Here is a 60,948-nt window from a genome sequence, read left to right as displayed (position 1 = left end):
CAGCTCAGAGCCTGGAGCCTATTTCAGAGTCTGTATCTCCTTCTCTCTCTGACCCTCCCCTGCTCACGCTGTCTCTCTCCCTCTCTCCTAGAAATAAATAAAAATATTTAAAAAAAAAAAAAGATAAACGGAGTGCCGATTCCTCCAGATTGCCTCCCACTCGGAGACCTCAGTGTTCCACTTCACGGTCCCTCCCCGTCCCAGCAGCACCCTCGCGCGTTGTTAGGCCCTGATTGGCTCCGGCGGATTCACGTGTGCCCACTGGCAGGGCCTGAGGGGCGGGGCTCCGCGGGGCGGCATCCTCACGTGACCTGTGGCTAGCGGACGTTGGGGAGGTTGAGGACTCCCCGGCGGCCAACTGAACTCGTTATGAGTCAGCCCTTCCTCTCCCTTCGTCCCTTCTTGGTGAGTCACCAATAGTTGTACACATGCTTGTTCCACGCGTCAGTGGGTGCTTTAAATCAGCCAATCAGTTCGTTCCCTATGGGAACAGGAAGTTACCGTAGATAGCGAGTCAGCCAGTCGTCGGGGAAGTAGCCAAGCGGAGACCTGATGCGGTGGGTCCCGGTTGGCCTGTGGGAACCCAAGACGAGGGGGTGAGTCTGGAAAAGGAGATAATAGTTTAGCGGGAGGGGAAAGAGGTTCCCTGTGGAGACAACCCATGGCTGTGCCAGGCCCTGGAGAAGGGAATGAGAGTTGGGAGATATCAGAAATTTGAAGTCAGAAGGATCATTACACATGGGCTAAAACACCTCATTTTATAGATGGGGAAATGGGGGAGGAGAACCAAAGAGGAAACAGCTCTTGCCTAAAATTTCCAGCGTGTGACCTGCAAAGCCGGATCTGGAGCCACCACAGAGCTCTCCTCAGTCTTCGATCCGAGGTTGTAAATAAATCAGTATATCCAATTAGCTTCTGAGAATTAATTTCTAACTAGAATTTTTAATTTCAAAAATTAAAAAAAAACCAATCTAACTGAAGTAAGAACTAGTCAGTTCAACTCTCCTTTTTCAGGAACTGAGCAACGAGATGAAAAAATTAGTGAGGATATAGATACCATCAACCAAATTGACTTAAGTGACATTTATTAGAATAGTCCATCCAATAATAGAATACATATTCTATTCAAGGACTCATGGAACACTTAGAATATATTCTGAGCTATAAAGCAAGTCTCAACAAATTTAAATGAATTGAAGTCGTATAAAGTATTTTCTCTAACCATAGTGGAATTAAACTGGAAACGAATAGTTGGAAAATCATTACGATTTGTGCCTGTACATTTTTCTTCAGTGAATATTTATCAGACAAGAACCTTTCTAAGCACTGTGGAGGACACAAAGATCTGTTTGATGAAGGGCTTTCTCTCAAGGATCTCACCCTTGGATAGTTCCCCAAGTAGGATATTTCATCAGTTTCCCGACTAGAACAACAACCAAATGAAGAGGAAGCATGACAGTAGGCTGTGCGTGGTGAATGTAGCGGCTCCATCAGGCTGGCAGGAGACCAGAGCTCTCAGGCTATTGTCAACAACATCCTCAATCTGTGGCTTTGATCCTTATGGCTATCTCATGGTTACCAGATGGCTGCTCCACCTCCAGCATCACATCCATATTCCAAGAAAGAGAAGGAGGAGGAGCAAGAGAGAAAGGGAAAGAGAAGAAAGCAACAACAGAAAGTGGTGCTAATATCAGAAAAGCAGAACTCCCCAAAGCCTTCAGCATGGTTGGTATTTTAAGAAAATAAGTCTCTCAAAATATTTGCTTAATAATAAATCGAGCAGAGCCCAAGGTTTTTATTTTGCATCATACGTTTGGGAGAAGAGAAGAGTACAATCCTAACAGATAGGTATACAATTTAAGAAAACAGAGCTGTCAGTTATAATGTTATTGTTACCGGAGCAAGAAATTATCAAGTAAGACAACTGGTCAGAATTCCATTTTATTTGGATATCATTTTCATAAGACATGGAATAATTTCTAATGTCTTTAGAGTCTCATAAGACCACTTTGTTTAAATTGTTCTTCCAAGGGCGGATTTGTATCAACAGAGAACAGAACAAGTCAGTAACAGTCATGAATATTCATACAAAACTGTATATTGCAATGGAGAACATAAATTATATTCTTATAAACATTCTCGTTTTTGTACAATATCAAATCAGATTCCTTGAGCCCTTTTATAACACAGAACAATATCTTTTGATTTATAGCTGCAGGGGAAGTGAACATCTTTTTCAATTCTTTCTGAGACTTGTTTCCTTTATTATGAAAACTTATTTTTTAAAACCAGGCTCTGGAATTCCATTAGCTAGGATCATATGCAGAAAACAGACCTTCAGAGCTCAATTTTGATGGTAAAGAAAGTGTGGAAAAGGCTGAATAGGCTTTTATTTGCTGTCGGTATTTTAATAGCATTTTTCTTTTACCTGGCCTACTGGCCACAGCTTTGTCATAGAGCCACTCCTGGATGTACATGAGGCAGAAAAATAGTTATTTTTTTTTTTTCAGCTGAAGAGTTGATCACCTGAACAGATCAGAAATAATAGGGATAGACAGGAGGGTGGTTGTCAGGGAGTTTGTCTGAGACATTGCCCTAAAAGAGATGGACATATAGGGGTGCTTAAGAGAGTCCTGGAAAGGAAACTTCTTTCTGGTTGTGGAGATCCTGGACAGGAATCTGAAGGATTCCTGAAGGATAACCTGAAGGAAGTTAAATTTGACGTGGACTCAGAAATTCTGATAGACAGGATTTGAATGTGGGCAGAAGGGAGAGTTGCAGAAGGATGCCATGAAAAGGGGAGTGGCCTGAGTAAACATACAGAGACAGGAATGTATAGGCTATATACGGAAAGGTACTTTTCTCTTTGGTAGGCAAAGAATGGCAGAGGCTAGGGAAGGGAGCAGTGGAGATAGGGCAGGTGTGGGGCAAAATCATGGACAGCCTTAAATGTCAGGCAAAGGGGTTTGGAATTTATCCCGTCTGCCATAGAAATGTCTTTTATTGCTCAAATACCTCTGTTTTAAGTTTATTTATTATTTATTTTGAGAGAGAGAGAGTTGGGGAGAGGCAGAGAGAGAGGAAGAGGAAGAGAGTCCCAAGCAGGCTCCATGCTGTTAGCACAGAGCTCACCGTGGGGGTTGATCTCACAAACGATGAGATCATGACCTGAGCTGAAATCAACTGAGCCACCCTAGTGCCCCATTGTTCAAATACTTCTTAAATATATCCTGTCCTCTCTATCCCCAGAGCTACTGTTCCAGCTCAGGCCACGTTATCTTTCCCTTGAACTATTTCTTTCTCCTGGATGCAGATCCATAGTGATCTTTATGACACCCGGACCTGTTCCCCGTGGTTCAAAAACTTTCTGTGGTTTCCATGACTTCCACACCAACTTGGGAGAGAGTCCAGGCTTCTCAACCTGGCATTTGAGGTCCTTCAAAGGGGGAAGGACCTGGGGGTGAAGGCGAGAGGGTAAAGAAGAAAGACATGGTGTTGGGACTCTAGAGAGAGTCGTGGAGACACTGCTCTATCCTTGAAGCTCCTAAGCCTCTGTTTCCATGAGCCTCCTGATTCTCAAGGCAAATGGAACCTAAGAGTGATTGAAGAAACAAAAGCCCCTAGTAGGCTATGAATTTACTTCTATCTCCACCTCATGCCTCTTCCTTCTGACCCTCTCCTCATCCATTCCAAATCCTGCCCTCACAACATACAGATCTGATGCCAGAGTTAGCAGCAGGCTAGGACCTGACCCTCTCTTTTCCCTGAGATCCTGTTGGTGCTGACAGCATTGTCACTGTCACGGTTCAGTAAGTGGAATGAGAGGTAAGGTGGGAGGTGTCTGAGGAAGCCACTAACGGGTAGGGATGAGGTGGTTATGGGTGGGGATGGAAGACAGGCAGGGCTAAAGTAAGGTGAAAAGGTGAGGACATAAAGAATTAAGTACTTTATAAATAATAAGTAATAGACATCTTCCATGTGTATATTCTGTGACCCACCATGTGTCCCATTTCATCTACCCAACAACTCCATGAGGCGTTATGGTCCTTGTTTCACAGATGAGGAAGCAAACTCTGTGAGGTTCAACAACTTGCCTAGAAATTTCTCTATTGGATTGCCCAGCTCTTCTGACTCCTAGTTCCATTTTAGTGCCATGCCACTCTAGAACTTCAGCGATAGTAAATGTATACATATCTGCCCTCTAAACGCCATCATCTGTATGGTGAGTGTCATTAAGTCACATCTCAGAGCAGAGAGACAGTATGGTGTTCCAGAACCAAGAGTGTTAGGATCCCTGGTGATAGTGTTTTGGAGTACTGGACTTAACATGTGGAAAGCCGGTCCCAGGCCTGATGCTGTTACTCCTTTCTCTGTAACTGGACCAATGCCCTTAACCTCTCTGAGCCCCAGTTTCCTGATATGTCTAAGGGACTATAATAAAATCTTCATGAGGGTGGCTTAAGCTAATTTCTATGAAAGTGTTGAGAAATCTGTAAACACTTACCCAGGTCAGTATTGCTGCCGTAATTTTAAGATGGCATTACTAGAAGTAGCTTCAAGAACCATGAAGTTCACCTATTTTGTACATGAGAGAGCTGTCATCTGGGAAATGAAGAAAGAAGGGAAGAGAATAATTGTCCACCTAAGAGCCAACAACTAAGTTATAATCTACAACTATAATAGGTCACCATGTGCCATGGTTAATATCTCTCATTTTCACAACATTGCGACACCGGTATTATGTCCACTTTTCTGATTGAGAAACAGAGATTCAGAAATGGAGCTACATGACCAACTTCACAGGATGAAATTACTACCAACAACAATAAAAACAAAAAACCCAGTAGAGTACATTGGGGGTGGTACAGTTAGGAGTCCACAGGAGCACCCCCAGGTTCAGTGATTTGCGAGAAAGACTCCCAGAACTCAGCAGAACTGTTATATTTAGTTACAGTTTATTATAGCAAGTGAATGGAGATTGAATTCAGCAGAGGGAAGGGACAGGTAGGGCACGACCTAGGAGAGGCCAAGAATGAGATTTTAGCTGTCTTTTCCCAGTAGAGTTGTGCGTACAGTGTTTACTTCTCTTGGCAATAATGTTTGGCAATATGCACAGTATTGGCCAGCACAGAAATTCACCAAGCTTTAGTGTCCAGGGTTTTTATTGGGGGCCTGGTCCCATAGGCATGGCTGACCTTAGTCTCCAGCTACTTCAGAGGTCAAGCTGATACCATAGGTCCCCACCAAAAATCACATTGTTCATGTAGACTATCTGGCATGGTCCATGCACCGAGGTAAATAGACACTCTTATCAGGTAGACATCCCAAGGACTTAGAGCTCCTCCTCGGAGCTGAGCAGGGGCCAAACCTTTCTAGGGTAAGGTTAATCCTTTAATGCACAAGTAGGATACTGGAGGGCACTAGATATGTCAGTTTTTCAACTGGAATCCCTCCCCATGGGGTTACTTTCTGTGTTTTGGTGGAAGTCAAGAAGGTACCAGTGGAAGAAGTATAATCTTTTGAATATTTGAACTTCCCAAGGAATCCCCAAGCAACTCTGTGCCTGTGGCCTACTGGCTTAATAAAAATATCAGCTCCCCTGTAGCTATAAATCAACCCAATGCTACTATAGATGATAACACCAAGGGCAGATTCCACACTATGTGGAATCCTGAAGCACAAGACTGTACCCTGCTGATCCACAATGTACTTAAAGGGGACATCATGACACACTTATTCTGTGCAGATCTGGAACACAAGAGTTCTTTCTGTGGGAGTATATTGAACTCTCCATATCAGGTGATATTCAGTCTCATGCAGTGGGTGGTTTGTAAAGGAGGAACTCCAAGAAGATGTTCTGGTAATTGTGTGGTTTCTACCTCATGGGGCACAGGGCTTTTTAAACCTTAGGTATTTCATTTTTACAACAAGAATACAGTGACATAGGTATAATTGATGACTTTATTTTTCTAAGTAAAAATGGCACAGGGAGAGGAAGTGACTTACACAACAACACCCAGCAAATAAGAGGAGGAGGGGGGAAGTGATCACAGATCTGGGAAGGGGCAGTGCTTGAGGGGGGAGTTGGATTGGAAGGGAAGACAGCATAGGAGCTGGCCCTAGGAGGTCTGGATTGGGGGACAGGTAAGGAATCATAGGCAATGTAGATGCTCAGAAAAGGCACTCACCCTTAGTCTTCAGAGTCCAGTGTCCAGGTTCAAGCTCTTCCTCCTTCAGCAAGTCTCCTCAGTTCGCTCACCTAGACAATGCAGAGAAGGGAAATACACCTGTGAAAATCCATCAATCCCAGGTTCCATGAGGTTATTGGGGTAGAGGGGAGGAGTACCAAGTGAGCTGTAGGTGAGAAACCACTTTGTAACCTGCAAATATGGTGCATCAGGTAAGTGTCCATGAGGGTCCCTTGTTTCAGTTCCAATATATCTTTCCCTTCAGACCAGACCGAGAAACCAGAGCTCCACAACCTAGAGATTCTTGTATCTGGAGATCTTGTGGCCTTGACCTGTACCATCAAAGGCACCTGTGCAAAGAAACCAAAGCCCTTTCACTTTCGTGGAATTGGCCCAACCATGTCTTCCAATGCAGATGGCTCCAGCAACTCCCCCTCCTGGTGCTGCACTTCACCCCGAAACCTCAGGATTATGGCACCACTCCCAGATGTCATTTGAACTTCTCCCTAGCTAAGTTGACCAGAAGTAGCATGGTCATGCTCCAGGCGGTCTGTGAGTACTGGTGGGCAAAGGAAGATCCAGAGTCTGGGAGAAATGGTGGGCCCAAGAGAAATTCCTGAGTCTTGGGGTGGGGTTGGCTGAGAGGAGTCTGGGAAGGTGTCACATCTTCTCAGGGCTTCTATGGCTGAAAGGCCAGAGGTAAGAGCTGAGCCAGAGTCAGAGATAGATGAGGAAAGAGGATGTAGGGGAACTGGTCTGTGGAGCTTGGCTCCTCTGGGCTTCCAGAAAGTCTTTCCAAATCTCCTTGGGAATCATGAATAAGGAGAAGGCTGGGTGCTGGAGGAACTGGGGAAAGGAAGTCAGGAATCTTGCTGATTGCTGACCCTCCCTTCCCGTAGCACCCACTAGGCTGCTCTATTCATCTTGTTCCTTGGAGAAGACTCTACGGTGCAACTGTTCCTTCCATGGGATCCCCACACCCTCTGTGCAATGGCTGATGGAAGGTGTTCCTGTGAATGTGAACAGCACAGACAACATCCTCCAGGTAACTTCCACCATAATTGGCCCCTGGGCCAACAGTACCGTCAGCCTCATCGGGGAGCCAGAAATAGTCATGAGTCTCCGCTGTGAGGGGAAGAACCAATATGGAATCCATACTTCAAGCATCTTCCTCCTACCAGTTAAGTACACAGGGGACTACTGACCGAGCTTGAACCGCAACACCAAGATGAGGATGGGCACAGGGCCAGAGGGAAAGAGGGTAGCTCAGACTTCACAGCCTTAGGAGAAAAAACACTCTCATTTCCCTCTGATTTCAGATAAGCATTCAGTTTACAGTGTGTTCATGAAAGGGCTGACCCAGGGCATTGTGTATGGATTCATTGCATCGGCACTGTTCTTCTTCTTCCTTGTCCTCCTCGTGTGAGTATCAAGTTAAAATTCACCATCAAGCCTTTTCCAACACCTACTACATTTATTTATGTCCCTTATTTCCTTCCATTCTTCTCCAGTCTTTGCATTTTAAGGCTATAAATTTCCCTCTTAGCACCACGATAGCTGCATCTCACAAAGTTTAATATAAAGTGTTTTAGTATCACTTAGTTAAATATTTCTAATTTCCATTATGATTTTTTGACCTATGGTTTTTTTTTCAGACATGCCAGTGTTTTCTAATAATCCTCTTTTCTTTATTTCTAGCTTAAATCCAATAGCTACAAAGAATATATTATGCATGATTTCAATTCTTTATTTTCTTTGTGGCACAGTTTTTGTGTAGTTTTTATAAATATTCCACATAGGCTTAAAAATGTGTATTTTATATTTGTCGAAGGCAGTGTTCCATTGATATGCAGCCTTTAAATCAAGTTCATTGATTGTGTGTACGTTTTCTCTAAGTACTGTGACTTCTGCTTGGTCCCCTTCTCTGCACATTGACTCCCATCCCAGCCCCCCTCTCTCACCTGGCTGACATTTACTCATCATTTAGGGCTCAGCTCACAGCCCTCCCATCATGCACTCCAGGAAACTTTCTCTGGCACCTGGGATGGGTGCCTTTTCAAGGGCCCCTGCCGCTGTCTGGGCTTTCAGATATTGTCAGTGTTAATGGTTCTACTTGGATGTGACTAAGTGTGGATATCTTTTTTTGTTTGTTTGTTGTTTTGTACATCTGGCCTTTTTCATCTGTGATTTGGTGTCTTTTATCTGTTCTGGAAAGTTTTCAGCCATTGTTGCATACATTACTGCAACCACCCTTTCCTTTCACTGTGGGCTTCTCATTTAATATCCTCAGACTTTATTTTTCCTGTTTTACCTCTTGCTCTGTGTCCCGTATTTTCCAAGGACAATAGACAAGTAAACAAGTGCTAGGTTAGAGGTCTGTACAAGGGAGATGCCAAGAGGACTCTACCACTTCAGAATCTCCCATCTTTGCAGGGGAGGGTAGCATCCATACCACCTAGAAATCCTCCCACCCAACCCTGGGGAGCTCTCTCCAACATGATGCTCTGTCAGTATCACAGATGTTTTCTTTCCTTCCCCAACTCTCTTATCTCCTTCCCCTCACTCTCAGCAATAAGTTTTACCTACTTTATAGGGAAAAAAGCAACTCCCCAACACCTACAGCTATTGCCACTGGCACTGATGATTTACTCCTTGCCTTTTTCAGAGAAAGAAGCATCCCTTTTCCTGTCCAAGGTTAGCCTCACCTCCTTTGGCTGGGAATCCATCTCCTCCACACTCCATTAATCATCCTTTCTGTCTCCTAAATTTTCAGTCATTCTTTCTTCAGGGGCTCTTTCTCTAAAGGATATAAACATGCCCAAATCTCTCTTACCTCAACCCCACAAACTCCCTCTATGTACCATCCAATTTTTTTTTGAGAGAGAATAGCTTACACCCGCTGCCTGATTCTCCTCACCCTTACATTTTTCAATCCCCTGCTGTCTGCTCTCCACCAAGCCACTGAAATGGCACTGTCTTAGGCAGCCAGTTATCCTTACTCTCAAAATTATTCTCAGGATCCAATGGCAGATGTTCTATATTTTTCTTGTTCACTTTACGTGGCGTTTATGATTCTGGTGGAGGGTGGGAAGGCCCTCCTACACATGGGCTTTTTTCCCCCCACACAGCATGAAGTATGGTGAGGCTGTCTGCTGAAAGTGATGTGGGTGGGGGCAGGGGTGAGGGGAAGGGATCAGGAAGAGTGGGGATGGTGATGCCAACAGCGATTGTGACAGCAGGTTACTCATTGTCAGTGGCACTGAGCGTCATTGCTGTGTGGTGTTTCCTCCCAGCAGCGGTCATTGGAAAGGAAGGCGTGAATGGCAGTGTTGATCTGGGTTTGGGTCTTGGCAGGCAGAGTGCTATGGAAGGGTGACGGGATGAGAGGTCAGACAGACTGTGGAAACTAGAGGGAGAGGGTACATCAAGTGGGCAGCTGTTGTACCCAGTGGGGTGGGAGGTAAGGAAGATAAACCAGGAGGGTCTTCACAAGCGCTAGTGGGTGTGGTGTCTCGGATCTGAAGCCTCCATCTGTAAGATCAAAGAACAGAAACACAAGACTGGATGAGAGCACAAGAAAGCTGAATAGAACAGGGGCTCCTGGGTGGCTCAGTCGGCTAGGTGTCCAACTCTTGATTTTGGCTCAGGTCATGATCTCACAGTTCATGAGACTGAGCCCCACATTGGGCTCTGTGCTGACAACACAGAGCCTGCTTGGGATTCTCTCTCTCTCTTCCCAACTTTTTGCCCCTCCCCTGCTCACGTGCCCATGGTCTCCTCTTCTCAAGATAAATAAATAAACTTAACAAAAAAAGCTGGATGGAACAGAACTAGGCAGAGCATGGGGTTATTGCACTTTAAACTGTCCTAGGTGAGGGGCGCCTGGGTGGCTTAGTCGGTTAAGCATCCGACTTTCAATTAGGTCATGATCTTGCGGTTCGTGGGTTCGAGCCCCGCGTCGGGCTCTGTGCTGACTGCCAGCTCAGAGCCTGGAGCCTGTTTCAGTCTGTGACTCCCTCTCTCTCTGACCCTCCCCTGCTCACACTGTCTCTCTCTCTCTCTTAGAAATAAATAAAACATAAAAAAAAAAAATTAAAAAAAAAAAATAAACTGTCCTAGGTGGAAAAGTTTGGGGGGGATGATGCATATGGGATAATAGTTAAAGGAGATAAGTGACATTAGTCAGGACTCTTCCAGTTATGAGTGACAAGAGCTGAACTCGGCAAGCTCAAGGAACGAGGGAATAGTTATTTGTTGCTCTATCATAGTCCCCTAAACTTAGCGCCCTTAAACAATGGGGGTCCACCTGAATGATTCTTCAGCTTCCGTGGTATCCACAGAGGTCACTTGGTGGTATTTATCTAGAGGCTGGGCTGGCTGGGCTGGAGGGTCACAGGTGCCTTCATTCATGTGCCTGACATTTTGCTGGGGACAGCCAGAAGACTGGGCTCATCTGGGCCCCTCTTATTTTCCATGGGGTATGAAGGCCTCTTTTATCATGATCTCTTCCAAGGCAGAAGTCAGCAGCCCTCTTTAAGGCTAGGCTTGGAATTAACAGTGTCACTTCCATCATATTCTCTTTGAGCAAGTCAGAGCCTAGCCAAGATTCAAGGGGAAGAGAAAATTTGAGACCCCATTTCTCCATGGGCAGAGTGCCAGAAACCTGCAGCCATCTGTAATCTGCTACAGGAACATATTGACCATCTGTTAAGTCGAAGACTTCAACAGCAGAGATTCATTTTCTCATGGTTCTGGAGGCTCAAAGTCCCAAGATCTAAATGCCAGGAGGATTGGTTTCTGCAGAGATTCTTCTCCTTGGCTTGAAGATGGCCACCCTCTTGCATTGTCACATGGGCATCCCTGTGTGCATGCACACCCTTGTCAGCCTTACAAGGACAGCAGTCATATTGTACTAGGACCCCACCTCACTGCCTCAGTTTAACTTACACTTCATCGAAGGCCCTATCCAAATACAGTCCTATCAATTAGGGCCGGTCCACATGAGCTCATTTTACCTTAATTACCTTTTTTCTTTTAATTTTTTTTATGTTTATTTATTTATTTTGAGACAGAGAGAGAACAAGCAGGAGAGGAGCAGAGAGAGAGGGGAGGGAGAGAGAGAATCCCAAGCAGGCCTCACACCATCAGCAGAGAGCCCGATGTGGGGCTGGATCTCACAAACCATGAGATCATGACCTAACCTGAAATCAAGAGTTAGATGCTTAACCAACTGAGCCACCCAGGCGCCCCACACATGACATTATTAAGAGTCTGCTGCCTCCGTGTCTTTGCTCTGCTTCCTTCTGTGTTCACTTGACCTCTGGAGGCTCTTTCCACCTAGTGGCAAGATGGCGAAGCAGCCCCATGATTATGTCCTCCAATCTCAGCAACTCTAGCTGAAAGAGAGCTTGTCTTCCTCTTGGTGATACATGAATCCCAGAGAAGATTCTGATTGTCCCTGCTTGAGTCACAGGTCCGTCCTCAACAAATGGCCTGTCCAGGTGCAGAGTACTTTGGTCCTTTGGTGGGCCAGTCCTAAGCCTGCGTACTGTGCTGTTCCAGTCCCATGGAAACCACAGTAAAAGCTCCCACACATGTTTCCCCCTCACTCCTTCCCACTCCTGACTGACCAAGGAAGCTCCCTGTATACTCATACGCACAAATATGCCAGAAATACTAAGAGGAAAGGTGCAAAAAAGATTTGTCTAGAAAAAAATCATATATATTGAGACATTACAGCACTGGAAGAGAAGCTGAGGAGAGGCATGCGGGAGGGCTGAGAATTTGTGCTGGGAGTACTGGGGAGCCATGGGAGGGCCGGGAGCAGCGGGGAGGCAGGCTAGCTCTGGGGCATGAGGCCATGAAAGAGGCTAGGAAGAGGGTCCAGCTTAAGAGAATAGGGGTTTGTATCCCCACTTGTTGAGGCGAGGGAAGTGCTGGTCACAGAATGAGAAGACGGAGGGAAAATTCGTCTTCTGGCCCCCTGCCCAGGGAACGGGGAAGAGGCGAGGGTGGGGGGGTGACTGAGCAGTGTTATTCACAGGGCTTGTTGCCCTAGAATGAAGATTCTTCAATGGTGGGAGGACAGTCACATTCCCAAGGCCAGAGAAGCCCCAATTAAGAAGCCAGGGCTGCCGGAGGAGCCAGAGACAACTGTGGAGTCTGAAGCCAAAACGCCTGGGCCTGGATTGGAGGTCAGTCCCTGGGCTCGGCAGGGCCACCAGCCGGGCTGCTGCCCAGCTGTGGCCAGCTGAACTCCACGAGCTGCCAGAACTCACCCACTGCCTGGCAGCACCACCAGGGAGCACTAGTTAGAAACAAAGCTTCTCGAGGGTCCCTGGACCTGCGAACCCAATTCCCCAGGGTCAGAAGCCAGAGGGGGGCAGTCTCTCCTATGCATTCCCAGTCGTGGCCACTCACACGGCTGGGCCTTAACAGAGTATCTGTCTGGCTCCTCAAGCCAAATCCGTGCCATGGATGGTGAGGATCCGTGGGGCTCCAGGCCCAGCTCCTGTCCCACTTGGGGAGGCAGCCTTGGCCACAAGTGGCTGCTGCCCTGCCAGGAGAGACCAGTCAATACCAGAGGGTGGGGCCTTATCCGTCTGCTCCGAGCTGCGGTAACTAAGTACCGCAGGCTGGGGAGCTTAAGCACCAGAGGTTTATCTTCACAGTTCCAGAGGCCAGAAGACCAAGATCAAGGTGTCCACAGGGCTGGCTCCTTTGGAGGCCTCTCTCCCTGGCTTACAGGCAGCCATCTTCTCTCTGTGTCTTCACGTGGCCTTCCCTGTGGGTATCTCTGTCCTAATCTCCTCTATGTATGAGGACACCAGTCATAATGGATTAAGACACCCTAATGGCCTCATGTTAACTTAATCATCTCTTTAAAGGCCCTGTCTCCAAATGCAATCCTGCTGTGAGGTGCTGGGGATCAGGGCTTCAACATACGAATTTGGTGGTGGGTGGGCCCGATTCAGCTATTTGGGGACCCAGAAAGGGGAAGGGCTTGGCCAGGACAGGGGAACGCCAGAATCCGCTTTTCTCACAGCCTAGGGCTCCTGAGAGAGAAGGACAGACTGTGGACAGACAAACTCCCAGACGGATCAAGACACAGGCATGGCTCGAAGACTCAGAGACCTACTCGCCCAGCCAGACTGCTCTCCTGTGTGCTGGGCCTCTCGGTCCGCCCCCACCAGGGACACGCCTGCTTCCTGCCCGTGAGCAGTGACTGGGCCAGCAGGGACGGACAGAGGAGTCTGGGGGAGGCAGCACTAGGAAATGGGCTAATGCTATTTCAGAGGCCACACAGGCACTGTGACTCAGAGTGACAGTCACCCTCCTGAGGCCTCAGGCACTGCCGAGCAAATCCAGCCTCAGCGCTCTGCAGAGAGAAATGGATACCTTTGGAGGGAAGCGCCTGAAAGCCCCAGAGGCCTCTCTGCAGGGACAGTGGGGGTCATGAAGCCCGTCCTCCACACCCCCACATTGCAAATGGGGAGACTGAGGCTCAGAGTGCCTCAGTGCACACAGCAAGCACACTGCCCAAGACCCGTCCACCCCAGGACCCTTGGTCCCTGGAGCAGCTCTCCCTGGCCCCGGCCATTTTCTCCTGACCTTATAAGACTCTAGTGCAGAGGTTACAAATTCAAGAGCCCCCACTGGCCCCGCAGATAACAAACGGGTGCAGTTGGCCTGGTGGGGACCTCGTCCACCTTGAGATCAGGCTCCCCCCCTGAAGGGGGCGCCAGCAGCAGCGAACTCAGCTCCAACTCTTCCCTCCCAGCAGGAGTAAGATCTGAACTACTGGGTCTTCTGGTTTTTGTTTTATCTGCCATCTACCCATATGTATCATCTATCTATCTATCTGTCTATCACCTATCTATCTATCTATCTGTATTTTCAAAAGAATCCAAACACCTAGATTATAGTGTGAAATTTCTGGATGCAAACATGTTAGTAACTGTTTAAAAAGCACCATGGGTCCTGGGGCACCTGAGTGGCTCAGTCAGGTGTCCAACTCGATTTTGGCTCAGGTCATGATCTCATGGTTCGTCAGGCTCTGTGCTGACAGCATGGAGTCTGCTTGGGATTCTGTCTCTCTCTCCCCGTCCATCCTTTCCCAGTCGCATGCTCTCTCTACCTCAAGATAAATAAACTTAAAAATAAAAAAGCAGCATGGGCCCGTGTAAAGCCATATGTGGACCTATCACTTGCAAGTCTATCAGGAGCATAGACCTGGAGGTCTCCAAACACACCTCCTGCCCAGAGGAGGTTGGTCATTCGGAATGCAAGCACCTTGCCCTGTGGAAACAATCCCCAGACCCTGGGAAGAGGCCTGGGTGTGGACGGATGAGGAAGAATTATTTGGCTGGAGAAAGACATTCCAAGAATTCATCCCCTCGTGTGCCACAAATGACTGCAGTGGCCCCGTGTGTGTCCCTGTGGGCTGGGGACACAGATGGGTGAGGCCCAGGACCTGCGCAGGGGCTGACACAGCCAGGGCTGCATCTGGGGAGCATCTGGGAGGGGGAGGGGCAGGGGCCAGCCCTGGGAAGAGAGCGTGAGGCCCCCGCTGGGAGCTGGGCAGGCGTGCTGGGGGCAGGGGAAGCCACAGGATGGAAACCAGGAGGCCGGAGCGCTCCCACAAGGGGCCGACGACAGGGACAAAGGAGCTGGGCAAAAGGCCACAGTCACCCAGCCCACTCTCGGAGAAGCTAGAGGGACTGATGCCTAGAAGACACACATGGCACCTTCAACTTCAGCGGCCCAGCGGCCAGCAGGTTAAGGATTCATGGACGCAGAGATACTAGTTCAGGAAAAGCGTGCTGTCCCCGAGGGTGGGTGGCAGGGTGGGGGTGGCAGGGAGCCCGCAGCAGCTCCACAAATAAAGATGAGGTTGGAAGGCACCTCATCGGCCAAGGAGTGGCAGCAGGGCCTACCTCTTTCTCCAGAGTCTCTGGTGAATCCCCCGACCTGTCCTCGTCACTCCCTGCCTCAGTCTCTCCCGCTCCCTGTGTTCCTCCCAGTCTGTCTGTCTTACATTTTCTCATTCGCTCGCTGAGCACTATGTGGCTGCAGGCGCATCAGGCCCCTCCCTGTCCACACTGGGACAGACGCATGCGGAGGGGGGTGGGGTGCTGTGAGTGGGGGGGCCCACTGAGGCTCTCAGGTGGATGCTAACTGGCCTAAGCAGCCAAGACCCCTTCTCCGTGGGTCCATTATCTGTCCCCGCAGAAGACCAGGTGACTGTCGCCCCTCCGGACACCACATCTGGACCAGAGAGCAGGTCTGGGTCCTTGGAACAGGCTTCCCGGGTCTGATTATGCGGGCAGCAGTCAGGAGCATCACAGGGTTCATCTTGCCGTTTGCTCACTCAACCCAAAGAGCAGATCGAGGGGAGGTGGCCGTTATAAATAACCCTCCTCTGTTCCTTCAGGAGAGGATGGGAACAGCCCTGCGATGGTGGCACTGACTGGCATCCAGGGAGGAACAAGCCCCCATCAAGCCCCTTCATTCCCACAACCCAGCAACCCTGTGGAACAGGTCTGGACATCACGTTCATTTTACAGAGGAGGAAACTGAGGCCCAGAGAGGTTAAGCAACCTCCCTAAAGTCACACCTCCACATTATGAGACAGGGACTAGTCCCCCACTTTTTCCCACAAGGAAGCTGACATTCAGAAAGGGGAGGGTCCTTCCCAGCCATCCCTGAATCCCTGCCTGGAAGCCAGCTTCTTCTCCTGGGAAAAGAGAAAGGCCGAGCCAGGCCTGGGAAGGACCCTGCAGGAGCTGGTCCTGACTCCCCACCCATCTCACAGGCCCTCCCTCATCCCAGTCTATTCTCAGTTAACCCTATGTGTGCCTGGCCCCTGCTAGGTTTAGAGGATGGCCACCTGCCTGTCCCTGCCTCTCCAGGATCCCAGCGCTGCCCTGAGCGTACGCCAGTGGGGTCCCCCATCCCCAGCTTCATCTGAGGAATGGAAGCATAACATCCTGCATCGCTGTGAGGGGGGAATGTGTTCACAGCTACCTGACACCTGCCGTGAAGCTGAGGGCACCGTCTGGCAGCTCTCCTCTGTCCAGCTCTTTGTCTGCTCCAGGTCCCATTCTAAGCCCATCAAGATGCTCCCGTTTGTATCCACCAGAGTCCAACCCAGGAAACAGAACCAGTAGTAGCCCATCCATATTTAGAGACTTATTGTGGGGGCGCCTGAGTGGCTCAGTCAGCTAAGCATCCGACTTCAGCTCAGGTCATGATCTCATGGTTTCTGGGTTCAAGCCCCGTATCTGGCTCTTTGCTGACAGCTAGCTCAGAGCCTGGAGCCTGCATAGGATTCTGTGTCTCCCTCTCTCTCTGCCTCTCTCTCTCAAAAATAAATTTTTAAAAAAGGTTTATTGAACGGAATTGGCGTATGTGACTGGGGCTGGCTAGGCACGTCTGACATCTGGAGGGCAGGCCGTCAGGAGGCCCTCAGGCACGTGAAGCTGTTGTCCCCACGCCGAATTTCTCCTCCTGGGAATCCTCCAGTCTGCTCTAAAGACCTTTCAACTGATTGAATCAAGCCCACCCAGATTATTGAGAATTATCTCAGCTGATTAAAGATGTCAGTCACACATGCGAAATACCTTTCGGGTAACACTAGGTGGAGGTTTGATGAGGAACTCTGGCCCTGGCCAAGTTCACATGTAAAACTGGCCCCACCCTTTGATCCCCATCCCAATGCTGTGAGGTGGGTGCCATCACTATCCCCCTGCTGTAGGGAGGGATAATGAAACTCAGAGGGGTTAAGGAGCCTGCCTGATTAACACCGGTAGACATGGGAGCCAGTGCTCAGCACCCCACCCCCACCCCCACCCTGCCTGGGGCAGTGAGTACCTTCAGCCACTATTACTAACACCCAGCACAGTTCCAGGGACCTGACAGTGGCAAGAAAAAGCCAAGTGTATTACAAAGTAGGTGATCATACCTGACCTTTCGGGGGGAGGAAGCCAGTGAAGAGGGTAAGGAGTTCTTCTTTTTTTTAAGTTTTATTTATTTATTTTGACAGAAAGAGAGCATGAGCAAAGGAAAGGGGGAGAGAGAGAGACAGAGAGAGAGAGACAGAGAGAGGGAATCCCAAGCAGGCTCCACACTGTCAGCACAGAGCCCAACACAGGGCTCAAACCCATAAACTGAGAGATCTTGATCTAAGCTGAAACCAAGAGTTGAATACTTAAACAATTGTGCCACCCAGGAGCCCCAGGGATTATTTATTCTTTAAAAATATGTATTGAGGGGCATCTGGGGGGCTCAGTTGGTTAAGCATCCAACTCTTGATTTTGGCTCAGGTCATGATCTCATGGTTCCTGAGTTTGAGCGGTCAGTGCAGAGCCGGGATGCGATTCTCTGTCTCCCTCTCTCTCTGCCCCTCCCCCACTCACGCTGTCTCTCAAAATAACTTTAAAAAAATGTATTGAGAGCCTGCTGTGTGTAAGGGACTGAGGACATGGTACTGAATGAGACAGGCGTGGTCCCTGCCCTTGGGGAGCTTAGAGTCTGGTGGGGGAGAAAGACTGAACAAGGTAAGCAGACAAGAATAAATAAACAGGATGTATGACAGGTGAGAGGTGATCAGGAAAACAATGGGTGTCCCTGCTTGGCCAAGGGTGGCCACGGAAGGCCTCTCAGAGGAGGTGAAGACCTTGGAAGAAGAGAGTCCAGGCAGAGAACAGAGGTGAGCAGAGGCGAGCAGAGGCCTGGGGTGCCTGACGTGTCTGCAGAGAAGAAACCGATGCAAGAATTCTCCAGAACAGGGGCACCGGGGTGGCTCAGTCAGTTAAGTGTCTGACTCTTGATCTCAGCTCAGGTCATGATCTCATGATTCATGGGTTCAAGCCCCACACTGGGCTCTGTGATGACATCGGGGAGCCTGTTTAGGATTCTTTCTCTCCCTCTCTCTCTCTGCTCCCCCCTGCTTGTGCGTGCACTCTCTCTCTCTCAAAATAAATAAGCTAAAAAAAAGAAAAAGAAAAAAAAAACTCTAGAAGGATGCTGCAGTTCCCACAGGACCCAACCAAGAGCCCTTGAGACCCCACAAACACAAGGCGTGGGTGGGCCCCTTCCAAGACCACACACTCTAATTTTAACTTCCAGCCTTGGGCTTTCATAAATCACTTATTTTTCCAAGAGGTTTTGCAGGAGCAAAATGGGAACAAAATGAAAAAGCAAGACCCTTGCCTCATCCCATTCCCCAGAGACACCCGCTGCCCCTGGTGCTCATGTTCCACGCCCCCCCCCCCCAGAGCGGTGTTTCTCCTCAGGAGCAACGCTGCCCCTCCTGGGAAACCGTCTGGGCTGTCCTGACCGTGACTTGCAGCAGGAAGTGTGCTCCCGACATCTAGGGGCCGGTGCTGGGTGCTGCTCAACAAGGTTCACTGAGTAATAACGAAGCCCAGGCTAGCACTGGGGCAGTGGGGTCCTGGCTGGAGGGAGATCACCCCCTCTGGTAAGATTCCCCAACACATTTCCTTTTTTAAGTCTATTTATTTATTTACTTATTTAGAGAGAGCAGGGGAGGAGCAGAGAGAGACAATCCCAGGCCAGCTCTACCCATCAGAGCAGAACCCTTCGCCAGGCTTGATCCCACAACCTCGAGATCGAGATCGTGACCTGAGCTGAAACCAAGAGCAGGATGCTTAACCGAGTGAGCCTTCCAGGCGCCCCACCCCATCCCCACCCCCACCCAAACACACTTCCTGATGAAGATACTGCCTACAGAGGTGTAAGCAGGTTTGGGGCTCCCAGCATCCAGCAGCAGAAGGAAAGGGTTCTTTCCAGATCATGCTTGCATCCGGAAGGGGGGTGCGGTCGGGGGGGGGGGGGAAGGTGCCACTGAGGCCTCACTGAGAACCAGCGCTGTGGCAGAGGGCCCCCCACCCCCACCCCGACAGGAACCAAGGAAGGGAGCGGGCAGAACAGCATTCTCCGGCCACCCACCCTCCGGTGTTCAACCTGTGCCTCCCCCTGGCCAAACCCACCTTGAGGTCAAAGGGCAGGGGAGGCTGCTGCTGTGGTCAGTAGAGGTCAGCCTCCCAGGCATGCACCAGGGGAGTGGAGGATAGAGGGGGCATGTAGTGTGAGGCTGAGTAATGGCCCCCAAAGTTACCAGATCGTAATCCCTGCAACCCGGGAATGCTACTTCATGAAGGAAAAATGGCCTTTTCAGATGTGATGGAATGAAGGATCCCGAGGGGATTTTCCTGGATGATCCAAGTGGTCCCTAAATACAATCACAGGTACCCTTACATGAGGGGCGGAGCTTGGAGCCACGCAGGCACAAGCCAAGGAACGCAGGTGGCAGGCAGAAGGGAACAGACTCTCCCCCACCCACCCCCACCCAGCCCCAGAAGCTTTCGGAGGGAGCATGGCCCTGTCGACATCTTGATTTTGGTCCCCGGGGTTGGGGGGGGGACATCGTTGTTTTTGTCCACGGACTGCTGGTGCCCACAACCGGGAGGGAACAGCGTGTGTGGTCCTAAGCTTCTGTGTTTTTGGTAACTTGTTACAGCAGCCATAGGGAGCCCTGGCGGATGGGGAAGCCACGGCAGAGCAGAACCCATTAGAGGTCTCCCTCCCGGCCGGTGCTGGGCTCCCGTTTTCCTGTTAGGAAGCTCCCTTCGTTCTCACGCGGCTCCAGGAGCAGGAATTATTCTTATCCTCAGGGTTGTTTTTTTTCTTTTCCGATGACGAAACTAAGGCACAGAAACATAAAGTAAGTTGTTCGACCGAGCATTTTCTTTTTTAATTTGAACAGAGAAGTTTTAATAGAAGGAGTTATTAACTACAACAGGTAATAATCTCTAAAGGCAAAGGAATATCGTGGGACTCAGGGAGGGTGCCGGAGGAAGGAAGGGACCTGGAAAGGGCCCTCCCCGCCAAGGCTGGCGTTCAGCCCGCACTGCAAGAGACGTGGTTGTGGACGTCTGGACGGTGGGGAAGCTGGCTGGCTTGCCCAGAAGGGAGCTGCTCCACAGATACTGAGCAAGGAGAGAACACCCCTCCCAAGGGCCAGCAGGGGTGAGGCTGGGAAGCCAGCTTCTAGAGTACATTGGGAAGCCATCAACTGGGACGGCATTGAAACTTGATGAGATGCCCTCTCCATGGGCACCCCTGAAACCTGATGGAGGTGAGCACCACTGAATGCACCCACATGTGTCACTGGTGGCCACAGGAGATGACCAAGGAGAAGCCCACGGAAAAATCAAAACAAGCAGAGGCCCTGTTCCTCCTGTGGGGTCCCTCGGTCTCTCTCTACTGACAACCTGCTTACTGCAAAGGGGGAATATTTAAAGGTTCCAGCTCCATTTTTGCAGAACAGGTAATAAAGGATGGCTTTGGAACATATCGGCCATAGCCAAGTAATAAGATTATCCATTCATTCTGTCAAGTCTGGGAGGCCTGGGGTATTCTTTTAATGTGATTGTCAGACATCCTTGTGTGTGTGTGTGTGTGTGTGTGTGTGTGTGTGTGTGTGTAGTGCTTGTTCAAGACTTTTTGCCAATTTTTTAAATGTTTATTTATTTATTTATTTAGAGAGAAGGGGGTGCAAAGAGACGGAGAGAAAGAAACCCAAGCAGGCTCTGTGCCACCAGCACAGAGCCCGACATAGGGTTCAAACTCAAGAATCGTGAGATCAGAACCTGAGCAGAAATCAAGAGTCAGACGCTTAACTGACTGAGTCACCCAGGAACCCACTTCCGGCCAATTTTAAAAAATGAGTTGTTTCTTGTTGATTTGTAGTGGCTCTTTATATATTCTGGCTACCAGTTTGTTGCCAGATACACATATGACAAAAATCTCCAGCCATGTCTAAGGGCTTTGGGATATATTTTGGCTTCTCTGTGTCTGTCTCCTCATCTGTGAAATAAAGACCAGACATATCTTATAAGGATTTCTTGAGACTTCAAAGAGATAAGATCGAAAAAGTGCTCAGAAAGATGCCTGGATGTGGTAAGTACTCATGTTGTCATCAGGCCTGGCATGGGCCAATCCAGGAAGAGGGAGCTCCCTGGATGGTCCTGAATTCAAGGGGAGCCTGGGTGGCACAGTCAGTCAAGCATCCGACTTCAGCTCAGGTCATGATCTCATGGTTCATGGGTTTGAGCCCCACATTGGGCTCTGTGCTGACAGCTCAGAGCCTGGAGCCTGTTTCCAATTCTGTGCCTCCCTCTGTTCCTCCTCCACTCATGCTTTCTCTCTCAAAAATAAATAAACATTAAAAGAATTAATCAAGGGGAGCAATAAATGTCTTTTGCCTTGGCCACACGATTTTGGTACAAGGGCCCTCCTAAAAGGAAGTTCTGCTCTGTGGAGTTTGCTAATTGCCATGGTGTAAATATTCCCTTCATGGTCACTTTGTTTTGTTTTAAAAAAATTTTTTTATGTTTATTTATTTTTGAGAGAGAGACCACTAGTGGGAGAAGGTCAGAGAGAGAGAAGGAGACACAGAATTGGAAGGAGGCTCCAGGTTCTGAGCTGTCAGCACAGAGCCCAACGTGGGGCTCAAACCCATGAACCGTGAGATCATGACCTGGGCCAAAGTTGGATGCTCAACCAACTGAGCTACCCAGGTGCCCCTGCCCCCTCTGTGGCCATTTTGAAACCAACGTGGTTTAACATCCAGTTTGCAGAATTACTGAATTCTGAATTACTGAAATACTGAATTACTGAAAACATAACGATCAGTTCTTTGGAACTCAAGCAAGCCATCTGCAGTGCATCACCAGCTCTCCAGCCACATGGTTGGGTTAACTTGGGGGGATCCCTTCCCCTCTGCAGATCTTCGCCCCCTCCACCTGTCTAAACAGGGCAAGTCATCCAACTCATTCATGCGGTACCGATTTACTGAGTACCTTCTATGTGTCCCTCACTGGGCTTCGCTCTGGAGATGCAGGCTGGAGCAAAGATATTGGAGGTTGGGGGGCACGGAGGGGCGGGCATAGAGGAGTGACTGAAATAAACAAGAGAACACACGAAATCAAGGAATCATTAGCTCTACGGAGACAACAAGAGAGCTTCAGTGTTAGGTGGGGGATTACTTTGGCTTCTCAAAGGTGACATCTGATAAGAAAGAGTCTAAGTGCCAATCTGGTGAGAAGAGCATTCCAGCGGAGGGAACAGCCCATGCAAAGTCCTGCAGCCATAACAAGCTTGGCTTGAAGAGCAGAATGAGGGTCAGGGCAGCTGGAGCTGAATGTTTGAGGCGGGGACAGTGCATCAGTGCTGGTCTGTGTGCTTAGTGGTTGTTGATCTGAAGGTGGAGACAAAGGTAACCCAGTGCACTGCTGTGGTCAGAGCAGTGCTGGGGGGGAGTGGATGGTGGCAGCTCTGACGGGGGAGAGTACTGAGGACAGGGACAGGGAGGAGACAGAGTAGAGACCTGTTTTAAGGGCAAAGCAGGCGGCTCTTGCAGAAAGACTGGATGTGGGGGCAGGAAGGGAGGATGGATGTGCTTGTGAAGTAAAGCAGCCCCTGTGGGGTGACTTAGAGACTCCTGACTCCAATGTCACAGATAGGGAGTAGGCTGAGACTCTCCTGCTTCAGAGGCCGATATGGGAGATGGGGACAAGGAAGCCTTGCCCGGTGGGCCCGGGGAGGGAGGACCGTGCCTAGTAAGCGCGTGTATGGTGGGACCAGGAGGAAAGAACTGACCACACATTGTTTCAAGACACCGAGGTTCTGGGAAGAGAAGGGACTCGTCTAAGATCACACAGCCAAGTAAGTGAAAGAATGGGGAGTCTAGATTTTCTGCACCTGACCCCTGGGTTACCGTCTCCCCCCACTCCCATGGTCATCCCAGCCCTGCCCCTTTCCCCCTTTTATCCTGAGGATGAGGACTGGAGTGAAGAAAAATAAGAAATTTCACTCCAGAAGGCAGTGTTATTCATGAAAGTAGATGGAGAAGCCAAACTGTGTCCCACAAGAAGAGTAACTGGGATCCTGGACACCTGGGTCTGAGGGAGGAGGGGCTGGGGGCCTGGACTCCTGGGTCTGAGGGAGGAGGGGCTGGGGGCCTGGACTCCTGGGTCTGAGGGAGGAGGGGCTGGGGGCCTGGACTCCTGGGTCTGAGGGAGGAGGGGCTGGGGGCCTGGACTCCTGGGTCTGAGGGAGGAGGGGCTGGGGGCCTGGACTCCTGGGTCTGAGGGAGGAGGGGCTGGGGGCCTGGACTCCTGGGTCTGAGGGAGGAGGGGCTGGGGGCCTGGACTCCTGGGTCTGAGGGAGGAGGGGCTGGGGGCCTGGACTCCTGGGTCTGAGGGAGGAGGGGCTGGGGGCCTGGACTCCTGGGTCTGAGGGAGGAGGGGCTGGGGGCCTGGACTCCTGGGTCTGAGGGAGGAGGGGCTGGGGGCCTGGACTCCTGGGTCTGAGGGAGGAGGGGCTGGGGGCCTGGACTCCTGGGTCTGAGGGAGGAGGGGCTGGGGGCCTGGACTCCTGGGTCTGAGGGAGGAGGGGCTGGGGGCCTGGACTCCTGGGTCTGAGGGAGGAGGGGCTGGGGGCCTGGACTCCTGGGTCTGAGGGAGGAGGGGCTGGGGGCCTGGACTCCTGGGTCTGAGGGAGGAGGGGCTGGGGGCCTGGACTCTGGGTCTGAGGGAGGAGGGGCCTGGGGGCCTGGACACTGGGTCTGAGGGAGGAGGGGCCGGGGGCCTGGACTCTGGGTCTGAGGGAGGAGGGGCTGGGGGCCTGGACTCTGGGTCTGAGGGAGGAGGTGCTGGGGTCAGGACTCCTGGGTCTGAGGGAGGAGGAAATGGGGGCCCGGACTCCTGGGTCTGAGGGAGGAGAGGAGTGGGGAATGAAACTCCTGGGTCTGAGGGAGGAGGGAGCTGGGGGCAGGACTCCTGGGTCTGAGGGACGATGATACTGGGACCCGAAGCAGAAGGGAGGTGGGCTCAGGAAGTGTCCCCGACCCGGGGTTCTGGGGATCCGAGGTTGGAAGACGTGGGGACGCCCGGGGCGGGAGGGGGTAGGGGCCGGGCCGCAGTAACAAAGGCCTCTCCCTCCAACAAGCAACCCCCCCTCGGCCCCGCCTCCTCGGCCCCCCGCCTCCCCTGATTGGTCGGCCTTCCTGCCCGTCAGCACCGCCCCCCTCCCCGGGTCTGCAGCAGCTCCGGCCGCCTCGTCGCGCCCCCCCAGCCCCCTCCCCCCGCCCCCGCCGCCCCCCGGGCCTGTGCAGCCGCAGGCGGGGTCCCCCTCCCCCTCCCCCTCTCCCCCCAGCCTCGCGCGCCCCGGACCGGCCCCCCCTTTCCCCTCCCCCTTCGCGCCGCCGCTGCCGCGATGCCCCCCCCTGCGCCCGGGGCCCGGCTCCGGCTTCTCGCCGCCGCCGCCCTGGCCGGCCTGGCCGTCATCAGCCGAGGTACCGCAGCGTCGGGGGCGGGGGGCTCGGCCGGGACGCCGGGGTCCCGGGAGGGTATTGGGGGTGGGGAGCCGCCTCCCCAGCGAGGAAGGGGAGGCCCCCGGACGCTGAGGTCTGGGCCCGGGGGCGGGGGCTGCACCCCCTGGCCAGGAAGGGGGTCTCGGACGTCTGAATTTGTGCCGGCGGGGGGGGGGAGGGGGCGCAGGGTTCCGCGCCCTGGGGCTCGAGCCTGGGCCTAGGGGCGGAGGTCGGCTTCTCCCGACCGGCGAGAGAGGGGTCGCGGACACCTGATCCCGGCCTGGGGGCGGGAGTCTGCGGCCCCCTACCAGGGAGGGGGGATCAAACGCTAAAGTAAGGGTCCCTGGGCAGGATCTCTGAACTGAGTTGGGGTGCGGAGGGGAAGTGAGCTGCCCCGTCGGGGGTCTACATTCTCTGAGTGAAGACAGTCCCTGAGGGGGTCCTGGCCTGAGGGCTGGGGGTAGGCGTTTCTGGGCAAAGGCGGGGGGATGTTGCCTTCCCAGGGTCTGTAAGAGAGGGCGGCAGGGGTGTCCGCAGACCTCCGGGCCTGGAAAAGAAGGGGGGTTCTGGACTCCCAGCTGGGTCAACTAGGTTGGGAGAAAGTGTTGGTGTTTGGGAGGTTGCAGTTATGTGGGGGGAAAGGAGCTGGTGATCCAGGAAGTTGGGGACCTGGGCTGGGGACTCAGATGTGAATTGCAGGGTTCAGAGGCTGGACTGAGGGTGGGAGAGGCAGACTGAGAAGCAAGGGAAGGGAAGGGTTAACACAGGGTCAAAGGGTTAATCTCAGTCCTGAGGGTGCAGGAGGGGGGCTGGGGGCTGCTGTGTGGAGTGGGGAGGGGTGACCTGGGCCATCTCTGGATAGCGGGCGTGCAGCTAGTCCTTGTGTGTCCCCACTGGGCCGGCAGCCCGGGATGGTCCAGGAGGTGCCCCCTGAGGAGAGAAGGAGAGAGCAAGGAGGCAGGCATCAGGGTTAATTTGGTGCTTCTGGAGGATTCCCCCAGGCCCTGCCCTGAACCAAGGATCCAGAGTCAGGGACACACAATCGGGGACAACATTGAGTCCTCAACAGTCTCAGGGAGGCAGACACTCTCAGCCTCCCACCCACACACAGCGGGTCACGCTCAGACACATAAACACCCGTCACCGAGTCTGACCCAGAGCCGCACCTGCAGACACCCACGGTCACACAAACACGGCCCTGTGCGTGCAGGACGCCTGTCCTTGTGCGCTCGGGACCCCCGGCCCCGGGGGCCTCAGCTGGCTGGAGGCTCAGCGGGTCTGAGGTCGGAGCGTTCCTCCAGCCTGACCGGTCTGAATCACCGTCTGACTCTCTGACTGCCTGTCTGCCTGTCTGCCTCTGACACTCGGTTTCTCTAGGTCATTTCCAGAGGCTCCCTAGCTCTGGGGGACAGCCTGTTTGTCTCTTTCTCGGGGTCTCTGTCTCTCCGTCCCTGCTGGTCTCAGCACAATTTCACATCTGGCCCTCCCTGCCTGGAGGACTGTTTCTCATTGTCACACACGCGTGTCCCTGTCTCCTCCTAGTCCCCCTCACATGCGCCTTGGTCCCTGTTCTGTTCAATTCACGTCCCCACTGACACCTCTCATTTTTGTCCTTGTCCTCGCCCTGCCTCTTGCCTCCTCCTTCCCCCACTCCTCACACCCTGTACCCTCCTGACTCCCTTCCTTCCCCCCTTCCTTTTCCCACCCCCTCTTTTCCTTGAGTCTCAAGATAACTTCCCACTTTCCACTTTGAGTCTTGCAGATCCCAGAAACCACTTTTGTACGCGCACATCCTGGGCTGGGAGCCTCTTGGAGGCAGGAGGGGGTCTGTGACCTAGGTCAAGTCCTTTCCCACTCCTGGGCCCTAGGTTCCTCGTGGGAGATCTGGGGACAAGCGGAGACAGGCTGAGACGGAGCTAGGTGGCAGCCAGGCAGCCCCACCCACTGACAGTTGGGCGCTCTGAGAAAAAGCCCAGGTCCACGCATACGAAAATGCCTCTTCTCTCCTCTCTGATTCATTTGCCGGTTTCCAAATTCTGGAAGGAATGCCTGCAAGTGAGCAAGTGTGGAGAGAGCAAATCCACCTTGTGCCGGCCCCACCCCTCCCAGAGCGCACTCCCCGGAGAGAGCCGGGGTCTCCCTTGCTCATGCGAAGTCAGACACGCAGAGTTGAATGTATGTAAGGTACTGGCTTGTTTGTTCATGATTTCCCCGAGATAGAAACAAAATAAGCCCTTCTCTCTGCCACTGACTTTTTTCCACTTAACCTTAGCTCCCCGGCATCCATAGATATCATTCTGTTTTTAATTTCTTTCCTAAATTCTTTATGCCAACACACACACTCATACCCACGCTGACACACTCACAGCCACACGTACGTATTCACTTCCAGAGATGGTGCAGGCGGCTCCTTTGCTTCCTGGCCGGCTGGCGTGGGCTGTTAGGTGGCGTGGGGCCGGCGGAACCAGGTGTGCTGCCCACTCCGCGGGGCCCTTTGGGCCCCTGGTCTGTCTGGACTGGATATTTGACAGATATTTACTGTGCACAAAGTTGATGTTCTGGGCACTGGGGATTTATACGTACACGGCATTGAGCAAGCCAGACCAGCTCAAGGGTCTTCTGTCCTAGTGGGCCTAGACAGATCACGACCTCAAAGCAAGCAAGTCAGTCGGCAGGTCATTTCAGAGAGTGATGAGTAACCTAAAAAAGTCAGAGTGACTTGGGGGCCGTGCTGACCATGTGGGCTCTGGTGGTTGAGGAAGCCCCCTCTGAGCCACTGGGAGGGGAGTTCGGACTAAATGGAGAGAAGTCATCGTTTCAAAGATCCGGAGGGAACAGTGGAGGCAAAAGGTCCTGAGGTGGGAACCAGCACTAAGGAGCAGCCAACGTGTTATGGAAAGTCCCAGGGCTCTTGGCTCAGCGTCCAGACCCCGGGAGTCCGGGCATCGGTGCTGGAAAGGCCTCTACACTTCAAGCTCAGCTTAGAGGAAGAGGGTCTTCTCTCTGGCTCTTCCCTGCCGGAACCACACCCCTCCCTCGGGCCAGCCTCCCCTCTGCCACAGCTCCCTGAGTGACCCCTGCAGTCACACACGCTTGTGGGCCTTGGCTCCCATGAGTGGCTTCCAGGACTGTGGTATCCAAGCATCCCCCCATTGGAGGGTCCCAGGTTCACTTACATCCCTTTGAGGGGTGGCCCAGGGGCCTCCGTCTTGTTAGAAATCAATCCCTCTCTTTTTTTTTTTTTTTTTAAATTCATTTCTGAGAGAGAGAGGGACAGCATGAGCAGGGGAGGGTCAGAGAGAGAGGGAGACACAGCATCTGAAACAGGCTCCAGGCTCCGAGCTGTCAGCACAGAGGCCGACGTGGGGCTCGAACCCACAAACCATGAGATCATGACCTGAGCTGAAGTCGGACCCTTAACCAACTGAGCCACCCTGGCGCCCCAGAAATCTTTCTCTCTTAAGGGGAGGAAACTCACCTAGCTGTGACCTTCATCGCCTGATCTAACAAGCCCTCAAGACTGCTCCCTGGCCGGCTACCAGTCCAGACTGGCAGAGACCCGAGTTGTCCTTCTGGTCACCACTGCAGCCCCACCCCCTCCCTGGGACAGACTGCCACCTGCCGCCTCATCATCCCATCAGCCGGCACACCTATAGCGGCTGGCAGGCTCTTAACCAGCAGGCTCGGCGTTGAACCTGTTGCTTGGGTGACCTCCTTTCGTCCTCCCCACCACAAGCACGGGAGATGGTCCTGTTTACACAGGGAGGGGGATCCTTGAGTCCCAGGGACGTGAAAATAATTTGTGCAACGAAGCGGCAGAGCTGGGACTTGAACCCCGGGCACCCGGTTCTCGAGTCTGTTCTTTCAGCGGCCTGGTGGTACTGGCATGGTTAGTGTGTGAGAGCAGGTGCTGACGGGGCACCTGTACACCGGGCGGGCGGGGCCTGGGGGGCTGGGTATAGAGCGACCTACGCCCCACCCCCACCCCCACCCCCAGGGGACCGACTCCGAACCAGGGATAGCAATAGATGTTTCTTAAAAAAGAAGGTGCTGTTAGGAGCAGCTAGCGTTTATTGGGCCCTTTCTGCCTGCTAAGCGCTGAGTGAAACGTTTTTCTTGCATGTTCTCATGGAATCCCTCACAAAACCTTCAGAGGGAAGAGCTGCTGTTTTTTCCCCCCTTTTCATAGATGAGGAAACTGAGGCTCAGACTGTCCAGGGGACCCCCGGACAGGAAATGGTGGCCTCTCAACGCTGGTCATGCTGAGACACGTGCCTGCTCTGAGCTAAGCCCAGCTCTGGGGGTCACAGCCAAGAATCGGGCTCCTGGGGGACACCTGTTAGGTGGGGGAGGTGCCCTTGAGCACTGTCCCGGCTGAGTCAGAGGGGATCCAGTAGAGAGAGTGGAGACTCCGTCCTAAACAGTCAGGGAGGTCCTCCCAGAGGAGGGGGCATTTGAGTTTGGGTCTTGAAGAATGAGTAGAAGTTGAAGATTGGAGACGCCTGTCGTAGGTATCTGTTTACATTCATTCTTCCAACAAGAATTTCCCGAGGCCTTCCAGGGTCAGGCCCTGTGCTGGGAGATGCTGAGGACACAGGCCTGAGTCAGACCCAGGCTCTGCCCTCGAGAACCTTCTATTCCGATGGGGGAAACAGACACAGATGGCCACCACAGTGTGTGATATGAGCTCTAATCGAGGTAGTCCAGGCGTTGTGGGAATACAGACCAGGCTGGGAGGGGCAGGGAGGGCTTCCCAGAATTGAGAGAGAGTTCTCCAAGCAGAATTCCTACACAGTGGATCTCATGTGCACCAGTTTGTTTATACATTAAACATCTCGCGAGGCCTCCTAAGGGCCAGGCCCAGAGCCGGCAATGCTGGAACCCTGGAGGTGGGTCAGACCCAGGCCCCACCCTGAGGGCCTCCCTTCTGGCGAGGGAAGCAGGCTCAGACCGGATCCAGGGTGATCAGGATGGAGACAGAGGGACGAGCCTTGCTCAGGGACCGACTGGGTGGTGGAATGACTATCCCCGCCCCCACCTCCCCTTACTAAAGCCCAGAAAAGGGAAGGGACTTGCCCAAGGTCACACATCAGGGAGGGGGGTCCCTGATCCTTGAGTCTGGGAGCTGCGTGAGACAGATACGCAGACCCATGACATCCAGATTTATAGACACAGGGACCGGGGGTTCAAGACCCGTCTGAGACGTGGATTCCTCCATCACAAGTCTGCCGGGACTGCCCTCAGCTGAGCCTGGAGCCGGGCGTGCCGGGGACACAGATGGCCTGAGCCAGGCCCTGGCCTGGAGGAGCAGGTGGGGGAGGCAGCGGAGTCTGACCCGAGGTGGCCTGGGAGCGGGGCAGGAGCTCCTATGGGCACATACGGGCTGTGTCTCCTAGGAGAGGCCTCATTATTCATCCCCTGGAGAAGCAGAAACATTTTGCCGTAAACAGTGGCACTGTGAAGAGAAAGGTGGGGAGCACAGGGCTGGGCCACGCTCAATGAGGGGAGACAAAGCAGGAGAGTGACCCCCGCTGGGGCCCCAGATCCAGGCTGCAGGGTTGGGCCTTTGTCCTGGGGGAGTTAGGGAGCCACGGAAGAGGCTGGGTGGGGGGGGGGAGGGCAGAGGGGCAGCTCTGAGGGTCAGAGAGATCACGCTGGGAGGAGTGTGTGTCTGTGTGTCTGTCAGGACATATGAGTAAGGTCCTGCCTGCCTGTGTCTGTGGGCCCAGCTCCCATGGGTGGCTCCTGGCTGTGGTCAGGGGCTTAGCCCAGGAGCCCTTGGTTCCCAGGGGACCTGGGACAGCTCCGTCCTCACCCCTAGGCGCTCCTTCCTCCTGTAACCTTGGACAGTGGCTGTCACAGGGTGGGGAGGGGGGAGTTTTGCCCTCTGCTGGGCATCCGGCAGTGCCTGAGGCGCATGTGGTTGCCACCGCTGTGCAGTGAGGGGACACTACTGTCATCTAGTGGGTAGAGGACAGGGGTGCTGCTGAAGAACACACCCCACACTACACAGTCCCCGCAGACCCGCTGTAGGGACAGGACAGTCCCCACAGTAAAGAATCGCCCGGCCTTGGCCTGGGAGTGTGTGAGCAGGAGTGTGACCAATCCCGTGTGTGTGTGTGTGTGTGTGTGTGTGTGTGTGTGTGTGAGATCAGATCGTAGGTGACTGTGTGCACCGGATTCTTGGCCCAGGGCAGCCCCTTTGTGTCGCGAGGCCGTGCCTGTGTAACTGTTTCACTGCTCACAGAAGCTTTCCGCACGACTTTCCAGAGTGCGGGGGCGTGGGCCGGTGAGCGTGGCCCTCTGGCTGGCAGTGTCAGTGTGACTGATTAGGCCAGTGGGGGTGGAGGTGAGAGAGAGGGAGAGAGAGACAGAGAAGAGGGAGAGGAGAGAGGGAGAGGGAGAGATGGCCCTTTGGATGGGGCTGTAACCGCTCCTGTGTAGACTGCACCTGTGTGAGGGCTGGGGGGTGGGCTGTCGGCAGCACAACCGTGTGGATCTAGTGTGTGGTGGGGTGACCTTGTGCTGGCGGTGTCCTGGGCTGCGTGTCAGCGGGAGTGTGTGTGCCCCTCTGCCTCCGAGCAGACCCCATCGCTGTTCCCATGTCAGCGTGCGGGACCATTGCCCGGCCCGCCCCTGGCTCCGTGTGTCTTCCCCGGGCCCTGGTGCTGTGTCTGTGCCTGTGTGTGTCCGTCCCCTGGTCGTCTCCTGCTGTCACCAGGGCCGTGTGGCAGCGTCCAGTCTGCACAGATTGGGGAGTGACTCTGGCCGGGCTAAGGGGCTGCACGGTCCACCCCAAACCGGGGGACCCGGGGAGCCCACCGCACTGGCTCTGCCCCAGCCGGGTCCTGAGGGGCTGCTGATGGAGAGGGCCCCCGGGAGTCATTGGGGACGGCACGGGCAATTAATTCATTAGATTAATTAGCTCCTCATGCCGGGGCGGGGGCAGGGCAGCCCCATGCAGGGCCCTCCTTCCTCTGGCGTCCAAGGTCATCCGGCCTCCTCTCCCTGCCTGATGCCGTCTCCAGCCGCCGCCTCCGCATGCCCAGCCCCCACTCCCTGGCTCCGGTCCAGCCCGCTGGCCACGGTCCACAGAGAGATGAATGGGTGGGGGTGGGGGCTCTGCCTGGCGACGGTGCCCATGAGTGGCGCTGGAGGGCGCGGGCAGGCATGGGCGTGCACCTGCAAGTGTGCCCCTGAGCACGGGCAGGCGCGTGTGTCTGCCGGGGTCTGCGTGTGGTTGCACACGGAGCCCAGAGGGTGTATTTGTGCGTCTCTGATAGACGGGTGGAGTGGAGATACGCGCATCTGTGTCTGTGTGCACGTGCTTGCGTTCATGTGTCTGGGTGTTTGCATACACGTATGTGAGTGGCTCTGTGTGTGTTTCCATGAATTGCTGAACTCAGGTGCCTACACGTGTACCCATGTCTATGCGTGTGTGTATCTGTGTTCACTGCATATGTGTATGTGTCTGTCGGTATCGGTATATGTATCGTTTATTCTTGAACTCTGAGTGTGTGTGTGTGAATATCCGTGCCGCTGTGTGTACACATGCGTGTGTTCCTGCGTGCATGTTGTCTGCTGTGCACGTGTGTATCTGTGCGCATGCATTCACGCACGTGTGAATCTGTGCATACGTATCTGTGTGTCTGGAGGCATGCGCATCTGTGTGTCCGTGTCTGTCTGAGTCAGTGTGGGCTTGTGGGAAGCAACATGCTGCGTGCTTTTGCTCTGAGCACGTCTGCTGTGTGTTACCGGAAACACGGATGGCTGTGTGTGCCAGTGGGGGTGGGAGGTGTCCCTGTGTGTTGGGGGGGATGCGTGTGTGTGTCTGCACACGTGCACGGCCCCTGCTGAGCTGCTGAGCCAAACCGGCCCTCCCGTCCACAGGGTTGCTGTCCCAGAGCCTGGAGTTCAGCTCTCCTGCGGACAACTACACGGTGTGCGAAGGTGACAACGCCACCCTCAGGTACCCCCATCGTGGTACCCCCCCATCGCGGTACCCCCCATCACGGTACCCCCCATCGCAGTACCCCCCCCATCGTGGGGACTCGAAAGGTCACCCAGTCCTGCTCCTCACTTTCTTTAAAGGAAGCTGGTCCTCACCTGCAGGCACAGTCTGGCCTCTGTCACTCAGGAGAGGTGGAGAGGGACATGGACTCTGGGCCTGGCTTCCTGCCTGGGCCTCAGTGTCCCCATCTGTCAAATGGGTAGAGGAATGATAAGCACTGTACAGGTTGTTGTGGGGATTCAAGATTTTGTACACCCTCTCTGAGTTCAGAGAGCAAGGCACACTGTGACTGCTTAACAAATGAGAGCCAACCTTATTCCCCCCAGATCAGTGCTCCCCCCACACTGGGTCTGCCCCCCTCTCCGGGCCTCTGTCCCCCTCTCTGGATCTCTGCCTCCCTCTCTCTGGATCTCTGTCCCCCCCTTCTGGGCCTCTGGCCCCTCTCCCTGGGTCCCTGTCCCCCTCCCTCTGGGTCTCTGTCCCCCGCCCTGGGTCCCTGTCTCTCATCTCTCTGCATTTCTGTCTTTCTCTCTCCCAGAGTGCCCCAGATACTTTTACAGTTTCTAGCACACAACTACTCAGTAACCATCAGCTACCATTCTGTTGTGCACTTGGGCTCAAACTTTCCCTCTCTGAGGCTCAGTTTACCCACCTGGAGGGTGGGCACAGTCAGCCCTGCCTCGTAGGGCTTCAGTGGAAACTGGCCACGCAGGAGGCCTTCCTCTCCCCACCTCCAAGCCCCCACGACGGCAGAACCTGGGGAGGGCAGGCTGGGGTGCGGGAGAGAAAAACCCTCCTCCCGTGTCCTTCTCGAAGCTGCTTCATCGACGAGCATGTAACCCGTGTGGCCTGGCTGAACCGCTCCAACATCCTGTACGCGGGCAACGACCGCTGGACCAGTGACCCGCGGGTACAGCTGCTCGTCAACACGCCCGAGGAGTTCTCCATCCTCATCACCCAGGTGGGGCTCGGCGATGAGGGTCTGTACACCTGCTCCTTCCAGACCCGCCACCAGCCGTACACCACTCAGGTCTACCTCATCGTCCACGGTGAGCCCTGGGTGGCGGAGAGGGTGGAGGGCCCTCCGTATCCTCACCAGGTGCCCGCCCCCTGATCCTGGGGATACGTGGTGTGCGAGGCAGCCACACCCCCTGGCCTCGCAGATTTCAGCCAAGCAGAAGGAGGGACAGGCACCCAGAAAGTGACCCTTTAGCAGGACAGCTTCTAGGACAGGGAAGCCACAGGGTGAGGGCGTGCTCAGAGGAAGATCGTGGTCATTCACTCAGCTCTGTTGATTGAGCACCTGCTATGTGCAGGCACTGCTCCAGGCCCTGGGGAGAGAGGGGGCAGGACACAGAGACAGCACAGGGGACAGAGCAGGCGGCTGCCCCACGTGGCGTCACAAACGTTCTTGAGGGCAGGAAGCCGTTGAGACACAGGAACACAGAGACAGAGGCAGCCCAGCGGGGCCATGATGAGCCAGGCCACCCCCTGCTGAGGGACCCTGAGCGTCTGCAAAATGGGGATGATGTCATGCAACACACCCAAGAGTTCGTCAACCAGAAGGGGCCTGTTTATTTTACGCTTAGCCAGGAAAGAAAAAGAAAAAGCGCCCCATTGGTTTAACTCTGGCATATTATGGGGTCAGGCCATTCTGACTGGAGCACCGTTCAAATGGCGGGAAGGAAGAGCCATCCGTGTTAGAAGTGATGAGCGTGGCAATATCTGGGGCGCCTGGGGGGCTCAGTCGGTTGAGCGTCCGACTCTTGATTTCAGCTCAGGGCATGATCTCACAGTTCGTGAGTTTGAGCCCCGCATGGGGCAGAGCCTGCTTGGGATTCTCTCTCAAAATAAATAAATAAACATTTAAAAAATAAAATAGCAACATTAACCTCAGAGGGTGGTAGGGTAGTGAAGGTTTAATGAACTAATTTTTGTGAAACCTTTAGAACAGGGTCACCATGTTGTAGGCGCCCTATGAGTATTTGTTATATAAACTAATTGTTTAAAACAAGAATAATAACAATTAATAAATAAACATAGAGATAAGGGAGAAAGTCAAACCGGAAGGGAGAGGAACCAAGTTAGGATGAAGGTAGAGAGAGGGAGACAGAGACTGAGAACGAGCAAGGCAGAGACCAGCAGTTAAACAAGGAGCCAGACCCAGAAGCAAGGGAGAAACACAGGAATTCTAACAGAAAGACAGGGTATATTGGCTGGACTCCTGGGTCTGAGGGAGGAGGGGCCGGGGGTCAGGACCCCTGGGTCTGAGGGAGGAGGGGCCGGGGGCCCGGACTCCTGGGTCTGAGGGAAGAGGGGCCGGGGGCCAGGACTCCTGGGTCTGAGGGAGGAGGGGCTGGGGGTCAGGACTCCCGGGTCTGAGGGAGGAGGCGCTGGGGGTCGGGACTCCCGGGTCTGAGGGAGGAGGGGCTGGGGGCCGGGACTCCTGGGTCTGAGGGAGGAGGGGCTCAGGGCCCCAGGCTCCTGGGCCCTGGGAGGCCATACTCACCCTCTCTCGACCTCTCCCCTCCCGACATGAAGTCCCCGCCCGCATCGTGAACATCTCCTCGCCTGTGACGGTGAACGAAGGAGGCAACGTGAACCTGCTTTGCCTGGCTGTGGGACGGCCGGAGCCCACAGTGACTTGGAGGCAGCTCCGAGGTGAGGACCCCTCCCCTGACCCAAAGCCCCTTTCCCCGCTCCACAACCTGGGCCCCTCAATTCCCCATATCCCTAGCTAGACTCCCAGACTTTCCCTTTCCCCCTTCCCTGATCCCCCTAATCTTTGTCATGGTTTGACCCCACACACACCTGATCCCATTATTTTATCAACAGCCCCCAGAGCCTTAGAGCCTCACCACCTGCTGTCCCAGACCTGAGCCATTTCCCCTAAATCGTCTGCTAGACCCCAGCCTGCCGCCTGTCCCCACCCTAGTATTCCTGGTCTCCCCCCGACCAGCTCACATAATTCTGGGTTCTGAATCCCTGCCACGAACCCTGAGTTGAAGTACAGCCTGTGGTCTCTGCCCCGGTTCCCATCTCCTGGTCACCTCTCTACATCTCCTGTGCTGGATTCTCTAGCCCAGCACTTCTCAAAGTTTGGTCCCCACCCGCAACAGCAGCATCACCTGGGAGCCTGACAGAAACACACATCCTGGACCCATCCCAGACCTAATGAATGAGTAGCCACCCCACCCCACCCCAGCCCCCCACCCATAGCGCCACCAGTCCGTTTTAACAAGCCCTTGCTGGTGATGGAGCTGAGATTCCTGCTCTAGGCTAACCCCAGACATAGCACCAAGGGACCTGAACATGATATCCCAGATGCTGGACATCTCCACCCCTATTCCCCAGATCCCTAGATCCTCACTGACTTGGTCTTTGGAGACCAGTGGTGCCAATCACTCAGCCCAATAACGAGGTGTCAGAGCCTGGATTCTTTCCCACTGGGTCACCTGAGCCCTAGAAGCCCCAGCTTGAGATCCTGGATTCCTCAATCTCTTAGTCCCAAAGGGTCTTCTGAGCCCAGTGATGTGTCATGAGACTCCATATACCTGGATTGCTGATCCCAATCACTAGATCCTAATTCACTGAACCCAAGAACTAGATTCCAGAACTCTGGATCTGCCCCCACCCCCTACCTCACACCCTCACCCCTGCCTTGGGTCTGTATTATCTGGATCTTTCTGAGCACCAAGATCCTGGGAGTCTCCCCACTGGGTACTCTAAGCCTCATGGTCTGAATCATGAGCTCCCAGATCCCTGGATCCCATGCACCCCCAAATTCTAGGACCCTCCCCATTGGGTTCTAGTTACTAAGCCCCAGACCCTCATTCCCCTAGCAGAGATCCCAGGCTGCTGATCCACACCCTACCCAGATACCCCTGCAAACCCTTCCTGGCTCCCATTGACCCGGGCACTTCAGGCCCTGCGGTGCCTGCCCCGCTGATGTGTGTCCGTGTTGTGCCCGTGTTGTCCCGTGTTAAGTGTTTGTGTCCGGCCCCTCCCCCACCCCTTCCCTCCCCGCACAGACGGCTTCACCTCAGAGGGCGAGATCCTGGAGATTTCGGACATCCAGCGGGGCCAGGCAGGGGAATATGAGTGCATGACTCACAACGGCGTTAACTCTGCGCCAGACAGCCGCCGTGTGCTGGTCACAGTCAACTGTAAGCCCCTTGGCACTGGGCATGAGAGAGGGCAGGCCCCGGGCCCCTGGGGAGGAGGAAAGGGCGTGCTGGACTCCTGGGAAGGAGGGAGGAGGGGGGTGGGGACAGAACCCCAGTCCCCACCTGGCTAGGAGAACTTTCTGACTGTCGTCCCTCGCCAGATCCTCCGACCATCACGGACGTGACCAGCGCCCGCACAGCCCTGGGCCGGGCCGCCCTCCTGCGCTGTGAAGCGATGGCAGTGCCCCCTGCGGACTTCCAGTGGTACAAGGATGACAGACTGTGAGGACAGCACCGCGTCCGGCCGGGGTGGGGGTGGGGACGTGGCCGAGCCCTAGGTCTGGAGAACTGGGGGGTCCAGCTTCTACGGGATGGGGTCCAGCTTCTAGCGAGATTGTGGGGACCTACTGGAAACGGGTGTCACAATGGTGAATGTTAGAGCCTGGTCTCAGGCTATTCAGGGAGAAGTTCAGGGGTCGATGCTGAGGATGTGGCGGGGAAGCTTCAGAGGACCACTGGGGCTGGGGTCCAGCAGAATCTGGGAGCCCGTAGAGATTGGGGGCACACACCGGGAGGGTCCAGTGACCCTGAGGGGCAGAGGTGCCTGGAGAGGGGTGTCAGTGGGAGTGGCCCGGAGATCCATGGGGGGCTAGAGCCTGAGGCTAGGGGTCTCTGGGGTAGGGGTCCAGAAATCGGGGAGCCTGAGAGCCCGTGGAGCGGGCTCTGTGCCCTGAGGGGTCCCAGGCCAGGGTTCCGAGGCCCAGTCCCTGACCCGGGTCCCCGGCAGGCTGATCAGCGGCACAGCAGAGGGCCTGAAGGTGCAGACGGAGCGCACCCGCTCGATGCTTCTCTTCGCCAACGTGAGCGCCCGGCATTACGGCAACTACACTTGTCGCGCTGCCAACCTGCTTGGAGCTTCCAGCGCTTCCATGAGGCTCCTGCGTGCGTCCGAAAGGGAGGGGCGGGGCCGGGGGAGGGGCGGGGCCGGTGAGGGGCGGGGCCGGGACTGTCCCCAGACCAAACGCCAGTTTAGGAAAGAGGCTGACCCTGAGACCCAAGCAAGGCGACTGAGCAAGAAACCCATTCCCTCAACCAATGTGTGTTCATTGAGCGCCCACTAAGGGGAGGGCTTTGGGCGCTGGAGACACAGCAGTGCCCAAAGGAGACAAGGTCAAGTGCTGAAGTTGAGAGATGCTGGGACGCATGCAGTAGCCTGTCTCGGGGAGGAAAGTCAAGAGGACCATTTCGGACGTGCTGACTGCAAGACGGTTAGTGGCCAATACTGGACAGACTGAAGCTGTACGACGGACATATGGATGTGGAGAGAGTCCCGGGCTGAGGCAGTGAAAAAGAACATCTAGGAAAGATGAATAAGAGAGAGGGACTGAGTGGCAGACAGAAACAAATGTTCAGCGAGACACTAAGACTCAGAGCAGAGTGGGAAGAGCAGGCACAGAGGGAAAGCCCCAGAAAGGCCTCTGGAGAAGGAGGCTCAAAAAAGACTCCCGGAGACAGGGCAGACACAAGGCACCAGGAGACATACACGGAGTCTCCCCTTCCCAGGCCACCCCCGTGACCCTCTGTCTTTCCCCAGGCCCAGGATCCCTGGAGAACTCAGCCCCGAGGCCCCCCGGGCCCCTGACCCTCCTCTCCGCCCTGGGCTGGCTGTGGTGGAGGATGTAGGAAGAACCCAGTGCGGCTCGCCTCCCCTTGCGAGGGGCTTGAGGCCGAGAGCGAGAGAAAAAAGGAGAGCAAGCGCCGTGGGTCTCGAGGGGGCGGAAGAGCTCTCTGCCACCGAGGAGGAAGAAGGGGGAAGGAGGAGGAGGAAAGCTCTTTGGAGAACCCATCACTGTGAGGGATAACGCAAAATTATGCATCTTTCTACAGCCATTTTCGCCACCGTTCACGTTTCCGATTGTGACCCACCCCCAGCCACCCCACACCCCTCTCTTAGCTCAGGCTGTCAACTGGATCGTGTGTATGTAGTGGGTGTGTGTGAGCATGAGCCTGCACGTGTGTGTATGTGGGGGGGGGGGGCTCAGCAATCTTCCCTCCCCTAACACCCCCATGCCCACTGCCCCCCAATGCTGCTGCCTCTCTCCTCTGGCTGGAGGTAGGTATGTGGGCTTCGTGGCTGAAGCTGTGAGGGGAGGTTTTCCACGCTCCCTGCTTCCCCAATATATGCACGCACCCCACCCTTTCCTCTCCCTGTTAAGAGAGCGTCTCCTGGGCAGGTTGGGGGTGGGGAGGGGTGTCACACTCACCTGTCAAGCTATCATTCAGCCTTTGAGAGCAGGTGAGCGATCTCCATCTTGGCTCCGGGCCTCCTTGCTGTCAACCACCAGCTGCCTGTAGCCAGAGGCCCCATCGCTGGCTCAGCAGCCTGAGACCTTCCCACTCTCCCTGCCCCCCACCCTGACTTTCTGGCCCGCTCTGGGCCAATCGGTGCTTCCATCCAACTGTCAGACCGGTGCCTGTGGTCACCTGTCTGTCTCAGTGCTTTGCCCTCCCCAGCTCCCTTGGCCACCTGCAGCACCAACCAGCTGCCCCCGGTGCCCCCGCAGCTTCCCACAGGTGTGGGCTCGCTGGTCTACCACTCCCTGGCCTCTCCAGCTGTACCTCCCAAAGGCTGACCTGACTGCCCTCACACACGCTCAGATAGACACACACACACACACACCAGCGACTGTGACCAGCAATAGCCCCCCGGCTCCAGCTGCACTGTAGCTGGTGACCAGCTGTGTTCCCCCAAGGGTGGGCATCTTGTCAGGACGGCGTGCTGAGAGGCTGTAACCTCAGCTCTATGGTAGGAATACACAATCTTGGCACACATCACACAAAGTGCGGAAGAGAGAGGCATTGCACAGACATCCCCAGTCCAGACCAAGGTGTCAAGTCACCAGCTCTGACTCCTGGGAGACCCACTATAAACACTCACCCCAAACCACACTACCCAGAGCTGGGGGGGGGGAGCTCAGAGCAGGGGCAGGGGGGCAAGGGGCAGTGACTGTACCTCAGACGGGGGCGTGGGCCCCATCCCACATTGTCTTCCATTCCCAGGGTCCAGGGGATGGGGAGGGGAGGGAGAGGGATGCAAGGGAGGGGGCGGGGGGGCCCTGGGGGCCGTGTGTTCCAATTCATGGGGAGTGTTGAGACCACCACACCAATAAACGCCTTTTTCCAAAGTCTCTGCCTGCAAGTGTCAGTGTCATTTAGGATTTGAGTGAGTGGAGGGCAAGGGGTCATGGTCACTGGCGGTGCCTCCCAAACATCATTTCTGCTTTCTCTCTCTTTGGTAGATTTAGAATTGACCCGTAACAAACGTGACCCCCGATTGGCTTCAGCCACTTAGCTAATGACAGAGTTCCAGAGCTGCATGGATTCACAAGATGCTCTTCCACTGGATAATGTAGCTCAATGATGTGAGGTCTATCTAGATCTGTTGCTTTCCCCCAGTACATGGAAGATCTTGGGTCTGTGGGGATAGCAATGGTGAGGATGATAGAATGTAGAGCCTGAGAATGAAACAAACACTAGCATACAGAGTGGGGGTGGGGAGGCTAAAGAAACTGAGTCCATGATGACATCATTTGAGGAGCTGGATCAAAATTTACCTGATGCCCCTTTCATGTACATAAGCAACACAGCCCCCTGTATGTAGAAGCCGACGTGCGTGAGGTTTCTCTCTAGAGATTAAAAAGGAAATGAAAGCTCTGTTATAGAAAAGATATCAAGGATCCAGGTACCCAGGACCCCAGCCTTCATTTTGCCAGAATGATCCAAGAGCTCTATTTCCCAAAGGCCTCTTTCACCTCAGTCTTTAACCAGAATACCTCACATCCTTTCCTTCCCTGAGACAGATGCAGGATAGCTGTTCCCTCCTTCTTTGCTATCGGACCCATCTCCCATGATACAGGCTGAGATACTTGCTTTCCCAGCCTCACTTGCAGTGACATGGCTAGTTTTGGGTCAGTAAGGGAAATTTGCCAGTAGGCTTCCAGGAAAGTTCTTCCTCACTCGTGAGGTTGGTCGAGGGAAGGGGTGTGGGAAGGGAACCTTGCTCCCTTCTCTTTGTCTTCAGATACGGGTGTGTGAAGAGATGATCCTTGGTACCTTAGCAGCCATCTTGCTACATAAGACAATATGCCAACCCACTGAGTGTGGCCCAGCAGAAGGATGCAGACAGCTCAGGCCCTTGATGGGGTCACTAAGTTGCTGAGCCAGCGTGAAACCACCATCTATTTTGCCATCATTTATTTTGTTACTTGGAGCCAAGGGAATCTTCATTGACGCACTCCCTAAATTTCCAATGAGAAACTCAGCTAAAAAAGAAAGACACCACGTGGGGACACCAGCTGCAAGACCAGCCTTCTGCTGGACCGAAACATTTGCTCCATCAACCAATATTTATTGATTGTCTGCTATGTGCCAGGCTCTGTGTTAAGTGCTGGGGATAAAATGACATGGTCTCTGCCTTCATGAAGTAAGTTCTCAGTTTAGAGACAAAGTCGGAGGCTAAACACGTACTTCTGTATTTATGTTAGAGAAGTCAGGGGCTGTGGGACCTAACCCATGACCAAGGCAGGTTAGGGTCATGGGTTAGGAAAGGGTCTCCTAGGCTTGTAGTCGTTATTCTTTTAGGGTTTCTGGACCTGATCCCAACATTGGGGGGTTCCCCCTGTGAGAACTAAGGGAGATGATTCATTTTCAGAAATACTAAAAGCTGTGCTGTCTAATTAACAATAGGTTTACAACCTATTGGAAATATATACTCACCTCCCACCATCACCACAATGGACTCCCAAACTCTTAGACACTTCCCTTCCTGGTTCTTCCCCTCTCTGGTTTGCGGGCTTTGCAATGAGCATGCTCCAAAGAACAAAGGGAGGAGGGACTGAAAGTCTCTGTGTCACCTCAGGGAATGTACATTTGTTCCAGTCAGTCTATTTTTCGCTTTACATGGACACAGGGAACGTCCCTGTAAGGCTGTAACCTCTGTAGCACTCAGCCAATGAGGAACCAAGGGAGGAACTTACCTCTGTAGTACTCAGCCAATGAGGAACCAGGGGAGGGACTTGCAAGCTAGGAGATAAATTGTCTGCTGTAGCTGTAACTGCCCACAGTGTGCCTGTCCATCAGACACCCACTCTTGCAAGACCCTTGATTAAAGTCTCGCTTCACTGTGCTCTGAGTCTCCATGTCCCTCCTTTGATTGGGTCTGTGAGCTTATTTGTAACAGCCCAACACCAAGCAAGTCTCAGATGCCAACTCAGTTCTGACACTACCCAAACATAGCATCAGATTCTACAGGTGGAGGGTGCAGTCCTACAAGATTACCACCCCCATCCCCTACTTCAGACACTAGTTGCAAGCCCCAAACTGCTACCTGTGCTCCTGACCGACTGGCTACACATTGGAGGTTCCAAGGACCTCTTCCTTAGATTTGGTTAATTTGCTGGAGTGGCTCACAGAACTCAGGGAAAGACTTACACTTATCAGTTTATTAAAGGATATGAGAAAGGATAAGAATCAACAGCCAGGTGAAGAGATACACAAGGCAAGCTCCCAAACAAAGAAGCTTCTGTCCTTGTAGAGCTTGGGGCCCAGCTCAGTGGTACAAGGGAGCACTCTGGTTCCCCAAGGTGGAAGCTCTCCCCAAATGGACCAAAGTGCTGTTACCTTGGGTTTTTATGATAGCTTCACTATATAATCATGACTGACTAAGTCACTGACCATTAGCTGACTCAACCTCCAGTCCTTCCCCGTCCTGGAGATGGGGAGGGCAGGGATATGGGACTGAAAATTCCATATCCTCCATTTGCAGATTTGACCCTCCAGGCAACCAGCCTCGCCTTTGGGTGAGGTCCAAAAATCACCTTCATTAATAACAACATACTCATTTCATCTTTATGGCTCTGAGTCATTTTCAGAAACTGTGGCTCAAGACCAGATATATCTGCAAAACATATTTTGGTCATCTAAACGATCAAATACATATTTCCTATAAATCACTGTGTCTCTATTAACCATTATACTTGAGAAGTGGATGGCATGAGGCAAAAAGTGGTGTTTCAGACAGATCAATCTCTGGGGCAAAGCCCTGGAGACAAAATCCAGCCTCTGGTGGAAAGAAAGCCTTGTGTTAATTGAGTAGCAGGACTGAAGTAGAGGAGGGGTGGTTAGAGGCCAACAGAAGCCAAACCACAAGGCTTTGAAAATCACCGTGAAGTCAGGACCATATCTGAAGGCCAAAGGGAAGCCACAGAAGGATTTAAAGAGGAAAGGACACAGTCTGAGCTGTTCTAAGATGAAGACCTTGGAGGGCACAGGGAAGGCTCAGTCGGTTAAGTGTCTGACTTCAGCTCAGGTCACAATCTCTGGGTTCATGAGTTCGATCCTTGCATTGGGCTCTCTGCTGTCAGTGCAGAGCCCGCTTGGGTCTCTGTCTCTCTCTCTGTCTCTCTGTCTCTCTGTCTCTCTCTCTCTCTGCCCCGCCCCACTTGCGCATGCTCTCTCCCAAAAATAAACATTAAAAACAAATTAAAAAACAAACATAAACGAAGACCCTGGGAGCTGCGTGGGGGGTGGCCTGGAGAAGTAAGTAGATGTAGGAAGACTTCTTCCCTGCCTAGAGGGTGTGCAAATCACACTAGTAGATCAGCAGGCATCTCTCCCAGCCCAGGAGTCACAGCGGCTTGGTTGTGCAAACACAAATAGAGTCTTCTGCACTGAGAGGGAGACAAGAAGTTCCACTTTCAGGGTCTAGTCTTCAGTCACAGAAGGACAGGATGGTCCTGCTTGCTGCCTAGGTGAAACAGGAAGTCCTATCCAAAAAAATCCTGTGCAGAGTGGGTCACTAACCCCGGTCACACCTGTGTGGCTGCCCGGACAGTCTTTGGACCCCCACCCAGAGAGATGACTGGACTGGGCCCAGTGGCCTGGAAGAGAAATGAAGGGAAGGAGACCACCTCAGAGATTACCTTGAATGTGACATGACTCATGCTTTTCTAGTGCTAGCTCACACCATTCAGAAATTAGCCCGGTTCCCTCCATTTGCAAAAGAAGAATTAAAACAATGTCCACCCACCCTTGGGAGAGATAAGACATGCAACAACCCAGCTTTTGCGGGGAAGAAGACACTCCTTCCCACTTCAGAGAGAAAACGGAAGTTTTGCCAATTTTTATGGAAAAGAATAAAGGCGTTTTCTCTCCTTTGGAGGGAGACTTGAATTTCACTCTTAATATAACAAAAATTGGATGGGAATTCCTGTCCAATTTTTACAAGTTTAAAAAAGGGGGGAAATTTACCAATTTTGTCAACCAACAAGTAAAGCTGGAGGAAGAGAACTCAGACCATTCCTCTCCTTAATTAAAACATAAAAGGGGCGCCTGGGTGGCTCAGTTGGTTACACATCCAACTTTGGCTCAGGTCATAATCTCACAGTTCATGGGTTTGAGCCCTGCATCAATCCAGAACCTGGAGCTTGCTTCAGCTTCTCTCTCTCTCTCTGCCCCTACCCCACCTGCTCGCTCTTTCTCAAAAAATGAATAAACATTAAATTAAAAAACAAAAAAACAAACATAAAAAGTCCCACCCCTGTTCCAGAAGGGCTCTGGGGCACCACTCACGCGGTGAGCCCAATTTGGGCTCGGGTCCTCCGGCGGGACTTTGAGAGGCAGAGGCGGTGGGGTCTGCACCGGGATTACGTTCCGCATCTTCTTTTCCAGTGGGGGGACCACAGGTGGTAAAGAGGGAGGACGCTTCTTTTTCTTCAGAGAGTCTCCTGTTAAGACGAGGAGGAGAAACAGAAACACGTGATTGGCTGTTCCAACATACTAACTCAGCCAATGAGCAGGAAAGCTACGCTGAGGGGCGGGGCCTTACTCTGATTGGCTGATATGGAGGTGGAGGCAGGATAAATGACCTATGACTGCGCTGATTGGTTTAGCCAGGTCTCCAGTGGGCCTCTTTCTAGGGACCCTCGCAGACAGTCCCTCGCTTACCCCTAATGCTGCACAGGCAGCAGATGCACAGGTAGAGAAGCACTGCCAGGAGCGCCAGGCCGAGTAGGGAGCCCAGGACGATTCCAGCAATGGCCCCTGGGCTCAGGGTGGGGCCTGGAAGAGACAGAGGATAATCAAGAACAGGAAGAACCCGTGCTGGATCCAAGTTTCCTAAGCTCCCTGCTCCAACTGTTTTAGGACCCAAGAAAATGGGACCCCAGACTCTCGATTTGTTTTGCTTTTACTGAGTAACTGTGGTGCGTCTGGCACTCTACCAGCTGGTAACGATCCATTGGTGAGCAAACCCAGATACCTACTCTCATGGGGATTCATTTTTCAGGGAAATCAGAAATGAATGCACAACTTAATATCCTAATTACGGGTTATGCTATGACGAAAACTAAATGTGCTATGACAGAAATAACGTGCTATCATGGAGCATTTGCAGAGTCAATCTTCTGCAAAGACTCTTACTTCCAAATAAGGTCACATTCACAGGTACTGAGGGTTAAATGTCAATATAGCTGGGGGGGGGGTGGTGGATACAATTCAACCAATCAAGTCAAGATGACATCATTAGGGTGGGCCTGAACCCAACAGGACTAGTGTCCCTACAAGAAGAAGACAGAGGCACTATGTCCTCTGGGGCGGGGGAGGCAGTGGAAAGCTGGAGGCAGAGACCAGGGCGATGTGGCTACAAGCCAAGGAACTCCAAGGATTCAATCCAAGGATTGATGGCCATCATGAGAAGCTGGAAGAGGCCAAGAAAGAATCTACCCAGAGTCCCAGAGGGAGCATGGCCCTCATTTCTATCAGGAGAACTGCCAAGCTGTGAGAGAGTACCTTTATATTGGTCCAAGCCACCTGGTTCATGGTCCTTTGTTAAAGGAGCCCCAGAAAATGGATACAGGCAGAGAAGGGGGATAATATGAAACAGACTGAGGGCGGCAGCCCAGAAGAAGCCTCCAGCAGCCCCAACTCACGGGCCTGGTAGACTCGGCTTTGTGATGGGATCCCTGGCTGGCCCCCCAGTATGGGCAGGATACGGAAGACCCAGGTCCCGGGGTTCCGATGAGGAAGGGGCACCACAGCTGACCGCTCCTGAGGCCCCAAGATGAGCAGGGTGATCCAATCCCTGTAGGTGGTGGCTCTACCCAGGTCAGGGCCTTCTGGTCGTGCCTGCACCTCAAAACCACTGATCAGGGCCCCGCGTTCCACATCCCAAGTCAGCACTGCTGCGTCCCGGGCTCTCTGCAGCCTCCACGAGGAGATAGAAGGTCCTGGTTGGGGGGGAAGGGTGAAAGTGAGGGCTGGATTTATGGGTCCTAGAGGGGAGACGGAAGGGGGCTGGGGAGCTGGACTCATAGGTCCTGGGGGCAGAAGGTCTGGAGAGCCAGACTTCTAGGCCTACAAGAGGAAGGGACTGAGGGCTTGGACTCTTGGATCTGACAGAGAAGGGGCTAGGGACCGGGTTTGAAGGAAGAGAGGCCTGGAGGGCCTGGACTTCTGGGTTCTGGGAAAGGAATAGACTCACCAATGAGGGTGATCTGGTTGCCCCCGGCACCCAGAGCCCCACTGCACAACACGGAGTAATTTCCCAGGTCCCAATCCAGGCTGAAGTTGCTAATGAGGAGCCTGCGCCCATCTGGGCTGAGCCGCAGGTGACCCCCTCCTCCTGGGGCCACGGGCCGCCCTTCCCGGGCCCAAGATGCTCTGGATGGTGGAGGACAGCCAGTTGCCTCCAGCACCACCTCTACCTCCCCTGACCGTGTTTCCTCCACTCCTGGACGCAGCAGCACCTCTCGAGGGGCCTCTGCAGGTAGAAGAAACCCTGGAGTCAAACACCAAGTCCTGCCCCCTTTCGTGAAACAAAAAGCTGTGAAACCCCAGCACTTTCACCAAATAAGGAAACACCGCCCATCTTTCAGTCCATCATCACCTGATTTCCTTAGCAAGGACTTCTTAGATACATACTAATGGCCCAGGTCCTCCACTGGGGAACCCATATGAGTCTCAGTTATTTATTGCTCTGGACACGTAGGAAGATGTCAGCCCTCTTCCTGGGTCCAGGAAGGAAATTGTGGCCTCTTCCCCTGCTTGAGGTATAGGGAAAACCTTGGCGCTTCCGTAGGATTAAAGACAAAGGAAATCTCTTTTCCGCGAGTTAGAAGTCCGCCTTTCTCATTTCCGAAAGAAGCTAAAATTTATAGCCCTTCCTCGGGAAATAGGAAAGAAGTCCCACCAGCTCTCACCCGGGGTGACAGTGCAGGTGCGCGTGGTCACCAGGTGGCGAGCGAGGCAGGTGACGGGGACGCCGCTGAGCCGGGGGTGAGCGGGGACAGCCGCCTGCAGCGCAGAGGGCGCCGGCCCTGCGCGGACGCCTTCAGGGAGACCCTGGAACTGCAACGAGGCCGCGGGGACCCCGCCGGGCCATGAGCAGCGGAAGCGGAGGCTGCGGTCCCCCGGGCCGCCTTCCACTGAGCACTGTGGGGACCCCGGAGGCAGATCTGTGGAGCAGAGGGAGAGATCAGGGGGTCAGCCTCTCTCCTCTCGCCCCTCTAGCCCCACCTCTGCGCACGTTCACGCCAACCCCTCTTCACCTGGACCTCCCAGCTAGGTGCCCCCTTTGCCAGAAACTCCCCGGCTGTGAGCAGCTGCAGCCCCACAGACGGCCCCTCTTTCCTAAGGGAACTACATCTTTGCACTGATTTCTTTCCCTGCAAACATAACCCCGGCCCTTCCTTTCTAGTCCAACCCCTTCCACCAAGATCCTGGGAGCCACCAAGCAGACATTTATGCCCCTTCGGGTTCCACTCTTCCCTCTTCTAAGATAACTCCACCCTTTCTAGAATGGCCCAGCCCCCTTCTCTTATGACTCCTCCCCTTTCCCCAGGTAATTTAAAAAAAATGTTTATCTATTTTGAGAGAGAGAGCATGAGCAGAGGAAGGGCAAAGAGAGAGAGGAAGAGAGGGACTCCCAAGCAGGCTCTGCGCTGTCAGCACGAGCCCAAGGTGGGGCTGATCTCACTAACTGTGAGATCATTACGTCAGTGGAAATGAAGAGTCGGTAGTTCAATTGCCTGAACCACCCAGCGGCCCTCAGGTAATTTCTTTATTTGCTGATCTCACTTAACCGGCCCAAGCAACTGAAGCTCCTTCCCTTTCTGGCCTCCACTCTTCACTATCTGATCCTGTTAATTTTTTGATATTGCTCCTGGCTCAGGAATCTCTGGCCTCGTCCCCTTTCCTGGCCTTCCTCACCCCTACCTGCAAGTCCCTCAGGTCCTTGTTGGCTCCGCCCCTTCTCCCGGGCATCCCCGCCCCTTTTACGGAGAATCTCCTCCCTCCCTTGCTGGCCCCGCCCCTCCGCTGCGGCCCCGCCTCCTCCGGGTACCAGGCTCCGTCCCCCGCCCCCCCGGCCGGCTCACCTGCCACCGTGAGGCTGAGCAGCGAGCGGCGGCGGCGGCCGGTGCGCGGGTTCGCAGCTAGGCAGGCGTAGGCACCGGCGTGGCCCGGCCCGACCGCGGGCAGCAGGAGACGCGGGCCAGCGGGCACCGCTGCCTCCGTCGGGTCGGCCAGGCTCCACGCGATGTCAGCGGGCGGCCGCGAGGCGGCGGTGCAGCGCAGGGTCACGTTGCTGCCCGCCGTGACATAGAGGGCGGGGGTGGCATCGCGGTCCGAGGAGACCTTGATGACCGGCGGATCCGGGCCGTCTGGGTGGAGGAATGGGTCGGAACCGGGAGGGCTGGGGTCACCCGGGACTCCGCCAGGACCCACGAGGTCGAGACCTCCAACAACCCCCTCCTCCCCAGGGAGTCGGGACCCCGAGCTCCCAGATCCCAGTCCCCGACCGGAGGCATACCCCGACTCACAGAAGACGCTGACGTCGGCCGCAGCCTCCGCGTGGCCGAAGGGGCTGCGGACGCGACAAGTGTACCGGGCGTGGTCGCTGCGCACAGGGTGCCCGATGAGCAGCTGGTCGCCCTGTGTGCGGATCCGGGGTGGCTCCGCTCCCTCAGGGTCCGCTGCCTCCAGGGTGCGTCCGTCGCGGCTCCAGCTCAGCTCCCCGCGACCCGGCCCCCATCCCATGCAGCGCAGCCGGAGCTCGGCCGCGCCCTCCTCTACCTCGGGGGCCTCAGGCTGCACAGACAGCTGGGGTAGGGGCTCTGGGAGAAGGGGAGTGGGGCTCAGGACCGGTCCCTGGCCCCCTCATCCCCTAGAGCCAGGACTCCAGGCCCCGGCCGCCCCACAGCCAGAACTTCCGGGCCCCAAGCCCAGGATTCCTCCTCCTCATAGACCCACGAAGTCTGAGTCCCCGCACTCTCCCCCTCCCTCCCCCCACCGCTCTCTCCTCTCAAGAGACTCATGATTCCAAGCCCCCAGGAGTGTGACCCCCAGGCCCAATTGCTCTCAAGAACCCCTGCCTTGGGCCCCAGCCCCTATTATCCTTCCTCCCTCCAGCCCAGAAGTCCTCCCTCCCCTGTCCAGGGACCCCTTCCTCAGGGGAGAAAACAGGTCAGACAGCAGTGACCTGCCTGAATGCCCGCACTCGGGACCTCAGTGCCCACTTACCATACACACCCACCGTGAACTCCCGAATCTGCTGGGAGACGCCAGCCCGGATGACCTCTGCAGTGTATACCCCAGCATCCTCTAGCTGGGCAGAGGCAAGTTCCAGGCCCCCCTGGGCCTGGTCAAATCGCAAGCGGTCCCGGTAAGCAGGATCCAAGCTGATCAGGGGAGCCCCGGGCCCCAGGCCCCCAGCTGCAAGCACCCTGGAGCCTCGGCGCCAGACCACCAGGGCAGGCGGGCCAAGGCTGGGAAGCGGAACCAGAGGCAGCTGGATGGCGGTGCCCACTAGCACTGACAGAGGCCTCCCTACTTGCTGGGGGAAGCTTCCCACTGGACGGGCTACCGCAGTTACTCTGGATTCAGGGTTCTGGGCAGAAATTTCAAGATCCTGGTCCTCAGGGGAAAATTGTGAACCTGGGGTCGCAACTTCAGTATCCGGGACTTGAGCAGAAATGTTTGAAGCTGGGGCCTTAACCGAGAAGGAGGGCTCCGAGTCTTCAGCAGGAACTTGAGAACTGGGGATATCAGAAAATACTTCGGAACCAAGGCCCTCAGGGAAGGTAAGATCCAGGCTCAACTTCTGGCCCTCAGCAGAAACATTAGACCGGAAGGGCCTAGGCACCTCATTAAAATTCGAGGCCTCAGGAAACTGTCTGGGCTGAGGGATAGCAGCAGTGGTTCTGGAAGCTGGAGACTGATCTGGAAATTTCCAGCTGGGGGGTTTGGTGGAGGAGACTTTCGAACGTGGGTCCTGGGAAGAACTTTCTGAGTCCGAGGAGAAATTGGTTTGCGGAACTCCAGAAGAGGCCCTGTGGGCGAGGACCCCGGCTCCGGAGGCTGCAAGGAGAGGAGGGGAAGGCAGGGCATCGGGGGGCTGCCGAGAGAGGGGACTGGTGGGGAAGGGGCTGAGCAGGGGACTTACCCAGGAGCAGGAAGAGCAGCAGAGCCCGTGAGGTGTCCATGGTGTCGGCCGCTCCCGTGACGACACTGGAGCGAGACTCCAGGGCCAGCACCTGCCTCCCAGGTCGACAAGTCTGACAGGACTGGTAGCTTCCTGGGTGGGGAAGGAAGCCAGACCCAGAGGGAGGTGCCAGCGTTCCCCACCTGCACCCCTCACCCCCAATCTAGTGGCAGAGCCAGCCACCCCAGCCCACTGGTGCTCATCAGCTGGCCCCATCTGACTCCTGCACTCCCCACACGCAAGGTGAAGATGGCGAGAAAGGAGCCCCAGAGGAAACGTGGTGGTAGCAAACCTGTGGGGGAGGAAGCCAGGAAGACTTCTTGGAGGAGGGTGAGGTGACCCTGCAGAGCCCCACCTCTGATGGCTTTGGCCTCAGTTCAGGCTTCCTCCTCCTCAGCCTCTTGCCTCGAGTCCACTCCGTCCTGGCTGCAGCCTCAGAGACCTGCGTTTGGCCCTGCTCCAACTCTTCCCATGGCTCCCTGCTGCCCTCAGAACCGAGTCTCGATTGGCTCACTCCCACCCAGTCACCTCTCCAGAGACCCGTAGCTGCCTCTCTGTCCCCCCCACCCCCACCCCGGGGCCTCAAATGCCCTGCATCCCATTAACCTCATCGTCTTCCCTGCAACACAACCCCCTTCCTGGGCTCTCCATCTCAAGTGCTGTTCCACCATCCATACAGAGGCTGGGGGGCTTCTTCCCTCCTCTCTCCCCTCCCCTCCTGCTCTGCCCCCTGAATCTCTGTCCCACCCATTTGTCTGGGTTCCCACTGGCCAGGCCTAGCACAGGCCCCATCCTCTCCCCCGACTCCTCCCTCCAGCCTCCAAGTCTTCCAGTGCCAGTCCGTGGATCCGCACGTGGCCCCTCTCTCTGCCCCTGCGCCTCCCGCGGCTCCCCTGTGCCCTCAGGAGACATCCAGGGACCCTTCCAGACCCTGAGTGGCCCAGACCCACCTGCTCCGGCCACACCCTCCACCCTCTCACTCTTTGGATATCCTGCCATTCTTATGCCCCCATCTCTCCCCTCCCAGATTGGCAGGCCGCTTCCTCCGCCTGGAATGTCCTGTTCACTCCCTTGCCCCCCCACAACTTGTCCTGCAGCCTCACTTGATTAAGAATCATAACAATAATTACCACTTCTCCCGTGCCAGGAACCATGTGAAATGCTTCCCAGGCATTAACTGGCCGAACACTTCCCAACGCCCTGTGAGCTGGATGTCATTATCCTCATGTTATGCAGGCTAGGAGACAATGGCTCAGAGAGGTCAAGGGACCTGCAGAAGGTTGCACAGCCAGAGAGAGGAGCTGGGCTTTGGGCTTAGGATGGTCAGACTACTCACTCCTTCAGAAAGCTATTACCCCACGGGGTAGCCGGGTGGCTCAGTCAGTTAAACGTCCAACTTCGGCTCAGGTTATTTTACAGTTCGTGGGTTCTAGCCCTGCAACGGGCTCTGTGCTGACAATTCGGAGCCTGTAGCCTGTTTCAGATTCTGTGTCTCCCTCTCTGTCTCTACCCAACTCGTGCTCTGTCTCTCAAAAATAAATATACATACCATACATACATACATAAAATATTTGGGGAAAAAAAGAACAAAAAGCAAGCAAGCTGCCACTCCATGCTGGGCTTAGGACCTCTGCTCAGCATCCAGTCCTCTGAGCTTATGCAGGGAGTTCTCACCGTGCTGATGGTAATGACAATGGCAATACTATACAGTGAGCACTTTCTGCGTGTCAGGTGTGCTTCTGGAGATGCTACATTAATTCCCTCAAAACCTCACGGGGGAAGTTTTGTCGCTTAAAGATGCCGGCAAATTCCTCCCTTATGGAGTGTACGTGCCCTCCCCGTGGACCCAGGTAGCCTCTGACTCGGCACAAGTGATCCCATGCCAGTATGCCTGGAGGCCCTGAGACGGGCATAATCCACTCAACTGCCACGGAACACTCCCTCCTGGAACCCAGCCGCCATGCGGGAAGAAGCTCGAGCAGCCCCACAGGGAGGAATCGCCCCACGGGGAGGAATCATGGCCCCTGGTGACGGCCAGCTCAAGCCCACAACCCTGGCCAGCATGTGGGCCACGCGACCAAGCCATCTGGGATGTCGATCCCGGGGCCCCACTTGAGGCCCCAGCTACGCCGCGTGGAGGAGGGGGGAGCTCTCCCGCCAAGCCCCACCCAGCTCTCAGATTTATGGCCAAAATAAATGATAGTGGGTTTAAGTCAGCGACTTTTGGGGTGGTTGTTATGCCTCATCAGCCAACCAGAAAACATGTATTATTGCTAACGCCACCTGAGGGAGGAGGAAATCTGGGTTTGGAGAGCAGGAACTTGCCAGTGCCTCAGGATCCAGACCCCAAGTCCTTAACCACTACACTAAGCTCTTCCTATTTGGATCAGCCAGATGAGGAAAAGGAAACTCAGAGATACAGGTAACTCACTCAAGATCCCACAGCTGGGAAACGTGAGGGAGGGTCTGAAATCACCGAGTCTGGGGGCACCCAGGGCATGATCTCACAGTTCATGGGATGGAGCCGAATTGGGCTCTGTGCTGACAGCGTGGAGCCTGCTTGGGACTCTCTCCCTCTCTGCCCCTCTGTGCGCTCATGTGTGCGCGCTCTCTCTCTCTCAAAAAGAAATAAATGAACTTTAAAAAATAAAATAACAAAATCAGAGTCTGACTCCAGGCCCCAGCGCTTCATCCCCACCTGAAGGGTTGTTTGTCTGTTCCCAAGCAGAACGAGAACTCCCTGCCTCCTTGTCTCCTGTGCTCTGAGTCTCAGCAGGGGACTGGCACCTGAAAGTCCTGGCAAAAACTCTGCAGTCTGACTCACCCCGCCCCTCGCTGGCATGTGTCTTTCAGGAAGTCAGCTAAGATGCTGTCTCCCAGGAAGTCTCTGACCCCACATTCCAGCTCAGTCGCCCCAGGTGGGCTCCCAAGGGGCGGTGTCACCTCTGCTTACAGCTGGCTCCGCCCACATCCATCCCCTCCTTTAACATGGAACCTTCTCAGGGACTGGATACGACTCACCTGGGTCCCCCTGCGACATCCAGCACTGGGCCTGGCACACAGGAGACTTAAGTAAATGTCTGTTGAATGAATCAAAGAACAGCTCTCCACGGAATGAGTGAACAGAGACAGTCGTCAAGAGGGTCATAGTTTTATTGCTGAGTTTCAGGGAAGGGCCTCAAATCCGCCCAATCTCCCTCAGCTTGGCCACCAGGTCCTCCATGGTCTCCACCTTGACGCCGGCAGTCCGCTGGGGCGGGTCCTCCACACTAACCACCGAGAGCTTGGAGGTCAGGTCCACACCCAGGTCTCCGGGCTTGATGACCTCAATCTTCTTTTTCTTGGCTTTCTGCACAGGGGCAGCCACAGTTCACAGGGCTGCTGAAGCCGCTGCCACCCCCCCCCCCCCCAGGGCCACGTCTACAGAACCAATCCCATTGCCCAAACTTATCAGGCCCTACCCACTACCCAGACACACGTGACCTGTTACAGGGCCCAGTACAGATAACTTTGTTGGCAGGCATGTACTGGGAAGCCCTTCTACTGAGGGTCTCCTGCTAGCTGCCAACCTTCTGGCAGTAATAATAGCTCAATGGATTCTTGGCCGAGCTGACCCACTGAACCTACCCTTCTGAGATGACCCTCTGAACTCTCCCTGCTGGCTGAGATAACTCACTGAACCCATCCTATTGGCTGAGATGATCCACTGTACCCTTCCTATTGGCTGAGATAACTCACTGTACCCTGGCGATTGGCTGAGATGATGCCCTTCCTATTGGCTGACATGCCATACTAAACTCTCCCTATTGGCTAAAATGACCCAATGAACCCATCCTACAAGCCATGATGAACGTGAACTCTTCATTTCAGCAGGGTGATGATCCCTTCCTTTGTATGAGAAGTCCCTGGGCCCACAATGCGCTCACCCATCCCTGGGTCCACAATGCACTCATCCACTCCTGGGCCCTCAGCGACCCCTCTGCTAAGCACTCACCATGATGTTGGGCAACGTGGCATAGCGAGGTTCGTTGAGCCGCAGGTCGGCGGTCACCACGGCAGGCAGCTTCAGGCGCAGGGTCTCCAGGCCCCCATCAATCTCCCGCTCCACTTTCACTTTGTCCCCTTCCAGTGTCACCTGGGAGGCGAAAGTGCCCTGGGGAGATGGGAGGGTGGGTGGAGTTAACTCACGGCGGGCACAGAGCGTTGTGAGTGCACGCACAGGTGCACAGGTGAGCAAATGAATGAGAGAACAGAAGAGAGAGTCCCACAAGGTAACCTGTAGACATCAAGTTCATAAACAGGAGGAAGCCACAGAAAGGGAATCTCAAAAATCTAAGGGAGGGTACCTGTACTTTCACTGGGAGCCAATGTGTAGGTCTTAATGACCTGAACCTGCCAGTTAGGTTCCTACCTATTATTAACCTACCTTAATAATGATGAACACGTATTGAGTGTAAACAACTTATAAGCACTAAGTCATCAGGCCCTCATTAGAACTCTATAAGGTAAATGCTATTATCCCCACTTTACAGACGAGGAAAATTGAGGCAGAGGGATGCTAAAAAATGTGCTCACTCTCACCCAAGGGCTGGCAGTCTGGCTCTAGGCTCCATGTCATGCTCCCACTACCCACCATTCGGCCCCCAGGAGCTCCCTGCCAGGCGCCTCTGCTGGGCTAACAACAGCCTCACATGCTCACCTTGACCCCAGAAACATCCGCTGGGACTCCATCTTCTTTGCTCAGCGCCCACACTCTCACCTAGGCCCATCTTGTGCCTCCGTCCTGAATCGGCATTTCCTGATGCACCTATACCCTGTTTGTCTAACCAACCTGCTTATTCCCTGGCCAAACCTTTCAAGTCTTAGCTGGGATGCCCCGTCACTCCTAGTCTCATCCGAGCGCCCCACGAGCCAGCCCTGGGGATACACAGCGATCATGCCCAACAAGGCCCCCGGCTTTCGTGGGCATTTATCCCGGCCGGGAAGACGGCTGGGAACCAAATAACTGGTGGCCAAGTAATAACGGTAATCACTGGACTCACGTGTCTTCCGAGCACGTGAAATGTGGCTCGTGCGATTGAGGGATGGAATTTTTCATCTTACTTATTTTTTAAAATGTGTTTGTTTGTTGAGAGAGCATGTGCATGCACGCAAGCAGGGGAGGGACAGAAGGAGGAGAGAGAGATTCCCAAGCAGGCTGTCAGCACATATGGGCACCTGGGTGGCTCAGTTGGTTAAGCGAATGACATTGGCTCAGGTCTGATCTCACCTTTCATGGGTTCAAGCCCCACATCAGGCTCTGTGCTGACAGCTCAGGGCCTGGAGCCTGCTTCGGATTCTATGTCTCCCTCTCTCCCTGACACTCCCCCACTTGCACTCTCTCTCTGTCTCTCTCTCAAAAACAAATAAACATTAAGGGAAAAAAAAAAGATACTCCATGCCATCACTGGAAAACTTTTAAATCTGTTTGGAAGAACTTAGGGTGTGTGAATCTATGCTTTCAACTGTGAATTTTAGGAGTCTAAATTAAGTATTTGATGGAAATTCAGCATCTGAACGGAGATGTGCTGTAGATAATGAATCCACACCGGAGGGGCGCCTGGGTGGCTCAGTCGAGTAAATGTCCAACTCTTGATTTCGGCTCAGGTCATGATCTCACGGACTGTGAGTTCAAGCCCCATCTCGGGCTCTGTACTGACAGCACAGCATGCTTGGCATTCTCTCTGTCTTCCTCTCTTTCTGTCCCTCCCTCACTCACACCCTCTCTCTCTCACAATATACATAGACTTAAAAAAATAAATAAAATAAAATAAAATCCACACTGAGTTCTGAAGATGCCATACAAAAAGAAAAAAAAAGAATGTGAAATAGCTCAGGAGTTTTTATACTGATTATATGTTGAGATGATAATATTTTAGATGTGTTAGGTTAAATAAAATATTAGTGCAATTCATTTTGCCTGATTCTTTTTACTTCTTTAATCTGGCTGTGAAAAATTCTAAATTACCTAGGTGGCTTGCTTCTCTATTGGACTGGCAGCGGCGGAGAGTGGGGGAACTGAGGAGGGAGCATGCGGATTTCATACAGGGATGGGTAAGGGAGGCCTCTCTAAAGAGGTAATGGCTGAGCACAGAACCAAAGGAGAGAGTGGGAAAGTCATGAGGCAATCTGAGGGAACCACATTCTAGGTTGAGCAAGTGCAAAGGCCCTGAGGCAGGGATGAGTCTGGTGTAGTTAGAGAGTGACAGGGCTGAAAACAGAGCACCAGAGGCCCAGATGAGGCCTTGTGCCCTGGCTGTGCACTTCTCCTTCCTGCAGGAGGGCCATCTTTACACATGTCATCCCCCAGAAGGGCAGGGACAAGGGTGGCCCTGTTCTGAGCCCCGGGCCCAGCCCCCAAAGGCACTCCCCATCCAACCTCACCTGTGGCCAGTCTAGAAATCCAGCGGTCATTTGCCCCGTCTGGTTACAGTCATCATCGATGGCCTGAGTGGAGAGAGAGAGAAGAGTGTAAGACAATGGGTCTTTTCACACACTATTTGGGCCTTTGGCAAGTATTTTCCAAACATGCAGTCTCTGTCACAGCTACTCAACTCTGCCACGGTAGTACACGAGCAGCCACAGGCAGAAATGTGCCTGTGGGTGTTCCAATAAAACTTTATTTATAAAATCAGCAGTGGCCATGGGCCATAGTTTGCTGCCTCCTGGACTAGAAGGATCCCCATCCCCTCGCTTGGGCCTGGTGAGAGGCCGTCACCTGTCCAGGGGCACACAAGGACACCCAGCATCCCCACCCAGTGCCAAATCTCTGCCACCAGTATAACTCACAGAAGCCTCCCATGAGCCAGGCCCTGGGCCAGCCACACTGGGGAACTGAACGAATAGGATCGGGGCCAATGAGAACTATCCCCTGACCCTAGTGATTGGTTCAGGGACTGGTACTTGACTCAAGCTGGACCAATGAAGAGTCATCTCTGGAAGTATTCCTGGAGCCCCTGGGAAAGAGGCTCTTTTGTTTCTGCTGACGTTGCTAGGCTCCTGGGATGTGAGCCTGGAGATGCAGAGAGTAAAAACAAGATAGAGGAGCAGAGCCCAGAGCTGACATGTGACCCTGGATCAAGCCATGCCTGAAGCTTGCTTATATGGGCTAACAGTTCACTTTTTGGCTTCTGCCAGTTTGAGTTTGACCCTGCCACCTACAGCAAAGACTGTCCTGACCAGTTGATCCTGTATCTTCCCAGTTGGAGGCCCTGGCCCCAGAAACTGTCGCTGACAATCAGGGCAGGCAGGACATGAATCTGCGACCCACCAGAGAATGGAGGGGGCATCGAGAGGCCATGATGCCAGCACCAGTGTCCTGGGGAGCTGGCGAGAGACGTGGGTCCCCACAGCCTTGAACCCTACCCAGACTGTGCCTTTATGGCCCGTTCTCTCGCTAGGCCCCCTGCCTCAGCTTACTGACTTGTATCTCTCTTGTTTTCCACTGTCTGACTTGTACAGGGCTGGGCAGGGCGCCCAACAACCGATATAGACTCATCAGCCTCCGCCTCTCCCCAGGGACCGATCCAGCCTGCTGGGATCCCTGTCTTTTCCCACCAGGGCCCTGGCTCTATCTCTGAGTCTCCCAGGCCATCCGGGTGCCCCATCTGATCCCTCAGTCTCTGACATTCTTTGTCAGCCTCCGTGTCCCTAAGCTCCTGCCCCTAGATCTCTCCCCTCCCACTGCTCTCTGTCTGGGGCTCTTCTGAAGATCCTCTGCCCCTCCCTCGGGTGAGGCCACAAATGTCTGCCTCAAATGGGAGGGTGTGGGCAGGCTACCTAAAGGAAGGTTGTCCCCAGTCTCCAAAGGGAACAGCTGAGCCAGACTCACGCCTGCCTCAGGCGCAGTGCACGCTCAATGTTAGCCCCAAGCTCCTCCCTAAACCCCTGGCCTCCAGTCTCTCCCCTTCCAGCCTATTCCTCACAGCCTCAGTTCTTCCAGAACTTTCCTCTCTGTCCCTCCCAGCCAGACCCCAGCACTGCCTTTACCTCCTCTCTGCACCCACTCACTCCCTGCAGCTCAAGCGCTGCCCCTCCAGCCACAAGTCTCTCTGTTCTGTCCCATCAAGCCTCCCTCTCCCCCACACAGACCCCCAGGGCTCCGACCTTAAGCCCATAGGACCCTCCCCCCCAGGCACCCTGCCCACCCTGCTCAAACTTCGCCCAGCCTGGTCCCCTGCAGCCTCAGTTCCTGCCCCCCTGCCCCCCAGTCCTGAGCAGGGATGTGAACGAGGGGGTGGGGGGAGGGGCAGGCACACTTACCTGCTTGCCCAGCAGCACCAGGTCCACCTTCTCCTTCTCCGCCAGCTTGGCCAGGACGCGGGCCACCTGCAGGGGACCCAGGCGATCTGCCTCGGCAGCTGGCACCTCCACGTGGATGCCCCGGTCGGCGCCCATGGCCAGAGCAGTGCGGATGGTCTCCTGCCAGGAGAAGGGACTCCACTTGGCTTGCAGCCCCAAGGGGTAGCCAGGAGCCTAGTCCCATTCCCTCCTCCCTGAGACCCGGGACTCAGGGTCCCGGCCCCCTCTCCCACCTGGCACTGGGCAGGCCCGCAGCTGACAGCGATGACCTCTTTCACGAGCTTCTTCTCCTTGAGCCGCACGGCCTCCTCCATGGCGATCTCACAGAAAGGGTTCATGGAGTGCTTCACGCCATCGGTGACCACGCCCGTCTTGTCAGGCTTTACGCGGATCTGCCCGGCCAGGAAGGGAAGGGTCAGGGTCAGGGTCAGGGTCAGGGGACGGCCGACAGGGAAAGGGGCAGGGCCTTGCCCAGGGTCCCACAGGCAGGTGGAGGGTCACCTTCTCATCGTGTCATTCGGACACCTGCTAAGCACCGGGGACATCTGACATCTCGTCCTGCTCTGTCACGGCTCTGCTCCTTGGGCCTGAAAGCATGTTTCTCCAATTTTCGTTTACCATAACCCACGGGGAGAAATACATATCACCATTCTCCAGATGTATTACAAATACATAACATATACTTGTAGATAAATATAAGTGCCACCACAATGTGAGGTTTACTGAACAATACTTACCCTTGCTTTGTACACCATACTGTGGCATTTTCTTTTAATTTTTGTTAATGTTTTATATTTGAGAGAGAGAGAGAGAGAGAGACAGCGTGTGAGTGGGGGAGGTGCAGAGAGAGGGAGACACAGAATCCGAAGCAGGCTCCAGGCTCACAGCCCATGAGATCATGACCTGAGCCATGATCTACACTATATTCATTCAGATTTACTATCAATCTTCTGTCCCCCAGAATGTCAAGTCCCTGAAGACAGGGGTTTCTGGCAGCGCTGTCCACGACTGTACTCGCAGGCCTAACGTGGCACGTGGCGTATTGCAGGCTCCTGCACAGGAAGAACCCGTCAGATGCACACGTGAGAACCTGCATTAGAACCGCTCAAACACTTGCAGGGGCGCCCGGGTGGCTCAGTCGGTTAAGTGTCCAACCGTGGCTCAGGTCATGATCTCACCGTTGGTCGCTTCAAGTCCCCCATCAGGCTCTGTGCTGACAGCTCAGAGCCTGGAGCCTGCTTTGGATTCTGTGTCTCCCTCTCTCTGCCCCTCTCTCGCTTGTGCTTGGTCTCTGTTTCTCTCTCAAAAATAAATAGAAACATAAAAAAAATAAGGGGTGCCTGGGTGGCTCAGTTGGTTAAGCGTCCGACTTCAGCTCAGGTCATGATCTTGCAGTTGGTGGGTTCAAGACCCGCATCGGGTTCTGTGCTGGCAGCTCAGAGCCTGGAGCCTGTTTCAGATTCTGTGTCTCCCTCTCTCTCTGCCCCTCCCTCACTCATGTTCTGTCTCTATCTCAAAAATAAACTATAAAAGGGGCGCCTGGGTGGCTTAGTCAGTTAAGCATCCGACTTTCGATTAGGTCATGATCTCGCGGTTCGTGGGTTCGAGCCCCGCATCGGGCTCTGTGCTGACTGCCAACACAGAGCCTGGAGCCTGTTTCAGAGTCTGTCTCCCTCTCTCTCTGACCCTCCCCTCCTCACACTGTCTCTCTCTCTCTCTCCTAGAAATAAATAAAAATATTTTAAAAAAAATAAAAAATAAATAAACTATAAAAAAATGTTTTTAAATAAAAATAAAAACATAAAAAAATAAATCACAAAAGCCCTCTAGTTACAAAAATAAAATCCAAGACCGAGCTTTCCCCGTTAAACAGGAGAGTGGCCCCTAGCAGTCAGAGGCCAGCTGGCGAGCCAGGGGCGGGCTGAGGGCCATGACCCTTCTCTTGCACCAAGCTCCCGGCTCCCAAGCGGGAGGGGATGAGAGCTCTCTAGCACCCGCACTGGGGAACGTGCCCACTCATCTTCTCCACGGGAGACCTTTTAGCCCAGAGAGGACCTGAAGCTTCAAGAGCACTGTTTAGATAAATTATATAAATCAGGAAACAATGGTTGGTCTGAAAATTCAGTGCTAGTCTGTTTTTTTTCCAAATTATTTTAAATATTGAGGTTTTATAAATCAAAGGAGATGAGTCAGCATGAAGCTTCCAGTCTGTCTCTTAAAGACGCAACAAAATATTAACCTTCAACAGAGACAGCCATGATCCGGGGCGCCTGGGTGACTCAGTCAGTTAAGCATCCAACTTCGGC

General features: G+C 54.1%; 4 protein-coding genes across 7 annotated transcripts in view; 2 read left to right on the top strand and 2 right to left on the bottom strand.

Moving 5' to 3' along the window:
* The first annotated feature begins 321 nt into the window (after nt 1-321).
* Nucleotides 322-14,045, top strand: LOC120239828 (SIGLEC family-like protein 1). 4 transcript variants are annotated; one of them, XM_039244362.1, is made up of 7 exons: nt 528-596; nt 1,583-1,725; nt 6,454-6,740; nt 7,088-7,369; nt 7,508-7,610; nt 12,247-12,382; nt 13,234-14,045. In XM_039244362.1, the coding sequence occupies exons 3-7, from the start codon at nt 6,719-6,721 to the stop codon at nt 13,411-13,413; spliced, it is 723 nt and encodes a 240-aa protein (XP_039100293.1). In that variant the 5' UTR covers nt 528-596; nt 1,583-1,725; nt 6,454-6,718; the 3' UTR covers nt 13,414-14,045. The 4 variants fall into 4 exon arrangements, with proteins under 4 accessions (XP_039100304.1, XP_039100293.1, XP_039100285.1 ...); XM_039244354.1 differs by having other exon boundaries at nt 1,294-1,725; XM_039244373.1 differs by lacking the exons at nt 528-596; nt 1,583-1,725 and adding an exon at nt 322-405.
* Nucleotides 14,046-24,491: 10,446 nt separating this feature from the next.
* On the top strand, nt 24,492-39,743 carry IGLON5 (IgLON family member 5). The gene is made up of 8 exons (XM_039245041.1): nt 24,492-24,570; nt 32,479-32,557; nt 33,416-33,648; nt 35,141-35,260; nt 36,631-36,765; nt 36,927-37,047; nt 37,553-37,707; nt 38,360-39,743. Exons 1-8 carry the CDS (start codon nt 24,492-24,494, stop codon nt 38,446-38,448), a joined length of 1,011 nt encoding a protein of 336 aa, XP_039100972.1. The 3' UTR covers nt 38,449-39,743.
* A 3,531-nt stretch (nt 39,744-43,274) lies between these two features.
* Nucleotides 43,275-50,339, bottom strand: VSIG10L (V-set and immunoglobulin domain containing 10 like). The gene is made up of 10 exons (XM_039249377.1): nt 50,264-50,339; nt 49,342-50,178; nt 48,642-48,935; nt 48,198-48,482; nt 47,022-47,276; nt 46,304-46,582; nt 45,753-46,049; nt 44,756-44,883; nt 44,395-44,535; nt 43,275-43,703 (listed from the first exon to the last, which is right to left on the bottom strand). The coding sequence occupies exons 1-10, from the start codon at nt 50,301-50,303 to the stop codon at nt 43,632-43,634; spliced, it is 2,628 nt and encodes an 875-aa protein (XP_039105308.1). The 5' UTR covers nt 50,304-50,339; the 3' UTR covers nt 43,275-43,631.
* A 3,101-nt stretch (nt 50,340-53,440) lies between these two features.
* Nucleotides 53,441-60,948, bottom strand: part of ETFB (electron transfer flavoprotein subunit beta) — an 11,703-nt gene continuing 4,195 nt past the window's right edge. The window contains exons 2-6 of the mRNA XM_039250927.1: nt 58,876-59,034; nt 58,604-58,762; nt 56,726-56,788; nt 54,297-54,455; nt 53,441-53,651 (exon numbers count right to left, since the gene is read on the bottom strand). Of these exons, the coding sequence (XP_039106858.1) occupies nt 53,481-53,651; nt 54,297-54,455; nt 56,726-56,788; nt 58,604-58,762; nt 58,876-59,034 (711 nt within the window). The 3' untranslated portion in view covers nt 53,441-53,480. The remainder of the gene's footprint in view (nt 53,652-54,296; nt 54,456-56,725; nt 56,789-58,603; nt 58,763-58,875; nt 59,035-60,948) is intronic.

This window comes from Hyaena hyaena, unplaced genomic scaffold (assembly GCF_003009895.1).
Source record: "Hyaena hyaena isolate Hyena2069 unplaced genomic scaffold, ASM300989v1 scaffold_9, whole genome shotgun sequence".
Classification (NCBI taxonomy): domain Eukaryota; kingdom Metazoa; phylum Chordata; class Mammalia; order Carnivora; family Hyaenidae; genus Hyaena; species Hyaena hyaena.
Note: the sequence above shows the minus strand (reverse complement) of the source record. Positions and strands in the feature narration are given on the sequence as shown.

Coding starts and splice junctions, on each gene's coding strand:
- LOC120239828 (XM_039244346.1), top strand. CDS start 553: ATGCGGTGGGTCCCGGTTGGCCTGTGGGAACCCAAGACGAGGGG. Junction 7,611..12,246: donor TTCTTCCTTGTCCTCCTCGT/GTGAGTATCAAG, acceptor TTGTTGCCCTAG/AATGAAGATTCTTCAATGGT. Junction 12,383..13,233: donor CGCCTGGGCCTGGATTGGAG/GTCAGTCCCTGG, acceptor CTTTTCTCACAG/CCTAGGGCTCCTGAGAGAGA.
- VSIG10L (XM_039249377.1), bottom strand. CDS start 50,303: ATGGACACCTCACGGGCTCTGCTGCTCTTCCTGCTCCTGG. Junction 48,936..49,341: donor GTTCACGGTGGGTGTGTATG/GTAAGTGGGCAC, acceptor CCCTTCTCCCAG/AGCCCCTACCCCAGCTGTCT. Junction 44,884..45,752: donor AAGCCGAGTCTACCAGGCCC/GTGAGTTGGGGC, acceptor TGTCTCTTCCAG/GCCCCACCCTGAGCCCAGGG.
- IGLON5 (XM_039245041.1), top strand. CDS start 24,492: ATGCCCCCCCCTGCGCCCGGGGCCCGGCTCCGGCTTCTCGCCGCCGCC. Junction 24,571..32,478: donor CCTGGCCGTCATCAGCCGAG/GTACCGCAGCGT, acceptor TCCCGTCCACAG/GGTTGCTGTCCCAGAGCCTG. Junction 36,766..36,926: donor TGTGCTGGTCACAGTCAACT/GTAAGCCCCTTG, acceptor GTCCCTCGCCAG/ATCCTCCGACCATCACGGAC.